The 70,374-nt window shown below is 36.4% G+C and overlaps 1 protein-coding gene across 2 annotated transcripts; it reads left to right on the forward strand.

Annotated features, from left to right (window-relative positions):
• Positions 1–3,762: 3,762 nt before the first annotated feature.
• LOC121417387 (CCR4-NOT transcription complex subunit 4-like) lies at positions 3,763–36,351 on the forward strand. 2 transcript variants are annotated; one of them, XM_041611076.1, is made up of 21 exons: positions 3,763–3,837; positions 8,830–8,975; positions 10,416–10,484; positions 10,741–10,853; positions 11,623–11,712; positions 12,617–12,677; positions 14,548–14,640; positions 15,365–15,529; positions 17,316–17,383; positions 18,519–18,737; positions 18,971–19,123; positions 19,554–19,782; positions 22,045–22,270; positions 23,432–23,560; positions 25,679–25,831; positions 29,134–29,306; positions 29,807–29,951; positions 32,447–32,557; positions 33,776–33,898; positions 34,736–34,834; positions 35,541–36,351. In XM_041611076.1, the coding sequence occupies exons 2-21, from the start codon at positions 8,949–8,951 to the stop codon at positions 35,546–35,548; spliced, it is 2,454 nt and encodes an 817-aa protein (XP_041467010.1). In that variant the 5' UTR covers positions 3,763–3,837; positions 8,830–8,948; the 3' UTR covers positions 35,549–36,351. The 2 variants fall into 2 exon arrangements, with proteins under 2 accessions (XP_041467010.1, XP_041467011.1); XM_041611077.1 differs by having other exon boundaries at positions 29,837–29,951.
• Positions 36,352–70,374: the final 34,023 nt, after the last annotated feature.

Below are 70,374 nucleotides of genomic sequence, written 5' to 3' on the forward strand. Positions count from 1 at the left end.
TCTTTGGGGAAGGATGTGCAAGACACATTTTTTGCATGCGTTGGAAATTGTGTTGCCATGGTAACAGTGTATCATTGCAAAAATAAGGTAAAAATCTTGCAGTCGGAACTACTTCCTCTGTTTTCATCCGATTCTCATGAAATTTGGCACACACATTGATCTTGAGGTGAAGATGTCCAAGACTTATATTTGTGCGTCTTTCAGAAATCTTGTTGCCATGGTAACAACACATTATCTGGTAAAAATTGGGGAAAAAACCTTACAATTCAAACTGTTTCATCAGTTTTCAATCAATTTTCATGAAATTTGGCACACACATTGGTATTGAAGTAAAGATGTACAAGGCAATTTTTGTGTGTGTTTCCAAAATTGTGTTGCCATGGGAACCACCTATTATATGGCAAAATTTAGGTAAAAACCTTGCAATTTGAAACTACTTCATCAGTTTTTTTGTTGTTGTTGTTTTGAACAAATTCTCATGAAATAATTATGGCTCACACATTGGCCTTGAGGTAAAGATGTGCAAGAACCTTTTGTCAGAGAGTGCATTGCCTTGGTAACCACATTTAGCCAGAAATATGGGGAAAACTCATTGTGGATCAGTCTACTTCTCAGTTTTCAGCCTGTGCTCATAAAAGTTGACACAAATATTCATTTCGGGTAAAGATTCATATTCAGTATTAAAAGGGAATCAAGCCTTGGTCGTAATGTTGTGTGCATGGAAAAGGAGAAAAATAAGAATGGTGAAAGTTTTAAAGAAATCGGACAAGCAAAATAAAGTTATGGCTGCTTTAAAATTAAGATCCCTAAGGCTACTAGTATGTAGAATTCAAATTGGCAACTGGGTAAGTAAATTATGACAAGGGGTGAGGCTGCAAGGACAACTTTCCCATAAGACTAGTACTTAGTTATCAGGATTTTTGGTTTTCTCCTAAATCCCTATTCCATTGGGGCCGTAATATAAACCCGGTAGTATGTTTTATGTCCTCATGAAAGAAAAACATAATTTGAAGTAAAACTTTTGAAAAAAAGAAATTTTAGCTAATTAATTATTCCAGTACATGGAAGAGTGGTCCTTGCCTTCTTACATCACTATGACATCACATATGCGGTCAATTTGAAGCCTTCTTGGGTATAGTGAGTACCAATGTTTATAACTTTAATATGTTCACAACTTTGTTATGGTTTGTCCAATATTGTTCAAACTTTGACCTATAAACTTGTCTGATTTTTCATTTTCCTCTAAAAACAAGTGTTTATTTGCGTTTGATTCCTTTTTATAACGTCATATAATAGCGCAGGGTATTAATCACCTTCAATAATATTTATAGGCTTTTTTTTGGGGGGGGGGCGGAGAAGGTCCTTAAAAACTGACAACATAAAAATATAGAAGGTTAAAGGCCATGACCATGAGGAACTTAAACACTCTTTAAAAAAACACCACTTACATTTTTTATTTGGGGGGTGGGGCTTTAGAAAAAGAGTAAAAGGAAATTATAACGACTAGGAACTTAACCCTCCCCCTCCCCCCCCCCAAAAAAAAGGGGGGAATCCTTTACACTTCAGCACATTAATTTAAAGCCTCAAACATTCTGCTTTGAAAAAAAAATGTTTCCGGTGTCCAATTAATCAATGTTTCATTTGAAGCATGAAGCAGGGGCTGTCACAGAAATATACTGAAAAATTTAAATGAAAGAAAATACAAGACTAAAATCTATTGTGCACATAGGTATATTTTTGATATGGTATGTTACTGAGTCATGGATTTGCAAGTGAATTTCTAAAACAAGTGCAGAGATTTTTGTATATATTTATATTTCTATAATTAGTTACATGAGGTACACTTTAAAATATGTCAGATAAAATATACTTAGAGAGAGACAGGAAACAGAAGGAGATGGCATGGTGAAGCTCAAAATCAAGAGTGATGTGAAAGTTGAAAAGAAAGAGTAGGAACGGAATATGAATATGAATAAAAGACTGAGTAGGAGAATATAAATAAACAATGGTTAATTGAGTACTGTAAACAATTTTTTCATCTAATCAGAATGCATTAAACTTCAAATGAATGGTCTGAAGTGCAAAGGAATCTTCTTACCTTTGAAGGGGGGGGGGGCATTTTCTGCTAAAAAGTATATCAGCCCCCTATTTATTCGGGGAGGGGGGTTAAGTTCCTAGTCATAATCCTTTAACTGTAATTTTTATGAGGTCATTTTCTAAAGACCCCCCCCAAAAAAAAAAGAGTAATGTCTAGCTTTAAAAATGGTTTGAGCATGGGGAAGTAGAACTAAAAGTGGTATGGGGAGGGGTGCACATCTTGGAGAGGTGGAACTAAGGTTTGGAAAGTCAGCTGTTGAAAGTAGAAGGGGTACACATTTTGTTTTGCTTGCCAGTGTTGGAACTCCTCTGCTTCAGCGGAAGGTTTCATATTCACCCAGTGTACCTCCAGCCTATATGCCCTTAAGGGGATGCGTTTTTTAAGAGTGTTTATCATTTTTATGTTTCTAATGGCCACTGCCTTTAACCTTCTTTGATGTCAGATTTAAGGACTAATCCTGCCCCTCCCCCCCCCACCAAGAAATATTAATGAAGGTGATTAATACCCCCACATTTTAATGCAGAGAAGACATTTAGAATTTAATGTGATGATCTTTACCCTAAGATGAATATTTCTTCCAATTTTTATGAGCACTGACTAAAAACAGGGGAAGAAGTTTGATCCACAATAAGTTTTCCTACATTGCTGGCTATCATATGTGGCTACCCTGGTAATGCACTCTCTGACAAATGCAAAAAAAAAGTTCTTGCACATCTTTACCCCAAGGCCAATGTGAGAGCCAAATTTCACGAGAATTGGTTCAAAACTGATGAAGTAGTTCAAATTGCAAGTTTTTACCTAAACTTTGCCATATGATATTTTGTTACCATGACAACACAGTTTCTGAAACACACACAAAAAGTGCCTAGTACATCTTTACTTCAATACCAATGTGTGTGCCAAATTTCATGAGAATTGATTGAAAACTGATGAAGCAGTTTGAATTGTAAGTTTTTTTCCCAATTTTCACCATATAATATGTTGTTACCATGGCAACAAGATTTCTGAAAGACACACAAAAGTGTGTCTTAGACATCTTCACCTCAAGACCAATGTGTGTGCCAAATTTCATGAGAATCGGTTAAAAACAGAGGAAGTGGTTCTAACTGCAAGATTTGTACCTTATTTTTGCAATAATACACTGTTACCATGGCAACACAATTTCCAACACATGCAAAAAATGTGTCTTGCACACCTTTACCCCAAGACCAAAATATGTACATACACACCAACATTCAACCCCCTCCACCATCACCCTTCGGCTTGTTTAGCATCTGCTTTAAATATTTGGTGCATTGAGATGCGAGGACAAACAGAAGAACTGTTCCAAAAGGGTCTGAATTCAAGAACTAATCCAATGCAAAATAATGCACTGCTATTGAGTTTTGCACTAGCGCTAGTCTATATATCAGACAAATCTGAACTCATAAATTCTGACATTTTCACCCATTTTTTCACTGTTCCTGCAGCCAGATTTTTTGGAGCATACCCCATTCTTAATTCTTATACATAAACAAAGGTCTGGAGAAAAAATCACGCTTTTGTCCACCGTGTCCACATAATTTCGCTAACTGACCAGACTAATATCACTATCCTTAAATCAAACTCTGACAATGCACCGGGGCTCAATTACATCCGGGATATTGACATTTAATTTGTCATATCTATTTCTGCGCATGCGCCATTTGCGCAATTCAACTCGACTGAATTATAGTGTATTTCCCTGCGATCATCTTGTCGTAAGTGTCTCCAACTTTAACTTATTGGTTTCTTATTTGGTTTATTGATTTGTAATAAATTATATAGGAAATGAAATTTCCGATGTACATGAAGACGCGATCCATTTTGCGAGTTACTATTCAAAGGTCGTTGTAATGGACGAAATTAGGTGTGGTAACAGTGCACGGTTACAATAATTTTGGGCGTCCTTACAATTCCATTTAGTTTACGTGTAAAGTGAATGACCGTGTTTTGTTCTCGCGCAGTTCGGTTCCTTACGTTATTTTGGCATTGCTTAGCCTTAGCTAGGCCTACATGTAGCATGTCATGAGTCAGTCCATGATCATGCATGTGAATAGAATATTAGTTATTACTTGAGAAGATGGCCGTACTATCAAACATGACTAGATTCTAGAAGGATCCCTACTGTCCTGAAAAAGAAAATGGAGGCCGAGAGGGTAGACTACAAGATAGACTTCGTCACATGATTGATGATGAATATTGTCTATTTATTAAGAGTAAACTGCCAGTGTTATTTTATTCATGTTATTTGACAGGTTAATTTCATGTATTCACCTTTAATAAAACTGATGATAAATCTATGTCAGAGATGCCAAGTTCAAAGACATGCTATCAGTAGAGGCGCACGGCCAATAATGGAGACTGTCTACAATGTCATGAATGTGGGAGATTATCTCTCCAAAGAGACTTTTGTAAAGAATTTGGGTATCCGATTTCAGAGACAGTCTCCAGTTTTGGAGTCCAATTTCCTTTGTTTACATTTGCTGCAAAAGGATTACCTTGGCGGTAAATAAAAATGTGATAAGCAGATTCCTCATGAAAAATTACCCCTTTTCACCGTCTACTTTAAAAATTCACTGTCTACTTTTGTTTTGATAAGGATTTTTGTTGTCAATCACACACAAAACAAATGGGCTTCTGACCTCAGTCAAAATTTTGGGTGGAAAAAATCTTGCTTTTGTTGGTGTTTCTTTTGTCTTCTGCAAAGCAAGTCTCCAATGTGGGATATTGTCTCCCCTATTGGAGAGTCTCCCTAATTGGCCGTGTGCCTCTACTGGCTATGCATGAGATTTTCTGTGAATCTGAGTGAGATCACAGACATTATGTACAAATGTATATGGGGATAGGCTGTGATAGTTGCGTGAGACAGAGATTTGAGGGGATGAACAAGAGTAAAAAAAATGCTTGAGTCTCACGCATAATGCGTGAGACTTGGTAGCTCTGTTATGTTCTGAGCTTCTTACAATGGTGATGAGTGTAAATAGATTTAAGTTGACTAGCCAGGACTCAGAGGCTCTGAGCTAACGTTAGAGCGTGGAGAGTAAAAATTACTCTCACGGAGCCAGAGATTGCGTCCCATTTACATGTATGTGCGTGTACCGTCTGTTACGGATAGCCTGGAGGCGTCTGGGGAGTGAAAGTCATATACTGTACATGTACGTATGGTCACTCCCCTAATGCCTGGATTTGCTTTATATATGCCTCTCCGTAGCGGCCAGGATTACCCGTGTTGAACCCAGACCTAAATCACCAATTTTGTTTTTCGCCCAAAGTTATGTACATGGGCAAGTTTTATGTTTACCCCCATTTTTTTTTACATTTTTCTTACTTTTCATTAAATGAATAGTAGTGAAATTCAATTGAAAGAAGTTAAGAGCAAGAGCTAATGTTGTAACCCGCAAGTGATAACCCGAACCGTACCGTCCCGTATAATCCAAAAATTTGCAAGCGGGACCCGCTGACCCGTCGGGTTTTAACCCGCAAGTCAATTTATCTTTGAAAAATGAAAAATATTTCTGCAATCCCCACACTATACAGGCTCAAATCTGGAAAATATATGTCAACTTCTACCTAGCCTAGAGTGAATTTACTTACAATTTGCAAATTAGCCTTTTACTCCGGAGAGAAAATGTTTTTTTTGGGGTGACTTAAGTACTTCGTACCATGAAATGGATGCGCTCTGATCTCGGAATTGAAAGCATTACGCAATTACCTCCTCGGATCGGAGCTAGCGAGCCGCAGCTCAGCGCGCTAACGTATAACTAGCGATAGCCCAGGCTGCCCAGCAAGGATCGGCAATGTTGTTTTTCAGTCCAGGTCGGTCGACACGGCGACTCACAACAATCATAATTACAATATTCAATTCTATGGGACCTTGTCTATAAAGTAATTAAAATTGCAATAAATACGTGGATAATGATACAGTCATTTTTTTCTTCTCGTTTACCTCCATATTATTTCCTTCTGTTTTTGTATTTCATTCGATATGGCCGCTAAAACTCGATGTTCAGTTTCCCGTCGCCCGCCCGCGTTATGAAATTTGGCCCGCGTTTGAAAATCAAATTCTAAAAATAATTCATTGTTTTACTATTTTGATATAGATCTAGATGCAAAACTGATATAAAACATTAATATAAGCTTTTCAGTCACATAATTATTTGTATGTCTTGTAAATACCTGTAAATCCTTTCTTTCTTTTTCTTGTGAATGGAATGACACTGCATGCTCAACCATACCTCGAGGGATGTTCGTGCAGGGAGCCCGCACGAACATCGCTCGAGTTATGGTTGAGCCACCTCAATAAATCCCAGAGTCTAGTAACCTCGCGTTGGTGAGTTATCATACGGCCTAGTAACATCCAAAATAACTGATCTTATTTGCTAATTATAACTTATACCAGGGGATGAGGTAAATATCAGACAAAAAATCATCAAACAAAGCTAAATCTGTTTTACAGGGCCGACGTGAGGCTCACGCACGTACGCATTGGCGCTTGTGCTAGCTAGCCAGTCTGAGCTCTGTCTCTCTGCCAGAGCTCTGGGGGACAATTCGCTCTGTAAAGGCCTCAATGATGGCGATTTTCTGTTTCAGACAGAGTTTATATTTCGGGTATATTATTCAAAACTGCCAATAAAGTTTGATGATTTCTTCATTGTCATGTATATTTAAGTTATTAATGAGTTCATTCTCACCAAATTTAGACTCCCCCATAGAGAAATGCAATTTTCGTGGAGATCTGCATTTTCAAAGAACTTCAGGAAAAGTAAGGGTATGTGGGCCTTCATTACATGGCCAAGTACTGGAATTAGATGGAGTAAGAAATTCATTTATATCCAAGTTCAACTCACAGTCTCACCCACACAAACACACCCAAGATTTTAAGCATGAAAAAAACTTTAAAAATCCTACAATATTAAACAACAAGTAATAATTAATTTAATAAGTGAACAGGTATTCTTCAAAATACAAAAACGTAGTATTTGAAAAGAGCCCCTGAAATATTACCAAAAAATTGAAAATGGAGCCCCCGAAAAAAAATGATTAATTTTTCCCTGGCTTCAAGTTCCACAGAATAAAGTGCGTTAAAAGGTTACAAAAGGTCAAAATTTCATCTTCTGAAAAACAATAATGAAATCGGTTCCTCATTATGAGCTGGAAAAAATGGGACAGGAAACTCAACATCGAGTTTCATTGGCCCATGCGGTTGCTTTTGACTGCGCTGCATGCACTGGCGCTGGCCTTTGAAAGAGCAACTCGATGTATTTTATTATGTTGAACTGTCTCAGACTCTGCCTTTTCACTGTTCACACGACAAAAATACGCCAGAATTTTTTAAAAGGAAATATCTACCTCTCTAAAGGAATCTGCCACGCATGAAGCACATGATCTCAACTCAATTTTCATTGTGAATGTTTTTATTATGCGTCGTTACTTCTCCCTTTTTTTCGCATGACGGTCTGCGGGTTTGAGAATGAACTCGGCCCGGCCCGCAACCCGCGATCGGAGGCATACCGGCAGGTTAACCCGTACCGCAACGGGTGCGGGTTACAACATTAGCAAGAGCGTTCACTTACCCCGTCTGTTTACGTCGCCATTTTGTGTCTTTTGTTATCGATACCTCTACGCGTGCAGAGCTGCAACTTAGATTTTTAAAATACTTGCATTTGCCGATTAATATGACGATTCGTAAAATATTTGTTTCGGTCGATAAATATAAAGTAATTTATATGATATTTATTGATTAAAACAAATATTTTGCGATTCCTGATATCTATCGGCAGATGCAAGTATTTTTTTAATCCAAGTTGGCAGCTCTACATAAATAAATGCATCTAAATTAAATAGAGTAGGGAATGCCTATTTGAATAGCATTTTTGGTCATAACTTAGAGAAAACCCCTCAACTAAACCCCTCAAAAAAAGTTCCGCAACTCAAGTTTGAGTGCTAATAAATTTCTTAGTGTGCCATCATCATATGTAAAAGTGGTATCATTGGAAAGTATGATTATTCCTCTTTACGATCATGTGTCATTTGTAATGCTAGTGTTATCATGAAATACACAGACATGATAAATATGCAGCAATGTTAGACATGAAATGTTGCAAAATGCGTCGTTTGCAATAGCGAATTTCCAATTGTTTCGAGGATGGACCGAGTGCATTCACTGTCACCTGCATGGTGGAAATTCTATAGAAATGGGGACTCTTGTTGGAAATCAATGCATTTTGCAACATTTCACTTCTGACTTTTCTCGATGTTCAGGGTGATTACATATTCCATGATTACATAATCACAGCAAATGGCATGTCATTGTAAAGACGAATAATTCAGCTTTCCAATGATACCAGTTTCATCTTTTATACTTCATTAACCAAAAAGATATCATCCCCCAAAACCGAGTTGCAAAACTTTTTTTGAGGGGTGTAGTATTGTATAGTCTTGTGTAAAAATATGCTAAATACTAAATGCGTAGCAGTAAAAATATGGAGCAAATTGCAGTGCGATACCAGGAAAATTATTCCCTGCAGAGTAAAAATTACCTACCAAAATGCTGAAAATTTCTTCAAATATTGGCAAGAAATAAAGAAGTCATTGAATTCTAAATCTAAAGTTCAGCAATATTTTGTGAAATCTTGTGCAAAATCTCTTGAACATTCAAATAAAAAGTGTTCAACTCATTTTTTTCTCAAATGTTATTTTTTCATTTGCAGTGTTGTACAGGGACTGCAAAGCAGTCATATTGACGTTTCAACAGTTTGCAGTGAGCTTATCTACTGTCTGTCTTCTATTACCCGAGCTTCTGTTTCTCTTCCCCTACCGTCAAATCACAATGTCGACCTTCGATGACCCAGCTGAGGTAACATTTTATTATTTTGTTACTTTTTGCATGTTTTGTGTTGGCTCAGTTGGTAGAACGTCCATCTCACAAGAGGGGGGGGGGGGATTGGAGTTCAAACCCAGGCCGGGTCAGACTAAAAGACGTTAAAAGATGGGAGTTGCTGCTACCCTGTTTGGCGTTCAATGGTTCAAGGGATAGAGCTATGTCGATCTGGCGCTGCACAGCGGCTGCCAGGCCAATGATCAGTTGGTCAAAACAGATTTTTAGAGTAATTCTGTTTCAGATTTCAATTTCGAATAATAGATTATGGATTATTGGAGCTATTGCTGAATATGGGAGGCTACATCTTGCAGTTTAAGGCCTACCTTTTGGGGCAACAAGCAATTATAGATTTAATGAAAATATGATTACACTGTAAAGAATAGTGATTCTCTCAAGAGTTTTGAATAATGTTTCAAGATTCCAGATTGTTTTATTGGTCCATGAATGCTAGGCATACAGAGAAATTTAGTTTCCAATGGCTTTAAACACATAATATACACACAAAAATGCAAAATAATATACTGTATCATAGCAATGTAATTCTACATAAACAATACAATTTAGTGATAACTTTTCTGCAATAGGTTGATAACCCTTATAGTGATTGGTTAACATTGGTTTGACTTTTAAAAATCTGAGCTAGAAGGTCACACTTGTCACCTGTGTCTGTGATATGTTACAAAAATGAAGCCCAGAAAAAATTGCGTTCGAAAATGATTATTTACGGCTTCAAAAATTGAAATAATAATGTGACCAGAAACACCATCTTAATTTCATCCCATACACTTATGTGTACTATTTAGGTGTCTATAAGACGCCTATTTACAAAAACGGGGTTTGCCTTGTAGTTTTAGCTTTTCATTCTCAATAATGGTTGTTTTCAGGGTTTATTAGTTCTAATACATGCACTTGTACACATGTTTCATCTTGGTTTGATAATTTTTTTAATCGGCTGCTCACAAAGTTAAACAATACCTTTAAAATTCATAATTCATAAGTTATAAGAAATAGGTAATGAGATGTCTGCACCTCTTGGTGCAAAGTTCTGTCGAAAATATGATTGCCGTAAAGCACGTTATTTGAAGATTTTAGGGATGTTTTTGGTTGTCATGAGGGCACAATGTTCCTTTATTTCCTACATTTACTCAGATTAGAATGAATGGCCCAATTTCAAGATGGTATACATGTATGATGAAACAAAGCAAATATTGATGTGTAAAAATATTAAAAAAGGAATTGCCTCATTGCAGGTGGATCTTTTTTGCTCACCTCATATTACAAAAGTATGATTATGAATATTATCATGAATTTGCAATTTGTTTTGTGTTATACTTTATTTCTTCTATTGTGATATAATGGCAACAGAGCACTCGAGGGTGTTAATTTCTCTTATTTCCTCATGTTCTTCTATGACAGTGCCCACTATGTATGGAACCCCTGGAATTGGACGATGTCAATTTCTTCCCATGCACATGCGGTTATCAGGTGAGTTTGGCTAATGTGGGATTATTACCTTGGTCAAATTTACTCTATGGCCAGTCAAAAACAGGCGTTTTAACATTTTTTTTTGGTACCAGTTATACATAGGTGGTTTGAATAAAAAAAATGAATAAAACGGCTGTGTTCGACTCGCCGTACGACCGCCGTATATTTCTTTATAGATTTTTCAGTTCTGTTGGCATCGTATCCATACAGATGATTATGGTTTATTGTCTTAATTGTCTCATTGTTTCCTTCATAGATTTGTCGGTTCTGTTGGCATCGTATTCGTACAGATGAGAATGGTTTGTGTCCTGCATGCAGAAAGGCCTACCCTGAATGCCCCGCAGACTTCAAACCACTCTCCGAGGAACAGTAAGTCTTCAAGCTCGTCTAAAATTTTGTTAAGGGGGGGGGGGGTGTTCAAAAAAGTTTTATTCTTTTATTTTGTTATTGCTTTCATTTATGATTGTCATCATTATCTTTCGTATTACCATGAAATCTGGGCTGAAAACTTATCACAGTTAAGATCACCAACACAGATAAGCATATGTGGGACTCTGTATCATTGTTGTTTAGAAAAAGGCCCATCTTCGGGGTGGAATTGCATCTATTTCATCAATCTTTAGATGCATATTAATTGTAGGAAATATGTTCATTTTTGTACGCAAATTCATTATTGTAAATATGTTCTTGTTCAGGCTCTCATACTCCCGATCGGGGGTCGATAAAGAACAATAAAATCTTATCTTATATTACATACTTCTTATTAATTTTGTTGGATTCTATGAATTCATAATCGTTTTTAGACTGTTACCACAACAGGGCCCCGTCTTACAAAGAGATACAATTGATCCAATCAATCGTAGCTCTATGGAAATCCATGAGTGTCATAATTTTTTCCGCAGGAAATTTGCAAAATGTCCTTTGTAAACAAAGGAGAACACACCAAATTGTCAAGAAATCAATTAATGTATAGATATACATGTACATGTATACATGTATGTAGGGAACAATTTTGAGCAAACATGCATTTTATATGTTAACTTTGCTGGCTTTCCATAGTTTCGATTGATCGGATCAAACCCAACTCTTTGTAAGACGGGCCCCTGGTAATTGTTTTTCATGTGTTATTTTTCGACAGGTTGCATCGGATAAAGAATGAAAAAAGACAGAAAGATATTCAGCGCAAGCAGAAGATAACAGAAAACAGAAAACATCTAGCCAGTGTAAGGTAAGTGGAAGAAAGACCTAAAACTAAAACATAAGAGAGAAAAAACTAGTGTTCCAGGAATCTAAATGGTATAACTTCAGTACAGAGAAAACCCTGGTGGATTTTTTTTTGCCTCTTACATACAACCTTTCTGTATTAACTGGTTGATTTAGCATTTCCCAATTTAGGAGGGCTGCACATTTGTGGATACAGTACTTGATATTCAGTAGCAGTTTTACAGACCAAATCGACTCTACCTTACATGTTTGCTCGATTTAAAGATGAATGAAAGAAGTTCCAGTAAACACTGATTTCACAGGAAATCATTATAAGCAAGATAGTCACTGGATTGTATAAATCTGGTACGAATTGAACTTTGTGAAATCCTGAAATCTAAGCTAAAAAACTACCATACTGTAGAGTACCAACACAGATATGCACGTGTGGGACAGTGTATTATATATTTCTTGAAAAACTACTCAATCTCCCATGCATATTTTGCTAATTTATCAGTGATGAGGCAATTTCATTCAGATTCTTCTACCAAATACTTTTGATTTATGTATGCAAACACACTTGGGTAGTCCTTTTATTGGATTCTGTACAAGCTAATTTCGAAATCTTTGCCACAATGGGTGATTTCAAGGTCGGTGTTGGCCTTGGTGGTGGTGTTAGTGTTGAAATTTCGGTTGCTTCCCCTAGCTCCAAAATTTATGCAGAGCTTGTAAAACTGATCCAGATCACATTATTGACATCTCAACAACTAGTGAGTGACTTTTCGGGACCGTCCTCATTTTATCTTTGGTGTTATAATCGTGTAAAAATTGACCCAACACCAACACCAAAAGGTCAACACTGAACTTGAAATCACCCACTAGGCGTTTATTTTTTTTAATATTTGGATATTTTGTTTGCTTACTTACAGAGTTGTCCAGAAGAATCTTGTTTTTGTTGTTGGCTTGTCACAAAGATTGGCGGACACAGAAGTAAGTAACTTTCTCTTGAGATTTGCTCCCAATCAATCTTCAGCTTGTTCCTTCTTGAGCATGATAGTTTAAAGGGGAGTTCACCCTGAAGAAAACTTTGTTTTAAAAAAAATAGGAGAAAAAATAGTAAAAAATATTGGTGAAGGTTTGAGGAAAATCCGTCAAAGAGTAAGAAAGTTATTAGAGTTCAAAGTTTTGGATTTGTGACGTCATAAACGAGCAGCTGCCCCATGTGTTATGTAATTATAAAATGCATGAATTTCAAATTTTGTATGGTTCCCGATGACTTAATTTTGTTTTCTATTCATGATCGGTTGTGAAATGTTTTGTCTACTGATATACAAAAGGTACAGTGAAAACCATTTTCAATTTTCTGAGAAAATGACATTTCATTGATTTTTTACCTTTCGCTATGTAGGAATGCTGCTCGCATATGACGTCACAAATCAAATAATTGATATTCTAATAACTTTTTTAATTATTTGATTAATTTTTCTCAAACCTTCAGCAATATTTTTTATTATTTTTTCTGCTATTTTAACAATAAACTTTTTGTCAGGGTGAACTTCCCCTTTAAAAAATTAATGTTTCCATTCTCTTGGCTCCTATGATTTGTTTTTGCTGAAAAGTCCCCCCCACCCCCCCCCCCCCCCGACATGTATTTTGGCGATATACATGGTTCTCACAGTCATGAAAAATCCTGGAAAAATTGATGGTCATGGAAAGTCAGGGAAGAGTCAGAGAATTTGGAAAATTTGAGAAAAGTCATGGAATTGTGTTCAAGTCACTTTTGAATTTTAAGTGTTGGTGAATCGAATATGGTACCTTGGTCAGAAACAGCCCATAATAGATGTTGTACATGTCATGAGTAAAGTGCTTCCTATGACTGAAATTGTTTCCCCAATGAATTTTGTCTAAAAGCAATAAAAATAAAACATCAAAAAACAAATAATTACATAGGAAAGAAAAACAATAAGAGAAATGACAAATTGGTTTTGATACCAGAATTTTTCTCTTATAGTTGGTAGGAATGCGCTAATGAATATTTTCATTTTTAGTGCAAAAAGTATGATTTCATGAATGAATTAGCATAATTCATATAAAAAATATATGAATTTTGTGCAATTTGCCTCTGCATCGGTGTTGATTATGTCATTCTCTTTGTGCAAAAATTTGGCACGATCTGCGGCCAAGATTTTAGGGGCCTCAAAGCCCCCTCCCTCAACTTTAAGCTCGCAAAATAGGCCAGGGGGCCGTTTCATAAACAGAGCTGTCAAGTAATATTGATTTTCAGTAATTAGTACTGAAAATTTCATGTAAAATACTGATTTCTAAAGTTTCAGTTGTATGTGTGGTCCTATGGTATTTTTTGAAAATACTTATTTCCTCACCGAAATACTGATTTTCAGCTTTAAAAATACTGAAATGTTCTTTTTTCAGGTTGGCAGGCCTGCATAAAGCTGTTCGTAAGATAAGAGCGACTTTAAGAACGACTGGTGAACCTTTCTTACACGCTAAACCATCGCCAATGAATATACCATTTACCACAAGAAAGGATCACCAGTCGTTCTTAAAGTCGCTCTTTATAAGAACAGCTTTATGAAACACCCACCAGGGGGCCGTTTCATAAAGCTGTTCGTAAGTTAAGAGCGACTTTAAGAACGACTGGTGATCCTTTCTTACGCGCTCAACCATCGCCAATGAATATACCATTTACCACAAGAAAAGATCACCAGTCGTTCTTAAAGTCGCTCTTATCTTACGAACAGCTTTATGAAACACCCACCAGGTACGTTAAGGGTTAGGGTAAATTTGAAATGCAGTAAAGTATTGAACATTACATTTTCCTTCTTCTTCCTCCTCTTTTCAGATTTTGAAAAAGCAAGAATACTTTGGGAAGTTTGGCAAAATTCTCAAAGTGGTTATAAACCAGAACACATCGTATGCAGGAAGTCAGTCTCATGTAAGTGTTGTTATACATCGTTTTTTTTTTGTGTGAGTTTTATTCCATCGGGTCCTGTTGCATAAAAGTTAGTATTTATTGTAACTTTTTCATCCAATGGTAACTTTCATGGAATCCCTGGATTTGGTAGGCAGTTGAGCATTGTTGCCATGGTAGTTACCGGTACCATTGGAGAGTAAAGTTACCATTATTCTAACTTTTTTTTTAATGTGGGATCGCATTTTACCAATTGGATATACTTTTCATTGTTGAAATGAAATGATAATAGATAGTAATAATAGTAACTTTTGTCCAATGAGCCTCTGTGGAAATACTTGCAATCAAATGCAACTACCAATTGTACATGTACGTGTGTATTGGGGACTTTTTCTTGATTTTCTTTAAATGTAGATATTTTTTGCAACACGCTCCTGGTCGTTTAGAATCCATTTCAATGACCTAAGTGCATGTCACATGCTCTGTATCCTTCGACATATTGCCTCCTTTGGTCACACCTTATACCAGTCAGGAAATTCCTGAACCAGGTGATGAATATTTGTCCGTGGGAGAGCAAAGAATAAACCAACTCCTTCTGTGGAAGTAAGTAAAGCACACACCAGGTGATTCACATCGTGCTGGACCAAATTGTACAATTATTATTATTTTTCAGGTTAAATCTTTAACATATCCCTTTTTGCTTTTGCATGTTGGACAAGTCTTAATTTCCTTTTGTTTGAACCTTCAGGGGCCCAGTGCAAGTGCGTATGTAACCTACCAGAGGGCTGAGGACTCGTTACGGGCGATACAAGCGGTAAACAATGTACACGTGGATGGTAGGACGTTAAAGGCTTCCTTAGGTACAACAAAATACTGCAGTCATTTTCTGAGGAATTCGCAATGTCCGAAGCTAGTAAGTAGTGGTGTCATTTTATGTTTAATGAGGATTTGGTTGTTTAGAGACAGTGTTGTAGCAACAATTTGAGAAGCTTGCATTAAAGTTTTGTGATGGACTTGCAATGTCTGAAGCTGGCAAAGTAAAGGTTCCATTTGTTGTTTAAAGGACAAGTCCACCCCAACAAAAACTTGATTTGAATAAAAAGAGAAAAAATCAACAAGCATAACAATGAAAATTTCATCAAAATTGGATGTAAAATAAGAAAGCTATGGCATTTTAAAGTTTCGCCTATTTTCAACAAAATAGTTATATGAACGAGCCAGTTACATCCAAATGAGAGAGTTGATGACATCACTCACTATTTCTTATGTATTTTATTATATGAAATATGAAATATTTTTATTTTCTCATCATTGTCATGTGAAATGAAGTTTCATTCCTCCCTGAACACGTGGAATTCCATTATTTTAACATTTTGTGCTTCAGGCAAGGAGGTCCTAATCGTCAAATTCGTAAAATTGAAATATTGTATAATTCAAACAATAAAAAACAAAAGAAATAGTGAGTGAGTGACATCATCGACTCTCTCATTTGGAAGTAGTTGGCTCCTTCATATCACTATTTTGTTGAAAATAAGCAAAACTTTGAAATGTCATAACTTTCTTATTTTACATCCGATTTTGATGAAATTTTCAGCATTGTGCTTGTCTGATTTTTCTCTATTGATTCAAATCAACATTTTTCTGAGGTGGACTTGACCTTTAACCCTATCTAGGCCGGGGGGGGGCCTCGGAGGCCCCCCCTCAACAAATCGCGCAATATTTTCGCCGCGCGAAATTTTTTGACCGCGCCACTCGCTGACTTTTTACTTTCAAGTCTTGCGCAACTTTTGAGACCAACTTTGCGTCCTCCGGGTACGTGGTTCCGAAATTACGCAACATTATGTAAGTGCATGTCAGACCGAAAATTGCTCAAAAACGTGATTTCGTGTACAAAGTCAATGCAAATTGTGTTTTCAACCAAAATTCATAAATGTATGATTATTTTTAGTTTTGCTGCTCTAAATGTATTTATTTTATGCTTTTTATGATCACAGAAGAGTCCCCAACAAATTTCATTGAAAAAAACAATGAAAAACAAAAGGTCAAAAAACAGAGAAATACATAAGAAATTGCAAAAAACAATAAAATACATAAGAAAATGATTTGATATCGCAATTTTTTTCATGTACACTTGCTAAGAACACCACAAAGATTTTCTATACCAAAAATTAGTACATTTGGAGCTTTATTTATGGAGTTAGAGGAAAAAGTATGATTTCGTATACTAATTAAGCATAAATTAGCATAATCACTTAATAGCGACTCGCACAAAAAAAAATTACCATACAATCTTGGAGATTATGTCCCAGGCAACCAGCATGCCAATTTTCGGCGCGATCGCGCGGTCGACAGCCGAGATCTTAGGGGGGGGGGCCTCCCAGGCCGGCCATATGAACTCCCCCGGCCTAGATAGGGTTAATGAGGATTAGGTTGTTTTGATGGGTCCTTGGAGCAAAAATTTAAAAACCTAGCACTATAGATTTTTAATGTCCATAAAGGTTATTCCCCAACACCATCCCCATTTACAGTGTGTTTTGGTTCTAGATTCTTTTTCTTTTTAAGTTCGCCTTTTCATGACATTGTAGGAGTGAATACCACAGCAATAATGCTCAACCTACATTAACCCTATTAGTGGGGCTATTTGAACACCTTTGTAGGTTCAACAATTCAACCAATTTTCGCTCTCTTTGTTATTTCAGGACTGTATGTATTTACACGAGTTAGGTGACGAGAATGCGAGTTTTACGAAGGAAGATATGCAGATGGGGTAAGTTCATTATTTTTATTTTTATATCCTCAACGGTTAAAATTTGCTCGTTCACAAAGTTGTGCAAAGCTTATGATGTTATAAGCTTCATTAAACTCCTCCCAAGGCCCGGTCAACACAGTGGATTGTGATTGACTGAATGAAGAAGAACAAGGAGGAGGAGGGAGGAGGAATAAAGGAGAAGAGGAAAGAGGAGGAGGACGAGTAGGATGAAGGAGGAGGGGTAAAGAGGAGGAGGAGAAGAGGAAGGAGGAGGAAAAAAGAAGAAGGGGAAGGAGTAGAAGGAGGAAGTAGGACGAAGTAGAAGGAGGAGAAGAGGAAGGAGGAGGAGGAAGAAGAAATAGGAGACGGAGAAGAAGGAGGAGGAGGAATAAGTAGAAGAAGCAGCAAAGAAGAAGGAGGAGGGGGAAGGAGGAGGCGAAGAATACTTCAGGAGGAGGAAGAAAGAAGTAGAAGGGCAAGGAGTAGAAGGGGGAAGGAGCGAAAGATGAAGGAGAGGGAGGAGTAGAAGAAGAAGCAAATAAAGGAGGAGGGGGAAGAAGGAGGAGGAAGTGAAGAAGAAGCTAAAGAAGAGGAGGGGGAGGAGGAGGAAGAGAAGAAGCAAAAGAAGAATGATGATGAGAAGAGGAAGAAGAATGAGGAGGAAGTAGAAGAAGAAGCTAAAGAAGAGGAGGAAGAGAAGAAGAAAAAAAAGAAGAATGATGATGAGAAGAGGAAGGAGGAGGAAGTAAAGAAGAAGCAAATGAAGAAGGAGGGGGAAGAAGGAGGAGGAAGTGAAGAAGAAGAAGCTAAAGTAGAGGAGGAGGAAGAGAAGAAGAAGCAAAAGAAGAAGAATGATGATGAGAAGAGGAAGGAGGAGGAGAAAGTGAAGAAGAAGAAGCAAAGAAGAAGGATGAGGAGGAGAAGAGGAAGAAGGAGGAGGAAGTAGAAGTAGAAGCAAAAGAAGGAGGAGGGGGAGGAGGAGGAAGAAGAGAAGAGGAGAAAGACTGACCATAATTTTTGCTTGTACATATATGATTATCTCTATCATATTTCAATTGAAATTGATTTTGTAACTAATATAAATATGTTTTTTAAGTGACAAATGAATAGATAACCAATGAAATGAATAAATGTCAAAAATGTTCTCTTGCAGTAAACATCAAGAATATGAACAGAAGTTACTACATGACCTCTTAGGAGGTGGTAGTAGTCACAGTCCCGGTTCCTCTACAACAACAACAACCACAGCAACACAGAACCACACAGCTGCCACCACAGCATCAACACCAGCCACAACTAACTCATCAAGTGCTACAAGCCATGCTGCAACTTCGTCGGGAAGGGAACGAGCAAAACCACAATCTAATACAAGGTATCGTACCACTGTTCGGATGTGTATCGATGCAGGTGTCCCACTATAGACCTTATGTACTGGTAGTATTATTTTCTATTGTGATATATATTTACCCCTATTCACATATTTTATGGCATATTTCCCTTTTCCTCATTTCCTCATTGGTCTTGTTGGTTTGAAGTCTACTTTCCTAACCCAAACCATGTATTGCATACTGTAGCATGATTATTCCTTGTGTTGTAAATTGACAGAAAAAAGCAACCATCGCCGCCCACCACACAGAAGTCGAACAGTAGAGGGAGCCCTAGCATAACAACAAATTCCTGGCCATCGTTAAGTAAACCTAACAACACTGAGGGAGGGGATGAAACGACGACACAAAGAGAAGAATCTTCAATACACAGGTTATATATTTATTTGTTTACTTGTTTATTACTTCATTGATTTATTTCATTTATTTATTAATTTACTTTTAAACCAAGTGCACGCACACAGTTAGCAGTATTGCATATAGCATTTCCAATTTGTTGGCTCAGTTGGTAAAGTGTCCATCTTGCAACCAGGAGGTCCGGAGTTCAAACCCTGGCCGGATCAGACTTAAAGACGTTAAAAGAAGGGAGTTGCTGCTACCCTTTTTGGCGTTCAACAATTTATTGGACAGAGCCATGTTGATCTGGAACTGCACAGTGGCTGTTGGGTCCACGATCAATTGCAAAAGAAGTTTTCAGAGTATTTCTACTTCAGATAGATCATTTCCAACAATGAAATATGTTGTGTTTTTTTTTTCATTTTTCCCCCATTTATTTGAATTTTACATTACCTCCTCCTCAACAGCCACACAACAAAAGACACACCTTCAGACATCGTGGACAGCAGAACAGACCCACCGCCTACCAGCTTACCACAGTCCTCAACGCAGGCCTCCAATGGATTGACCACAGAGGCGCACGAAAACCTTCCACATCCGCATAACAGTGCGGCGCCCCCTATTGATATACCCCAGAAGAGAGCGATAACAGAGACCGGTAGCCTGAGCAGCACGCCTCACGAGGCTTCCCCACAGGTAAGTGGTATTTCTCGCAGAAGGGGAAGGTCACCCCAAGGGCAAGATTGATTTAACAAAAGCAGAAAAATTACAGAAGAATATTGGTGTAGGATTGATGAATATCCTTCAAAGAATATGATAGTATATGAAATCTTCATGTTGCGGCATCCTATGTGGCAGTTCGAGTTGCCACATTTGTCATGTAATCTATGTTCAATAAAATCACATCTTTTGTTCGTGGTTAATGATGAATGTCAATACGGAGCGTTGTGGCCCAGTGGATTAGTCTCCGGACTTTGAAACAGGGGGTTGTGGGTTCAAATCCCAGCCATGGCGTAATTTCCTTCAGCAAGAAACTGAATCACAATGTTCTGCACTCAACCCAGGTGAGGTAAATGGGTACCGGTAGGAAATAATTCCTTATGAAGCTGTGAATGCCTAGCTTAGCCGGGTAATATAGGAGTGCCTTGAGCACCTAACAAGGATGATATGTGCACAATATAAGTACCCTATACAAGCCTTGAAATAAGTGGGCGCTGAGCGCAAATTCGCGCTCATAACGCCATCAATTGCGCCCATGAAGCCCCAAAATCATCAAAATTTTGACGACCGGGCGCAAATATTTTCCAGGTAATTGCGCCCGCCTTGAGTGAGCAGTGAAGCCATATCATACATGTAATTTAAATATCTGTAAAGCCAAAATCAAATAACTTTCAATTTACGATAAACACAGTTTAAAATTGCCAAGTGCGTCTTTTTTTCTGTACCATAAAAAGTGAGCTACGTCCGTCTTTTTTTTTCCTGTAATACATGTGCGCGCGTTCTTCCGGTAGCGGTTTTTCCATACTTCACCATGTGCAATTTCTAATGCACACATTTCCAGTCGGGATATCACAATTCTGTGATATAGTAATTCGAATTGCACAGGAGATAAATCCCTGTTCACAGCACATACGATGTGCAAGTCTTTTATCCTCACAGTCGCCGACCTTGCTTGTCAAAACGGAGCCTTAATAATCCAAAATAACTTAGCTTATAGTTGTGAATTGTAGCTTTTTAATTTCTTTCCTGGAGAGGGGTAAATATCAGACAATAAATCTAACAAGGCTCCATCTAAAAAAAAATAAGAGGACGCCGCGTGCACTTGAGTGTGGTGTTAGCAAGCCAGTTTTGAGCTCATGTTGTCTGCCAGAGCTCTGGGTGAGAATTGTATCAGTAATGGCCTAAGTGATGGTGATTTTCCGTTTGAGATAGAGTTTAGATTTCATGTTCAATTTTGAAAACTGTCAAAAAACTTTATGATTTCTTCATTGTGATGAATATTTAAGTTATTAATGAATACATTTTCACCGAATTCAGACTCTCCCAGAATGAAAGGCATTTTCTGTGGAGATCTGCGTTTTCAAATAACTTGTGAAAAACTTAAGGTACGTGAACCTACAATACATGTACATAGCCTGTGGCTATGTGCTGGAATTTGAATAGACTGAGTTATTTATTGATTTTGTTTCTTAATTTCTTTAACATAATTTATATGCAATCCAAGTGCACCTCACAGCCACAATCACACACAAACACTCACCCACTCCCATGATTCAAACCATAAAAAAACCTTAAAAATTATTTATTTTTTTTCTAAATTTATTATTTGATCTGAATTCTCTCTTTCTCCATCCCTCTCTCTTTTTTTAATTCTTATTTTATTCATTTATTTATATATATATATATATTTTTTTTTTGTTTGGGGGGGGTTCATTGATCATGGTTCATTAAAGACAAAAAATAAATAAGCCCATGTGTGTGTGGTTGTAAAGGGGATGTGGAGTGAGGGTGTCAAAACACTTAAACATTTAAATCTGATTTCTTAAATGTTTGAATAAGCCTAATACTTAGCATATGCTATTCATTTACTAATTAAAAGATTGCAGGAGCTGCGCTTACTATAAACAAATTTGCGGTGTGGTTCACCGTTATATATATGTATTTTTTAAATTGCCCCTGGTTCCAGAAAATTGCCCCCGGTTCCTGTAAAAAGCCCGTGAGCCGGGGGCAATTTAAAAAAAAAATTGCCCCCGGCTCACAGGTGCTTATTTCAAGGCTTGACCCTATATTATTATTAATATCTTTACAGAAGGGGGTAGGAAAACGACGTGTCCGATGAAGTATTGAACACTCCTCGACCTGCCCCCGTCCCCCAGTGGTAGACACCAGGTTACAACCCCTTGGAAGTTCCCACAAAAGTGGTGAAAATTTACTATTTTGTCTTTTGTCACTATTCAGGTGCAATCAGTCCCGGACCTGCCCCCACCCCCAGTGACAGACACCAGGCAACAACAACAACCCCTGTCGGGTCCCACAGGACCCCCTCCTAACCTGCCCCACCCCGGTAGAGGAGCCCCCTTTGGTGACATCGCCCATCTCTTCGGAGGCAACGGGTTCATCCCCCAGGCTAATCTTCAGAGACACGTGCCCGCGGTGCCCATACCCGGCATGCCACCGCAGAATGGTGAGTCTGATAGAGGCATTTATTCATTACGTGTTTGGCATGTTTTGGGCGTATTTAGTATGTTTTTGCAACCAAAATATGGCAGAAAGTTTTTTACTTTAAAAAATGCGTTTTTGGATTTTTTATTTTTTTAATCTTAATTTTTTGAGGAAAATCATCTCTATATGTCTTTTTTCAATCGTTTCTTTTTAAACCAGGGTGAGATGTTATGTTTGTTTTTCATCTCCAAGAGCGGTGCATAATTTAGCTTGCATGCAGCTTAAGCGCCGCGATGAGCGATTGCGCCATGCATTTTATTATGAAATACACTTCTTTTTGGGGAATGCACTTTTTTTTAAATCACAGAATACAATTTTACATTCCCAGAGGTTGGCAGGTCTGTTTATTGTGATTGAGATTATTATAGTTTTTATGATTCTCATAGATGAATGAGCATGATGATGATGATGATGATGGTAAATGTAATGTTGTGTTGATGTTGTTGGTGTATAGTGAGGATGATCGTCATGAGGATTATGATTGTGGTGATGATGTTGAGTAAAGTGATGATTGTGACGGTGCTGATTATAATGATGATGATGATGATGGTGATGGACCTAATGTTAGTTGTGTTGATGTTGTTGGTGTTAGTTCTCGTGAGGATGATCGTCATGGGGATTATGATTGTGGTGATGATGTTGAGTACAGTGATGATTGTGACAGTGATGATTGTAATGATAGTGATGATGATGAACCTAAAGTTAGTTGTGTTGATGTTGTTGGTGTTAGTTCTCGTGAGGATGATCGTCATGGGGATTATGATTGTGGTGATGATGTTGAGTAAAGTGATGATCGTGATGGTGATGATTATAATGATGATGATGATGGTGGTGATGGTGATGATGCTGATGATAGTGATGGTGATGATGATGATTCTGATGATGATGATGGTGATGACAGTGATGGTGGTGATAATGGTGATGATAGTGATGGTAGTGATGATGATGGTAGTGGTGATGATGATATTGATTATGATGATGGTGATGATGGGGATGGGGTGAAGGTAATTATTGGTGTTTTCGTAAAAGCAGTCGTCACAAATTCAAAGAAATCCCGTTCAAGATTATGATACTGATATCAAATTGATGTAACTAAGGAACATTTTTGTATGTCTTTCTTTAGATTGGAACAATGGTAGCAATTGGACAGCTGGCAGTGAGCTTTTACCGGTAGACAGTCATACAACAGACTGGCAAGCTGCTTTTGGTTTTACATCGGACCCTAAAGAAAAGCATAATGAAGATGATTTAGGTTGGCTCATTTCCTTATTTCCAGGGATGTTTCACTAACATATCGATGTGACTAAAAGTTGCACATAAGCTCCCAGTTGCACGCGGTATAAGACGCATCGATTCATTCATTCATCAATTCAATGGTTAATTCAATAGACATGTATCGCAGTAAAAACTGAATTACACATGCTTTACAGGGTATCAATTGAAAAAAAATACATGGTAAAAAATACAGAGACAATTGAAATTATTCACATACATTTGCACAGTAGATTATTGATAAAGATAAATGAATAACGGGAGAATGCATATCATTTCTTCCTTCATGCTGTCTCTTTCCCCGCTCCAGATAAAATCATTCATAATAAAACTTTTAAAAGCACAATAAGTCAATGGTAATTGAAAATATTTCATAATTTCTATAGCATGTATATATATCAAACATTTTTAAAGAAATTTCAAATTATTTCAATCATACAAGATTACGGAGGGCACTGTTTTTAAATCTGTTTCTCTTGTATTTGAATTCTGTATATTTGTTTGCATTTCGAAGAAAATTATTTCTTTGAGAAGGTAACCAAGACGGACATAATTTGTTTTTTTTTTCAAAACAAATAGCAAAATCTTGAGTTAGTTTTTCTCTTGGGGATAATAGATTTGGTAATCCTTGCTCAATGCATATCACAACATGATATGTAAATGAGAAGTCAGTGATGTCACTCACTATTCTATAATTTATTGAATGGATTATTCAATATTTAGTTAATTTGCGGATTTGAAACTCTTCTTTGAATCCGTTACAGAAGATGATGATGATGAAGATGATATTTTTTTCATGAAATACGTATAAACACTTCTGGGGCCCATTGTATCATGGTAGATTCAATGGTTTTCTTGATTCTGATTGGGTGTTGATCATTGTTACCATGGTAGTTACCATTGGATGACTCTTAACTTACGAAGAGCTTTATGAAACACAGGGCCTATCTTACAAAATGTTGCAATTGATCCAATCAATCTCAACTATGGAAAGCCAGCAAAGTCAACATATAAAATGAATGTTCAAAAATTGTTCGAGATATGAAATGCATATCCGTAAATTAATTGATTTCTTGACAATTTGATGTGTTCTTTGTTTAAAGGTATCGTTTAACTTTGTGAGCAGCCGATTTAAAAAATTCTCAAACCAAGATGAAACATGTGTACAAGTGCATGTATTAGAACTAATAAACCCTGAAAACAACCATTATTGAGAATGAAAAGCTAAAACTACAAGGCAAACCCCGATTTTGTAAATAGGCATCTTATAGACGCCTAAATAGTACACATAACTGTATGGGATGAAATTAAGATGGTGTTTCCGGTCACTTTATATTTCAATTTTTGAAGCACTAAATAATGATTTTCTAACGCAATTTTTTCAGGGCTTCATTTTTGTAACATATCACAGACACAGATGACAAGTGTGACCTTCTAGCTCAGAGTTTTTTAAAAGTCAAACCAATGTTAACCAATCACTTTAAGAAGGACAATTTTGCATATTTTCTGTAGAAGAAATTATGGCACTAATGGATTTCCATAGAGGTACGATTGATTTGATCAATCATAACTCTTTGTAAGACGTTGCCCAGTGTTTCATGAAGCTGTTGGTAAGTTAAGAGTGACTTTAAGAATGACTGGTGATCCTTTCTGGTGGTAAATGTTATGTGCATTGGCGATGGTTTAGCGTGTAAGTAAGATTCACCTGTCGTTCTTAAAGTCGCTCTTATCTTATGAACCCTTTTATGAAATGGTTGCCTGGGCACTGTTTTACAAAAAGTTATGGTTGATCCCTTGAATCGTTACTCTATGGAAATCCATCAGTGCCATAATTTTTTCTACGAAAAATTTGCACAATGTCCTTTTTATGCAAAGAGAAGCGCAGTGAATTTTCAAGAAAACAATGAATGCATGAATATACATCACAGCTAGAAAATATTTTGAACAAACATGCATAATAGATGTTGATGTTGCTGGCTGTCCATAGTTGGATCAATCGTAACTCTTAGTATAACAGGGCCCTGGTGTCATTTCAATGGATTCTCTTTGAACTCATTTTCAGATTGTTACTGCTATTGGCATTTATTTTTGTTTACAGGCTTTGACCCCTGGCAGGAATCTAGTCAAGGATTGGCAGATCTGCTGGAGAAGGAGCTCCAACTTAACCAACCTTCAAAGATTACCCAACCTCCTCCTGGTTTCAATAGTCACAGTCAACCGTTTGTGCCCATGCATAGACATGGAAGACCAGGTAGGGTAGAGAAAAAAGATCAAGATCGAGAAAGAATGAGAAAGAGAGAACGGAAGGGGGGGATTGGAGGTGGAATGTGCGAAAAAGCTTCGATAAAAGATAAGTGATTCTGAATTATACAACTCCCAAGAATGTTCAGTAGTCTGATTGGTCCAAATCGGATCACATGATATTCAGCGAATTGCACTATTGCATTCAAAATTCACTATCCTGCACTCTGACGTCATACCAAATGTACTATCCTGTACTCTGACGTCATAGTGCGAGGTCTGGAAAATTTTCTAGAATTAACTAGAATTTAGATCAAATATATTATTCGCGGCAACTCAATATCATGGGGGAGGGGGTGTATAAGACAAACAATGCACGCATTCTTGTGCATAGAGGACCTAAATGATGAACTCGGTGCTCGACTCGCCAAATGGATTTATACTACAACTCCCAAGAATGTTCTGTAATCTGATTGGTCCAAATCGCATCACATGATATTCACCATATCGCACTATTGCATCCAAAATGCACTATCCTGCACTGTAACGTCATACCAAAAGTACTATCCTGCACTCTGACGTCAGAGGGCAGGATAGTACGAGTTGTGGAATTTACTTGAATTTAAATCAAATATATCATTTGGGACATCTCAGAAACATGGGTGTGGGGGAGGGGTTGTATAAAACAAACAATACACACATTCTTGTGCATAGAGGACCTAAATAATGAACTCTGTGCTCGACTCGCCAAATGGATATACCGCATTCGGACCTCGGTGCGGTATATCCATTGCCTCTTCTCACACATCGTTCATTATTTGGCCCTGCATGCACACGCTTATGTGCATAATTTGTTTACTATCATCTGACATTCCAGTGTTCCAAATGTGTCATGACCTTTGAATATTCATTTAAAAGTTAAAGTCAAATTTTGGCTCTGCAGAGACACAATAAATCAGGTGGGATAGAGTAATAGGTTCAAGATAGAGATAGTTCTTGGGTTGGGTCAACCTTTGAAAATGAGTAAAACAAAATGAAGAGGGAGTGGCATTTGGTAATTAACCCTTATTAAACTGGGGAGGGGGGCGGTCAATTCGACCCCCCCCCCCCCGACAAATTTCTTTCAATACACCGTCGCGAAAAGTTTTTTGATCGCGCCACTCACTGACTTTTTACTTTCATGTCTTGCGCATCTTTTGAGACCAAAATTGCGATGCCGGGGACGCAGTTCTGAAATTACGCAACATTTCATAGGGCTAACCCTATATAGCCCGAGGGGGGGGCCTTTTAGGCCCCCCTCGACATTTTTCGCGATAATTTCTAAATGCAAAAAAATAATACGCTGAAATTTCATGACTTTTTTCTTTCACATCTCCCGCACATTTTGAGACCCTGTTTGCGAAAATCGGGGGTACACTTGCGGAGATATAGCACATATTCATGACCAATGTCACCGAAAATGGCAATTTCCATTGACTTTTGTGTGTACAATGTATGGGTTTTACAAGAAGTGTTGTCAGATGAATGTTTTTTTCTCTTTTTTTCCTCACATAACTTTCTTTTGGGCTATCACCAACTATTCTAGATTTAAAAAAACAATAAAAAATAGAGATTTCAAAACAAAGAAATACATAATAAATCAAAAACAAAGAAATACATAAGAATTTGGAAACAATTAGAAAAACAATTTAGAAAAATTAGCATATGCGCATAATTAATTACTATTATAATGTAATAATTATACAATTTCAATACAGTTGAGTGAGCTGTCTTTTAGATTACATGACTGGCTACTAACATGCTTGATTCCATTGCATTTTCTCAAAAAATGGGGGGAAAATTCCTTGAAAAAATTTGAATATTTGCATAATTAATTAGATAAATAAAAAATGATAATAAATATCACAAATTTGACAACGTATTCTTGTAAAATACATAATGCGACACCCACACACCAAATTTGGTCGCAATCAGTCGATAAAGGGCCGAGATCTGAGGAGGGGGGCCTAATAGGCCCCCCCCCCGGGCTATGCAATTTCAAAATAGCCCGGGCTATATAGGGTTAAGCATGTGTTTAACTCCATACTAAAGAAGAATTCTAGCCGACACTTCTGCTGAATGCTAATTTCCCTGTTCAATGTTCATGGGGGAAAAATTCTCTGTCTTTATTTTTGTCTCACCTGCGAAGCAGAGTGAGACTATAGGCGCCGCTTTTCCGACGGCGGCGACGTCAACATCAAATCTTAACCTGAGGTTAAGTTTTTGAAATGACGTCATAACTTAGAAAATATATGGACCTAGTTAATAAAACTTGGCCATAAGGTTAATCAAGTATTACTGAACATCCTATTAGAGTTTCATGTCACATGACCAAGGTCAAAGGTCATTTAGGGTCAATGAACTTAGACCATGTTGGAGGAATCAACATCGAAATCTTAACCTGAGGTTAAGTTTTTGAAATGTCATCATAACTTAGAAAATATATGGACCTAGTTCATGAAACTTGGACATAAGGTTAATCAAGTATCACTGAACATCCTTCATGAGTTTCACGTCACATGACCAAGGTCAAAGGTCATTTAGGGTCAATGAACTTCGGCCGAATTGGGGATATCTGTTGAATTCCCATCATAACTTTGAAAGTTTATGGATCTGATTCATGAAACTTGGACATAATAGTAATCAAGCATCACTGAACATTTTGTGCAAGTTTCAGGTCTAATGATTAAGGTCAAAGGTCATTTAGGGTCAATGAACTTTGGCCGAATCGGGGGTGTCTGTTGAATTACCATCATAACTTTGAAAGTTTATTGGTCTAGTTCATTAAACTTGGACATTAGAGTAATCAAGTATCACTGAACATCCTGTGCGAGTTTCAGGTCACATGATCAAGGTCAAAGGTCATGTAAGGTCAGTGAACTTTGGCCATGTTGGGTTTTTTTGTTGAATAACCATCATATCTCTGTAAGTTTATTGGTCTAGTTCATAAAAAGTGGACATAAGAGTAACCATGTATCACTGAACATCTTGTGCGAGTTAGAGTAGTATTCAAAGTCAGCACTGCTGCTATATTGAACCGCGTGATGCAGGTGAGACGGCCAGAGGCATTCCACTTGTATCTAAAGTGAAATCAATACTTACTTGCTGCTACCATGTTTAAAGTTCAACAGTTCAAGGGAAAGAGCAACATCGATTTTGCACTGCACATTGGCTGCCAGGCCCACGATCAGTTGGGTAAAATGAATTTCCATCTCGAACAATAGAATATGGGTTTTCATTTAGTAAATTTTTGTTTTCCCTCTTGTATGAAAGCTGGAAGAAGTAAAATTCTACCGTGGGTCCACAGTCAATCTCCACCTACATCAGAAGCCACACCCACTGGTCAGACAGGCCCTGCCCATCCCCCGCCAGCCAATCACGTGCCAAGATTTCCTGCCCCTCGTTCATCGATGCCAGCTCACTCCCCGCACAACCCAAATCCTCTGGTAAGCATCCTACTTGAATCTTACAGTTTTCCGATAAATGCGCTTCAGTTTTGCTTACAGATGGGTCCGTTTTCAATTTCTTATTGTAATAGGCCTGCCAACTATTCCTTTTTCCAGGAGTTACCCCTGTTTTAGAGATTTGTTTATCAACCAAAAAGAGGAGCACTTCTATTTTCCATTTGATTGAGATGAAAAATAAATCAGCCCATGTACGGAATTATGTGGTGGAATATGAGTGTATGTATGGTGTAAGAGTAATATATTTTTTCAACACTTGTAATTTTTCCAATTTTTAAATATCAGAATGCTAAACATGTCTTATTTTTAAAAAAGTAAGGGAGGCACACCTGACATCGAGCGGAAAAATTAATGCCATGCGATTCAGACTTTTTTATTCATTGTCAAATGTTGGCAGGCCTGTGTATGTTTGAAATGTTGGTATTGTCATTGCATTGCAATTGTGGAATTGCCCTAATAAGGGCATTGATTGCTTGTTTCAGACTGACAATGTTCATCTTAAAACCTGGCAGGACGGTCTAAGGGCGCTTCTCCCCAACATCAATATCAGCTTTGGTCAGTCGCAACAGCCTCCGCAGTCCTTCCTACCGGAGATGACGAGAGTCAATAGTCTACAACAGAATGCTGGTAAGATGCCTAATATTACATTCAATTTCACTCTCTTTGATTGGCTTACAATGATTGCAATCTCATTTCATAATCCTATACTGATTACATTTTAAAGATAGGTACTTGTAATAATTATGTAGATATTGGCTTATGATTGCAATCTCTTCATTGTTTAATTATGATTGGCTTTTAATGCTTGCATCCCCAGATGATTGTTTTACAATAGCATCATTTTCATTCGAAAATTGACTTGTGATGATTGCAATGGATCATTTAACCCTAAAAAGACTGGGGGGGGGGCTGATTCAGCCCCCCCTCGACATTTTTCGCGATAAATCCGCCGCGCAAAATTTTTTGACCGCGTGGCTCGCTGACTTTTTACTTTCAAGTCTCGCGCAACTTTTGAGACCAAAATTGTGACCCCCGGGTACGCGGTTCCAAAATTACGCAACATTTCGTTAGTGCATGCAGACCCAAAATTACTCAAACACGTGAATTTGTGTACAAATCCAATGCAAATAGTGTTCTTAGCCAAAATTCATAAATGTATCATTATTTTTCCTTTTACTGCTTAAAATCAATTAATTTTATCTTTTTTATGGTCAAAATAAAGTCCCCGACAATTTCCATTGAAAAAACAATAAAAAACAAAAAGTCGAAAAACAAAGAAATACATAAGAAATTTAGAAAACAATAGAATACATAAGAAAATAAATGTGATTTTGAAATTTTTTAAAAATCAATTCGATCAGATGCCTATCTAGAGTATGTGAAACAAAAATTAGCATTTCAGGGGCATTATTTTATAAATTAGAGCAAACTTATGATTTTATGCATAAATTAGCATAATTAATGAGACATGAGATTTTTTGCAGAATTTGATGTTATAGTTTTGTAGATAATGCCATGGGTAACGCATGTGCCAATTTTCGTCGCGATCGTGCGATCGACGGCCGAGATCATAAGGGGGGGCTGAATCAGCCCCCCCCCCCCCCAGTCTTAGGCGTCGAAATAGCCCAGTCTATTTAGGGTTAAATCTCCCATGATTACCATCTCCTATTGAATTATTATTTTGTGATATGACAGGCATATATTGATTACATCCATCTCAGGTTGGTGGCTTGTATTTATTGTAATTTCCTGATAAAGCTAAGATGCTGATCTCACATGATTTGCATATAATTACAATCCCTTTATGATCACATTATTCTGATTGCAATCTCCCAGGATTGACTAACAATGATTCAAAATTTATGTGATTGGTTAAAGATTTTTACAATCTCTTCATGATTGGATTCAAATCTTTGCAATCATGTGAATCCCCACGATGAATTACTTTCTTTTAATCAGGTGAATCTGGATTGGTTTCCCCACCATTTCAACCTTGTGTGATTGGTTTGGGATGATAACAATCTCTTCATGAATGGATTTGAATGATTGCATACTCTTTATGAATCTACTTGAATGGTTGCAATCTGTTCATGAATGGATTGAAATGATTACAATCATGCTATCTCCAAAGATTTACTTACTGAATACATTCAACTTTTAATTAGTTGAATCTGGGTGGGTTCTTCTACCATTTTAACCACAAGTGACTGGCTTAGGAAGATTACATTATTTTCATGAATGGATGTAAATGATTAAAATGTCTCCATGAATGGATTTAAGTAACTACAATCTCCATATAAATGAATTTAAATCATGATTTCTTCATGATTTGATCAAAAATCTATCATGCAATCTTCCAAGATTGGCTTATTGAATACAGTCTCCCTTTAATCACTTGAATCATGGGTGGCCTCCCTAATGGTTCATCATTTAAATCTCTTTTGATTGGTTAAGGATGATAACAATCTCTTCATGAATGGGTTTGAATGATTACAATCTCTTCATGAATTAATTTAAATGATCACAATATGTTCATTAATGGGTTTGAATGATTACAATCTCTTCATTAATGGATATAAATGATTACATTCTCTTCTTGAATGGGTTTACATGTAAATGATTACAATCTCTTCGTGAATGGAGTTAAATGATTAAAATCTCTTCATGAATGGGTTTAAATGATTACAATCTCTTCATGAATGGGTTTAAATGATTACAATCTCTTCATGAATGGATTTAAATGATTACAATCTCTTCATGAATGGATTTAAATGATTACAATCTCTTCATGAATGGATATAAATGATTACATTCTCTTCATGAATGGGTTTGAATGATTACAATCTCTTCATGAATGGATATACATAATACAATCATGCAATCTCCTACGATTGGCGAACTGAATACATTCTGCTGAATCATAGATAGGTGGGTTCCTCTACTATTCTAATCTGAAGTGATTGGTTTCAGGTGATGAGAGTCTGTTGGTGAATGGATTTAAATTATTATAATCTCTCTATAGATAGATTCAAATGATTACAATCTCTCCATAAATACATTCAAATGATTACAATAATGTGATCCCGTGAATTATTTACTGAATACATTCTTCTTTTAATCAGGTGAATCATGGGTGGGTTCCCCTACCGGTTCATCATGGGCGGTACAAGATCCAGCTATCGTCAGCATCCGAAGCAACCTCCCCAACTCATCAGAAACAAGTGGCATGGAGGGTAGGTCTCAGGGTCTGGAGTTACTCTGTCTTCAAGCAGTCTTAGGCCCGAATTCACAAAGGAAGTTTTGAAAACCCACGGTTGGGTCCATGGTTTATGCAGATTTCCTGTATAAATTACGCTTAATTTAACGTGCATCGGGGACATGTATTAAAAATGTCCAATGCGGATGTGCGCTTTTGTCACAGTCGCCAAATGGACGACTGTTGCCATGGTTATCCACGCTATTTTATTCATGAGTCCATTCTTCAAACAGTTGACTCATGAATAAAATATAGCGTATCTATCCACGGTAACAGGCGTCAATTAGGCACACTGTGACAAAAGCGCGCATCAGCATCGGACATTTTTAATACACGCGCCCGGTACGCGCTTAATTAAGCGTGCTTTATATAGGAAATCTGCATAAATCGTGGACTCAACCGTGTGTTTTCAAAACTACCTTTGTGAATTCAGATCTCATAGTCTAAAATAGGCCTGGGAGTAACACTTGAACAAGCAATGAAATCGATCAGTTTGCCAATAATCGGCAACCGAATACTACTTATGACACTAATAGAATGTTTGCCAGATGTGCAAGATAACTGATGAAATCTTTCCTAAAATTTAATAAATTCGAAACATTCTACCTATTTCAAGACACGGCAATGACACCATTCTCACTACCGACCTAAAACTAGTTTACTGGAAACTAGTTTAACATGTAATGAGAACGATCAAAGCGATCTTGGAAGCGATCTTCCAAACCGGTTCATAAAACCACCTCACGATGTAGTTTTCAAGATCGCTTTGCCTCATGAAACTAGTTTTAGTGTGAGTACTCAACTGTTCTTCAAATGTAGAATGCCTACGCTGTGGTTTCGAGTTTTGCGTGAAACGTGGTACCCCACTGAGAGCGTTTCCATACCAACAAGATCGCTTTACGTGAAGTGATTTTGAAAACCACTTCCACGTGATCAAATGGGAACGCTAGCAAAGCGATACTCCAAATCGGTTTCCTGAACCATTTTCCAGTAAACCAGTTTTAGAAAGTGTAATGAGAACGGTGTCAATGACATCTGCACTGGCTTCCGTGAATCATTCAGCTGTGTTGATGTGCATGTCATTGACGCTGTACTGGGACACTCGACTGAATAATGCTTAAACTCTTTGTAAATCTCCACCTTAGGTTTTGATTATCAGAATAGCACTCAATGTCTCTGTTTGTCTTTCATTCAGGTGAGGAGAAGCCGCACTGGTTAGAATCCCTCCAGAACCTGACAGAGACAGACTCGCCCACACACACACCCACACAACAACAGACAAATCGATTCTTCCCTGCAGACCACATACACAACAGAGGTAGGTCTCATATTACTACTTTGCCTTTCCATGCCCATCTGTTAGATGGGTTCTTGGTAGGATGTGAACGTTACACTTCGTAATTCTGAAGGTTCGTAATTCCAAAACCCGTAAATTGCATATACCTCGATGTTCGTTAATCTGAAAACATAAAAGGGTTCATTAATGCGAACATTTGTGGCGTTATTGCGAAGGTTCGTTATTCCGAAGGTTCGATAATCCGAAAACGAAATAAGGCTCATTAATCCGAAAACGAAATAAATTTCGTTGTTCCGAAAGTTTGTTAGTCCAAAAACGAAATAAGGTTTGTTGATCATTACGTTTTCGTACTTATGAACCTTCGGAATTACGAACCTCATTACGTTTTTGGACTTAGGAACCTTCAGAATCACAAACCTTCGGAAATATGAACCTTCGGAATAAAGAACCTTCGGAATATCCGAACCCTCGGAATAACGAGGCTTCGGAATTACGAATGCATGCGGGATGTGAAAGACTGTGTATTAGGCATAGCAAGCGATCCTCGGAACTTCAGTTGGCAAACATTGTATAGGGTTATACCAAGATCCTATAACTAGGGTAATAATAATTGCAATGTAAAGTGCCTAGAAACAAAGTATTAAGCGCTATATAAATGTAACTATTATCATTATTGTTATAGTCGTTTTAGGGTTGTCTTAGTTTAATTCTTTCTTAGACCTGGTTCCTCTTGTACTGCCCAAGAGCATAAAATGTGGCCAGTTTGTCTGATGTGAAATTCTGGATTGAATTTCTTGCGCGATTAAGATTAGAAGCTAGTTGTTTTCCGTTTCTTTTTCTTTTCTTTTTATTCATCAGGTGTTTCATGGGGTAACCACTTGCCCCCTCCAGGCTTCAACCCCACACAGATTAGACCCATAGCACAGAATACAGCTGAACCACACACAATTACAGAAAGTAAGTCCACCCCCACAATTTAAATGCATTGGCCCACAGTTTCAAAGATGTGCAGTGATATGGCTTGGTCCATTTGACTCTTTAGGGGTAGTATGTACTTAGCTTGCAAACTAATTCACATGGGGTAACCACCTGCCTCCTCCAGGCTTCAACCCCACACAGATTAGTGCAATCGACGGCTGCGATAAAGGGGGGCTGATTCCGCCCCCCCCCCTGTCTTCTTAGGCGTCAAAATAGCCCAATCTATTTAGGGTTAAACCCAAAAAATTTAGTACCGTAGGAATAGAACTCAGCTGAGCCTCACAAATTTACTGAAATTAAGTCCACCCCCACAAATTGAATGGATCAGTCCGTTTGACTTTGTAGGGAAGGTATGCAGATTCCTTGCAAATTAATTCACATGGAGCATCCATCGTCCGCCTCCAGGCTCCAGCCGTGACAGATTAAACCACCAAGACAGAATACAGCGGAGCCTCACAAAATAACAGAAAGCAAGTCCACCTCCATGAATCAAATAGTTTAGCCCTCAATTTCATAGATGTACAATGATTTATGGGTTAGTCCAGTTGACTTTATGGGGATGGGATGCACTTACCTTGCAAACTAATTGCCCTTTCTTGGATATTCAATCGTGATGTAATTTTTCAAAATTGCCATTGAAAGTAAATAATGCCTTTTATTTTCTCCCTTTTTGTTTTGAATCCAGATTTGTAGCATCTCGATATCAACAATCTGGAACAGACCATTCAGCATCACCCAAGCCTCTCCTGATGAATATTGTATCGAAGCATGCAGACTTCAGCTACTACGGTGACCCTTGACCCAAGTATGGAATGACCTTTGACATAACTACAAAGCTCAGCTGAGAAGATGAGAGCGACGTGGACACAACTATGGAGGTCAGATGAAAGTGACCTTTGACACGACTACAAATGGCATATGAAAATGGGCTTTGACAAACTGAAGATCAGATGAGATGACATTTGACACAAGCTTGGAAGGTCAAATGAAAGTGACCTTTGACAAAACTGAGGGTCAGACAAAAGTGACCTTTGACATAGCTACAAAGGTCGGATGAAAGTGGCCTTTGAACTGCGATGCCATACTACATCTTCCACATATGAATTTCAATGCTTGATTGAATTGTTTCTTTTTTTTTCTTTCATGACATGCTAATCATCATATTTGACTGATATTAATTTGATTTCGCGTGATTAGAGAGATTCCATGTATTGGTAGGCCAATGTGTGCTCCATTAGTAATTGTTCCCACCTTTGCAAAAATGAAACTTAGAAATTTCCTCTCTTTTTTTTTGTAGGGTTTAAAAAGAAAAGTAATGAAAAAGGGTTAAAGATATCTTAAAGACATTTGTTACGATATTGATCTAAATTTTCACACTCAAATGCCTGTATATTGAACTATGGATCAAATTAAATTCTGGGCTCCGTCTTACAAAGAGTTATGATTGATCCACTTGTTTATAACTCCATGGAAATCCATAGGTGTCATAATTTTTTTTCTACACGAAATTTGCACAATGTACTTTGTAAACAAAGAGAAGCAAATTTTTGAGAAAAACAGTTGATGCATGAATATACATCATAGCTAGAAAATATTTTGAACGAGCATGCATAATACATGTTGATGTTGCTGGCTGTCCATAGTTACGATGATCGGATCAATCCCAACTCTTTGTAAGACAGGACTTCTGGACATGGGCCACAGACTTCTAAGTAAACCTTGGAAATATGTTTTCCTCTTAGTGCTAAAAAAAAGTGAGAAAAAATGGGGAGTGATGGCGCTGTCACATTTCCCCTATAGCAGCCGTACAGAATGTACGGCTAATCACCATAGTTGCGATTGATAGTCCATGTACGGCTAATCACCATTTCCCCTATGGTAGCCGTACAACAAGTCGAAAGCAGCTGTTTTTAACATTTTTTTGTACCCGCTACATATACTAGTAGGGAGAATGTGACCGCAGCATGAAGGACTGATTTAAAAATGGAATATAACTTTCTATCCTTTGTATGGGCATCGGCATAGATTTGAACGTATTACCTTGGTTAGGTAAAATGGTACCTGTGGGGAATTTTCTCGTAGACAATGCAAATCTATTTTTCCCAGGAAAAAATATTCTGGTGAAGAGCAGCCGTCTGCGGCATTTAGTATTTATTTATTCGCCATCAATAGGGGTTTACATTCTTGGTTTGATGTTGATATCATTGCACCTACATATTGTCCTCTCAATCTTCATGGTCTTAACCCTATTTAGACTGGGCTATTTCGACGCCTACATGTAAAAAGACTTGGGGGTGATTCAGCCCCCCCCCCCCCCCCCACCTTATGATCTCGGCCGTCAAATGCGCGATGGGGACAAAAATTGGCATGGGCGTTACCCATGGCAAAATCTACAAAACTGTAATATCAAATTTGGCGAAAAATCTCATTGCTTATTAGTTATGCTAATTTATGCGTAAAATCATATAGGGCCTTTTCACACGTGAATCTTGAATCATCAGTGTATAGATGATTGCAGTTACTCTTTAGAATCATCGGACCTTTCACACGCTCACTCTGAAACTGATTTGAATTCAAAGCACTGCATTACAAATACAAACTACGATGAGTGCATGACAATTGTATTATCTGCGAAAGTGCTTGAAAGGCCATGTAGCTCTGTTCCCCCCCCCCAAAAAAAGGAAGATATTTTGGACGTCAAGCCTTTTACACGCAAAATTTTACACGTAAGTTGAGTGAAACTTAACTGCAATTCACTTCCCGAGTAGACTTTGAACTCGTGATTGTGATTAGCGTTCATGATTCTAATCATGTTCTGGTTTGGTTTCACATGTGCTAAAAATTCATCAGCCATATTTTTCACTGTAATCATTCAAATTATGATTTTTTTCTGTGTGAATGGCGGAAAGTTGAAGCAAACAATGATTTTATCAGAAAAAAAAGACTATTACAGGTCATCAACTGATTAGACCGTAATGAAATTGTGATGATCGCCACCACAGATAAGCACATGTTGGACTGAGTTGGACACTTTATATCCATAGCATGGAAAAGACCCAACAGTAAAACACTCAGCTGGAATATCATGATTATTACAGAGCTGCCAACTGTGAAGAAAATGTCATAGTTTTTATGATTTTCATGTCAAAGTGCGCCATTATGCTTTTGACCTTAATTATACAAGTGAAACCTTTCTATAGTGACCACCCGAGGGAAACAGGAAATGTAGCCTTTATAGACGGGTGGCTGCTATAGACAGGTTCTTAAACACACAATCTGCCTCCATGGGAGTCGGTTTTAGTGGTCACTACGGACAGGATTCCACTAGCACAGGTTTGACTGTAACATTTAACCTAAATAGACTGGGCTATTTCGACGCCTAAGAAGACTGGGGGGGGGGGCTGATTCAGCCCCCCCTTTATGATCTCGGCCATCGATCGCGCGATCGCGACGAAAATTGGCACACGCGTTACCCATGGAATTATCTACAGAACTATAACATCAAATTCTGCAAAAAATCTCATGTCTCAATAATTATGCTAATTTATGCGTAAAATCATAAGTTTGCTCTAATTAATAAAATAATGCCCCTGAAATGCTAATTTTTGTTTCACATACTTAAGATAGTCATCTGATCAAATTGATTTTAAAAAAATTTCAAAATCACATTTATTTTCTTATGTATTCTATTGTTTTCTAAATTTCTTTTCTTTGTTTTTCGACTTTTTGTTTTTTATTGTGTTTTCAATGGAAATTGTTGGGGACTTTATTTTGACCATAAAAAAGATAAAATTAATTGATTTTAAGCAGTAAAAGGAAAAATAATGATGCATTTGTGAATATTGGCTAAGAACACTATTTGCATTGGATTTGTACACAAATTCACGTTTTTGAGTAATTTTGGGTCTGCATGCACTTACGAAATGTTGCGTAATTTTGGAACCGCGTACCCGGGGGTCACAATTTTGGTCTCAAAAGTTGCGCGAGACTTGAAAGTAAAAAGTCAGCGAGCGACACGCTCAAAAAATTTTGCGCGGCGGATTTATCGCGAAAAATGTCGAGGGGGGGCTGAATCAGCCCCCCCCCCAGTCTTTTTAGGGTTAATACTATACAGTAATACATTGGGCAGTGTCACCTATCGGTAGGCAGCCATTGATGCTCATTATTCACATGACTGTGTACGTGTGCCTTTGTTTACATCGCTCTGAATGTCATCATCACATGCTTACATACTGACTCGATCTTGGTGGTTTTTCCCTTTGGATTCTCATGGATTTACGCAAAAAGAGAGAGAACCGTAGTTGATTCTGAATCTACAGTGTACGCCTTAAAACAGAGAGGATTCATTTCTTTTAAAGGAACTTGTTCTTCATATTATCATTTCAAAGAAATTTATACAACCGCGAAATGAAATTCTGACTTTAAGGTCAAAATTACGATTTTTGAGCTTCTAGATAACTTTTTTTTTTTACCTTTGAATGTTGGCAGCTCTGTTATGCTCTTCTCCCAGCAATTCAAGATTTTTTACCAGAATGTTAAAGCACATATCTTTTTTTATTATCATTGTTTTATACATACAAACACTTTGGTGGTTTTCAATTTGAACACATTTTGTGATCCCTACCACAACTGTCATTTATAGTGGAGATATTATTTTTATGATATTGAACAATATAGGAATAGTGGTTTGCTGCATTTGGTTTATTCTCAATATTTTTCGAGTTTAAATTTGGATTTATTTAATATTCTAATTTAAGAATCAGTATTTATCATTCAAGCTATTCCACGAGCAGTGTTGTGATTCTTACTGTGGGATGCATCATTGATGGTACAAGTCTCTATGGGAAAAGCTTCAATGAAATCACAATAATCTCTGATGTGTGCGTTTGCCTCTAACACTTCTTGTATTTCATAAGAAAGATTCAGTATAGAGGTATTGACAGATACAATGGGTGATTTCAAGTACGGTGTTGGCCTTGATGTTGGTGTTGAAATTCGGATTGCTTCCCCTAGCTCCAAAACTTCAGAATTTGTAAAACCGAACCAGATCACATTATTGACATCTCAACAACTAGTGAGTGACTTTTCAGGACCATCTTTTTTTATGTTTGGTGTTATAATCGTGTAAGAATTGACCTAACACCAAAAGGTCAACACTGAACTTGAAATCACCCATTGAAGCAAGCAACTTTGAGGGGGGGGGGGGGTCAAAATATTACAAAAATGAGTGGACTAGGCTTTTCAGACATAAATGTGAAAATGCTGCGTTTTTTTTTCATATTACAAACTGATGTAGAGACTTTATAAGTCAACTTATGACACATCAAAGCATTTTTTAAATATATACATAAAACTGGTTATTCACATATTTTCTGTCAAATTTTTATCTCAGTTGAGGCGATTTCTTTGTTCCCAAGAGATTTGATTTATGTAGATTCAACTGTCCCTCTTTTATGTGTGAAGTACTGCAAGGCTATTTCAACATTCAGCATCTCCTGGAAATATTAGTAATGGTTGATTTATGCTTGTTTTGATATCTCTATAAAACCAATATAACCATTCGATGAATATGAATTATATTTAGTAGACATAATTGTATCCTATTATGCATACATGTAATACAAATAACAAGAGAAACCCAGCCTGCTTGATGAGCGACTCTGAAGTTATGTAGAAAATGGATTGTTTTCTTACTCTATCATACAGGACTAACAATGAAATTTTAAATTATTTACTGACATACGATCGATATGTCCTGTTAGCCATGTATTCTTATTAATTCTCAGAAGTTGACGAATGGTGTCATGTTTTTTTTTTTTAAGCATGCTTTATTATGAGGACTATGTGACCGAAAAGAGATGCTACAGAATTCAATGTGAAGGCATTTTTAACGTTGAAGAATATCAGGAGTAAACTAAACAAATATTCTATGAGAACAATGGCATATTAAAGAGAGAACTGGTAAAATATACTAGTAAATGCATTTTGTTGTGTTTTTTTTTTAATTGCTGATGTTCATAAGGTCTCTTCAAGAGGACAAGAACACACTTGTTGAAACGTCAAGTTTGGATGGTCCTTTTTTTTCTGGAGTTTCTGCATTTTATTCATAAATCAACAAATGAAAATAGAATGATACAATAACAATGACATAAATGAGTACATTTTTGTGTGACAATCGAAAATAAATAATGAATAAGGCTGAAAAAAAAATGAAGCACGTAAAATAGTAAAGTGGGTAAAAATGCAGGGGCCAGCTATAATGAGCAGGTAACTGCTTGAAACAATAGCAGCCATGAGGGAGAGCTACATGGGAACCGTAATAGGTTATAAATATGATTCGATAAAATGATGTCACAAAAGAGAAAGTATAAAAGTTAGATATTTATTGGGGAGAGACAAGATAAAGTTTTTTTAAAGTGCGAGTGAGTGCAAGTGATACATTTAAGAATACTTGGATAAAAGAAACTTTTTTTCAGGAACAACAATTGCCTGAGAATGATACCTGTACCATGAAACCTACTACACTGTTAAAGGACAAGTCCACCCCAACAAAAATTTGATTTGAATAAAAAGAGAAAAATTCAACAAGCATAACACTGAAAATTTAATCAAAATCGGATGTAATATAAGAAAGTTATGGCGATGTAAAGTTTCGCTTATTTTCAACAAAATAGTTAAATGATCGAGCCAGTTACATCCAAATGAGAGAGTCGATGATGTCACTATTTCTTTTTTTTGTTTGAATTATACAATATTTCAATTTTTACGAATTTGACGAGTAGGACCTCCTTGCCTGAAGCACAAAATGTTAAAATAATGGAATTCCAGGTGTTCAGGGAGGAATGAAGCTTCATTTCATATGACAATAATGAGAAAATAAAAATATTTTTTGACTTTTTGACCTCTCGATGGCATTTAATCTCACTATATCCTGATCATAATTTTACACACAACGTGGACTGTCGGACCCGCGGACTATCGGACCTGCGGACTATCGGGCTGAAACCGGCTGAACCACGCAACATTTTTATTGACCAACCAAAACATCGACCTTGATCATACTTTCCTGCTATATCAACTTCAACACAGATGAAACCTAAATTTTATGCATGTTCTAATGGAATATTTTGGTCAATAATACTAGATCCAGAAAAAATCAACCCTAGTTTGTTCGTTATCTATTGCACAAAAATATCTTTCCCCTTTCTTTTAAGTTTAATTACTATACTTCAATGCTTAAGCGATTGTCATATTACACAACGTTGGGTCCTTTGGCCGATATAAACTGATATGTCCTTGCTTTTAAAATCCAAGATGGCTTCCATCTTGGACACAATTTTTATGTTTTATCGAATTCGCATAAACTAAGTATAGGGTCTTAAATAAAAGCCCCAAAATGACACTCATTATTACTCTGAACAAATAAAACTATTTTGTTCATAAAATTATTTTTTTGATACCCTCAATCCCGTCCGACTGGTCTTATCTTCAGCTCAAAGCTTCTCAACTGTAACATCGTTCCATTTGTCCACCATTCCCCGATCGTTCCGTTTTCCATTCGTCTCATGTTGAAGCTGACATGGCCGCAATCTGGATACAATCCACGGTACCACCCGGCCCCTTTCAGTCGGGCACAAGAACTCTTATTCCCCGGTAACTGGTCATTATCTCGATCTATCGTGCTGAAGGAATACCCATCGTGCAGCCCAAAGGCATCACCTGTTAATGGAAAAGACATACATGACATAATAGGGCTTATACTCTCACGTTTGGGAAGGGTGAAGGAGGGTAAGAAATTCGAAAATTAGAAGTGATGATGTAGTAATGGGAATGAGCTTATTACTTGGGTTTGGATCTACCCAATTTTGCTTGATTATCATGGAGGATCCGTGAATATTCTTTAAAATCAAACCATTTTTAGAAACCAAGGCTTAGCGTTTCACTGAAAAGAGAATCAAATTAGACGGGTACCAGTTGACTTCTAAAAGTTAGAATGGCAACTATTAATAGAGGTTACACTGTCAGTCCAACTGAGGATTAATAATTCCCACTATGCGTTCGAAAGAAACGTCTGATACATCTGTTTTTCATACCCCTCTATAACTTGTGGACTAAGACTTGCTAATGTTTAATCTAGACCGTAGCTAACATTGCAGGACCTCTTAGCCTGTCGAGCTTATGCTAAACAGTTCCTGGGTAGGCTGCACCCGGCTTCTACCCGACTGCAGAAATGAATTAAGAATTAACGGCAATGTTCCCCCGAGCCTACCCTCCCTTTTCGAAACCTTGGTGAGGCCGAGGTCGGTAATCGAATCCGGTCCCCACCTTAGATCGCCACTTGATCACAAAGGTGTTAGTGGCGAGGGTAATCCCGATCCAATTAATTGACAGAAGGGGGTGTGGGTGTTCCACCAGGTTCATTTCCTTCTTTGTCTTCGTAAATTGACAATTTTTGGCTTAGTTAAGCCATTCCTTAATGTAAATTGCTATAGTATACCATTTAAAACGTTGCGGTTAATAAGAACTTATTACTAGAAAGAGAAAAAAATGGCATTGCAGGAACTCATAATGATACGCAGGGAAAATGAATGCGGGGAAAAATCTATTGATGTAATTTATTTAATTGGTAAAGGGCTATAGTAACAATAATTGCCATTGATAATGAGAAAAACCTAAACTTGCCGGCATCACCACCATCATATCGCAAAACATGGAGCCGGTAGCCACTACCCTCGTCTTCGACTCGGAACCTCTGGTACTTCGAGTGCGAGGTTGTCCCGTTCTCGTGCACCATCTCTATGCGAAGACGATAGTTTACCAGGCTCGTAAGTTCGTGGATGAGTTCGTTGCCGAGCCAGAACTCCGTTGATAAGTTGCCGAAGCCGTGCTTATAATCATCCCATGATCGTTCAAAGCTAACGCTCCCATCATAGCGTCTTTGTATCACCTGTATGGAATAGATAATTATTTAATTGTCAATTGTTACTATATAAGCTTTTGCTATTATGGATATCAACTGTAAAATAAAAGGAGATACACATCCTGTGGTTGTGTTTTCAAAATCTTCAGGTTTACATTAAAATAGTCTAACTTCAATTTGATTTAGAAGGTAAGATGCCTTAATTTTCTTTAAAGTCTTATTTCATCACGCCATGCCACACGATTTAGTCTAATTGTAAACAGAGGGTCGTGTGTTCGAATCCCACCGCGGCCTAGCGTCCTTTGGCAAGACGTTAATCTATACTTTGCCCCTCTCAACCCAGGTGCTAAATGGGTACCCGGTAGGATGGGAAAGATATTGTATGTTTGATTTTGCCAGCGCCAAAGTGAGGCTGCGATGAATGCAAGGAATGCTCCCCGGGGAGTGGAAATTGTGCACTTTTCGTGTGGGATTGAAATTATTCCAATGACTTGAGTAATAATATGCTGTAACGCGCTTTGGGCTATTCTGGAAAAAGCGCTCTATAAAAATTGGCTATTATTATTATCATTATTATTAATTGTTGGGTGTTAAATATGGTGTTCGGTAGAAAATATAAATAAATCAATCTGGAAGACAAAAGGTATACACTATAAAAAGAACTCGAGATTTAATGAGAGTGCGTATAAAATCATGCTTATGATTGATGGTTTGTTACACCCACAAATGTAATAATCGCCCACAAATGTAATAACGCCCACAAATGTAATAACACTTTACCCACAAATGTAATAACGCCCACAAATGTAATAACACTTTACCCACAAATGTAATAATTTCACCCACAAATGTAATAATGCACTTTACCCACAAATGTAATAATTTTTGATCGCCCACAAATGTAATAATGACTTTACCCACAAATGTAATAAATTTGAAGGGATTTTTGGCAAATCCGTTCTAAGCTAAAATCGTATAGTAATGCGTTCATTTAGCACAAACGTGCAAAGTCTCATTTCCCGACCCGGTTAATTAACAAATTATAATAAAAATCCAAAGTCTTTATTCCAGACCCGGTTGTTTCAAAAATAATAATATGAGCCCAAAGTCTTTATTCCAGACCCGGTTGTTTCAAAAATTATAATATAAATCCAAAGTCTTTATTCCAGACCCGGTTGTTTCGAAAATAATAATATGAGCCCAAAGTCTTTATTCCAGACCCGGTTGTTTCAAAAATTATAATATAAATCCAAAGTCTTTTTCCAGACCCTGTTGTTTCGAAAATAATAATATGAGCCCAAAGTCTTTATTCCAGACCCGGTTGTTTCAAAAATAATAATATAAATCCAAAGTCTTTTTCCAGACCCTGTTGTTTCGAAAATAATAATATGAGCCCAAAGTCTTTATTCCAGACCCGGTTGTTTCAAAAATAATAATATGAGCCCAAAGTCTTTATTCCAGACCCGGTTGTTTCAAAAATTATAATATAAATCCAAAGTCTTTTTCCAGACCCGGTTGTTTCAAAAATAATAATATGAGCCCAAAGTCTTTATTCCAGACCCGGTTGTTTCAAAAATTATAATATAAATCCAAAGTCTTTATTCCAGACCCGGTTGTTTCGAAAATAATAATATGAGCCCAAAGTCTTTATTCCAGACCCGGTTGTTTCAAAAATAATAATATAAATCCAAAGTCTTTTTCCAGACCCTGTTGTTTCGAAAATAATAATATGAGCCCAAAGTCTTTATTCCAGACCCGGTTGTTTCAAAAATAATAATATGAGCCCAGTCTTTATTCCAGACCCGGTTGTTTCAAAAATAATAATATGAGCCCAAAGTCTTTATTCCAGACCCGGTTGTTTCAAAAATTATAATATAAATCCAAAGTCTTTTTCCAGACCCTGTTGTTTCAAAAATTATAATATAAATCCAAAGTCTTTATTCCAGACCCGGTTGCTTAGAAAATAATAATATAAGTCCAAAGTCTTTATTCCAGACCCGGTTGTTTAAAAAATAATAATATAAGTCCAAAGTCTTTATTCCAGACCCGGTTGTTAAAAAAATAATCATATGAGCCAAAAGTCTTTATTCCAGACCCGATTGTTTCAAAAATGATTATATAAGTCCAAAGTCTTTATTCCAGACCCGGTTGTTTAAAAAATAATAATGCAAGTCCAAAGTCTTTTTCCAGACCCTGTTGTTTCAAAAATCATGATATGAATCCACAATCTTTTTTCCAGACCCGGGTGTTTAAAAAAATCATGATATAAATCCAAAGTCTTTTTTCCAGACCCGGTTATTTCAAAAATTATAATTTTAGTCCCAAATGAGATACATTAATGATATTCCAGTGGAATGAAAATGCTGATGGTAAATTGAAAATCAAGCATAGTCTTTGCTCCAGACCCGGTAACTAAAAGCTGAAACTTTATAGTAATGTGTTTATATGGCACATAAATGCGAAATATTTTTTCCTGACCCGGTTAATTAAAAAATTATAGTATAAGTCCAAAGTCTTTTTTCTAGACCCATTTATTTCAAGAATTATAATAATTATAAAAAAAAAACAAAGACCCACGATCCTATTTATGTTGAATAATATGGAAATGTAGCTTAGTCTGCCGTTCAGACCCAGTTATAAAAGTCATTAGAAACACAACAACAACAACAAAACAAAGACCCTGCAACCATTAAAGGTCAAGTCCACCTCAGAAAAAATGTTGATTTGAATCAATAGAGGAAAATCAGACAAGCACAATGCTGAAAATTTCATCAAAATCGGATGTAAAATTTATGACATTTCAAAGTTTTGTTTATTTTTAACAAAATAGTTATATGAACGAGCCAGCTACATCCAAATGAAAGAGTCGATGATGTCACTCACTCACTCTTTCTTTTGGTTTTCATTGTTTGAATTATACATTATTTCAATTTTTACGAATTTGACGATTAGGACCACCTTGCCTAAAGCACAAAATGTTAAAATAATAAATTTCCACGTGTTGCAGGGAGGAATGAAACTTCATTTCACATGACAATGACGAGAAAATAAAAATATTTCATATTTCATTTAAGAAAATACAAAAGAAATAGTGAGTGAGTGATGTCATCAGTTCCTCATTTGCATACCGACCGAGATGTGCATATAATTGTTTTGCGAAATGAAGCGAAACATTAAAATGCCATAACTTTCTTATTTTACATCCGATTTTGATGAAATTTTCAGTGTTATGCTTGTTGATTTTTTTTTTTTCTTTTTATTCATATCAAGTTTTTGTTGGGGTGGACTTGTCCTTAAAAAAATAATTTCTTGTATATTCCTTCCTTTTTTCTTTGAAAAAACCTAAATAACAAAACATTAAAATACATATGAAAAAAACTAGGAAATAAGATATCAGTAAAGAATAGGGGATTACTTCCCGAAAACGATAAAGTTGTTGATTGACGATCTATGATATATTATATAAAAGAAAAAAATTCTAACAAGAGGGGATAACCATTGCATTCCATGTTTTTATTTGGCAATAAGTCATGATTGACTATTTTTGCCACCCACTGTATGAGAAGTAGGGTAACAATTTTATTTAGTATTATTTGTATTACTTCTTTTTGTCTCACCTGCATAGCAGAGTGAGACTATAGGCGCTGCTTTTCCGACGGCGACGGCGGCGGCGGCGTCAACATCAAATCTTAACCTAAGGTTAAGTTTTTGAAATGACATCATAACTTAGAAAGTATATAGACCTAGTTCATGAAACTTGGCCATAAGGTTAATCAAGTATTACTTAACATCCTATTAGAGTTTCACGTCACATGACCAAGGTCAAAGGTTATTTAGGGTCAATGAACTAAACCATGTTGGGGGAATCAACATCAAAATCTTAACCTGAGGTTAAGATTTTGAAATATCATCATAACTTAAGAAATATATAGACCTAGTTCATTAAACTTGGACATAAGGTTAATCATGTATTACCAAACATCCTGCATGAGTTTTACGTGACATGACCAAGGTCAAAGGTCATTTAGAGTCAATGAACTTTGGCCGATTTGGGGGTATCTGATGAATTACAATCAAAACTTAAAAAGGTTTTGGATCTGATTCATGAAACTTGGACATAATAGTAATCAAGTATCACTGAACATCCTGGGCAAGTTTCAGGTCACATGGTCAAGGTCAAAGGTCATTTAGGGTCAATGAACTTTGGCCGAATTGTTTTTTTTTTTGTTGAATTACCATCATAACTTTGAAAGTATGTTGGTCTAGTTCATAAAACTTGGACATAAGAGTAATCAAGTATCACTGAACATCCTGTGTGCATTTCAGGTCACATGACCAAGGTCAAAGGTCAATGAACTTTGGCCATAATGGGGGTATCTGTTGAATTACCATCATAACTTTGCAAGTTTATTGATCTGACTTTTCAAACTTGGACATAAGAGTAATAAAGTATCACTGAATATCCTGTGCAAGTTTCAGGTCACATGATCAAGGTCAAAGGTCATGTGAGGTCAATGAATTTTGGCCACATTGGGAGTATTTGTTGAATTACCATCCTATCTCTGTAAGTGTATTGGTCTAGTTCATAAAACGTGGAAATAAGAGTAACCAAGTATCACTTAACATCTTGTGCGAGTTATAGTAGTTTTCAAAGTCAGCACTGCTGCTATGTTGAATCGCGTGATGCAGGTGAGACGGTTAATGGCATTCCACTTGTTTATTGTTATTATTTCTTGTATATTCATTTCTTTTTTTATGAAAAAAAAACACACAAAACCTTTAAATACATATAAAACAAAAAACTGAGGAATAAGATATCTGCACACAATATGGGGATTACTTCCTGTAAACGATAAGGTTGTTGATCGACGATCTATGATATATTATATAAAAGAAAATCATTCTAGCAAGAGGGGATAAAGTTTTAACAAGTTCTCCGGTACTTTAAATTTTCAGTGTACCAAGCACCATTTGTAATATATTCAGCATATTTTTTTATTAGTTACAATTCCAATAATCTCAGTGGCCTAAGATATATTTTCTGTGGTTATATTGACCCGTTAAGTAAAGAGAGAGAGAGAGAGAGGATTTATGTGATCAAGAAGTGATAAGATAGGAAAACAAGTGGAATGCCTCTGGCCGTCTCACCTGCATCACGCGGTTCAATATAGCAGCAGTGCTGACTTTGAATACTACTCTAACTCGCACAAGATGTTCAGTGATACATGGTTACTCTTATGTCCACTTTTTATGAAGTAGACCAATAAACTTACAGAGATATGATGGTTATTCAACAAAAAAACCCAACATGGCCAAAGTTCATTGACCTTACATGACCTTTGACCTTGATCATGTGACCTGAAACTCGAACAGGATGTTCAGTGATATCTGATTACTCTTATGTACAAGTTTCATGAATCAGATCCATAAACTTTTAAAGTTATGATGGTAATTCAACAGATACACCCAATTCTGCCAAAGTTCATTGACCCTAAATGACCTTTGACCTTAATCATGAGACCTGAAACTTGCACAAAATTTTCAGTGATGCTTTATTACTATTATGTCCAAGTTTCATGAATCAGATCCATAAACTTTCAAAGTTATGATGGGAATTCAACAGATATCCCCAATTCGGCCAAAGTTCATTGACCCTAAATGACCTTTGACCTTGGTCATGTGACGTGAAACTCATGCAGGATGTTAAATGATACTTGATTTACCTCATGTCCAAGTTTCATGAACTAGGTTCATATATTTTCTAAGTTATGATGACATTTCAAAAACTTAACCTCAGGTTAAGATTTCGATGTTGAATCCTCCAACATGGTCTAAGTTCATTGACCCTAAATGAACTTTGACCTTAGTCATGTGACATGAAACTCTAATAGGATGTTCAGTAATACTTGATTAACCTTATGGTCAAGTTTTATTAACTAGGTCCATATACTTTCTAAGTTATGACATCATTTCAAAAACTTAACCTCAGGTTAAGATTTGATGTTGACGCCGCCGCCGCCGCCGTCGCCGTCGGAAAAGCGGCGCCTATAGTCTCACTTTGCTTCGCAGGTGAGACAAAAACTGATTTGAAATGACTGAAAGAGAGACAGGCAAAGAAAGAAGAGCCCCCTCCCACACCCGTACCAGAGTTACGGAGTTAGGCTGTCCCCTCGGTGGATTCAGGTCCATCAACATCTTGAGGTTTAATCTTTCCAGGGGGCAAACGTGTGTGGGTGTGTGTGTGTGTTTGAGTTTTGTCAGACGTGTCTCAATCAGATATGATTATTTACGTCTGGGACCGACCTTTAACGTCACCATCCGAAAGACGTGACAAGGGCTCGAACCTCGAACCTCTGCATCAATTTGTAACTTCCCCACATAGCTTTGATTACAGGCGCACGCCACAACGCCCAGTCTTTAAATATGGTGTAGTCTTTGCTCTAGACCCATGCAGTTATTTCAAAATAGGAAATTATTAGAAACGATAAAAACAGACAAACAATATTAACAAAGACGCCACAATATCATTGATGTAGAATAACGTTTTTGTTGTTGTTATTTTGGGTTTTTAAGGCGCGTACCATTCAGATCTGAATATTTACACCTTTTATTAATTTGACGTTTTTGTGGTATTCAATTCAATTCAATTTTATTCATTTCACTTCCATCAAACAAAAACAAGTTGTATACCAACTTACGGTATGCCTTATCAAAGGGCTTTATAGTTTGAGAGATGCTGGTGTCTAAGTTTTTAGATTAATCTTTTGCTTAATTTGTATTTTAAGAGAACTGGATGTGGGGTAAAGACAACTCTCTAAACCCAAGCATTTTAACTGGGTTTAATTTTAAAGATTGGTCTTAGCTTTGATTTTTTCAATATTTGTTTATCTTATAAATAGCTGGGTCTAGACGAAGGTCTAAGCATAATAATAATGTTATTCAACAGGAATAAGAATATGACAAAGTCTTATGTTTTTAAGATTGTTTGAATTAATTTGTAAATGACTGGGTCTGGAATAGAGACAACGCTCTAAACATGTGCTTTTGTACTTGGTCTTAATTTGGAGGATTGTTGGTTCTTAGATTCGTTGTTGGGGGTTGGGTTTTATTGTTTTTTATTCTTGAAATAATTGTGTCTGGAGGAAAGTCTACAATCGATCTCCATGTTATTCCACAGTAGTTAGATTATTGGGTATTTGTTTTAGACAATTTTATTTTTAAATAATAACCAAGTCTGGAAAATGGACGTTTTCTTTGCAAATGCATAACTACAATGTTTTGTAGGGGTCTTAGTATTATTATACAAAAGAATCTGGGTGTGGGGTACAGACATATTTTTTACTGGGTATAAATTTTAAAAATTGGTTTTAGATTTGATTTTGTTTTTTAATTAATTTCTTAGATAACCTGGTCTGGAGGAAAGAGTACGTTTTACAACTCATGTTATTCCAAGAGAATATGATAGGGTCTTATATAAGAAGATTTTTTTTTCGTAATTTTTGTAATGATTAGGTCTGGAATAAAGACAACATTCTAAACCTCTTTTTAAGAACATGTTCTTAGGTTCAAGGATTGCTTGGTATTAGATTTGGAGTTATTTATATTTTTACTCTTAGCCTTATTTTGAAAAACAAATGACTGGGTCTGGCTGAAAGACTACGCTATATATCCATGTTATCCAGCATTAATAAGATCATGGGGTCTTTATACGGTTTTTGTTGTTGTTGTATTGTTATTTACAATTTTTGAATAACAAGGTTTGGAGAAAAGGCTAAGCTCGATTTTCCTTTTTTCCACTGGAATATCATTATGGTATCTTAGTTTGGACTTATATTATAATTTTTGAAATAACTGGGTCTGGAAAAAAGACTTTGGACTTACATTATAATTTTTGAAACTACTGCGTCTGGAAAAAGACTGGACTTTTGTGCTATATGAAGGCATTACTATATAGGGTTTTAGTTTTTAGTTTTAAATAACCGGGTCTGGAGAAAAGACTATGCTTGATTCTCAATTTACTCATAGCGCGTATATTCACAATACGTTCAGTATAATTTAAAACAACAACAAAGACTTTGATTCCACCAGTTTTAATTAACTGGGTCTGGAGAGAAGACTAGGGTCGATTCTCATTTTTATTCCACCGGAACATCATTATCGTATCTTAGTTTGGACTTATATCATAATGTTTGAAACAATCGGGTCTGGAATAAAGACTTTGGACTTATATTATTATTTTTTAAACAACCAGGTCTGGAATAAAGACTTTGGATTTATATCATAATTTTTGAAACAACAGGGTCTGGAAAAAGACTTTGGATTTATATTATAATTTTTGAAACAACCGGGTCTGGTGAAAAGACTTTGGACTTGTAATATCATTTTTGAAACAATCTGGTCTGGAATAAAGACTTTAGGCTCATATGATTATTTTTTAAACAACCGGGTCTGGAATAAAGACTTTGTACTTATATTATAATTTTTTAAACAACCGGGTCTGGAATAAAGACTTTGGACTTATATTAATATTTTTTAAACATCCGGGTCTGGAGAAAAGACTTTGGACTTATATTATCATTTTTGAAACAATCGGGTCTGGAATAAAGACTTTGGATTTATGTTATAATTTTTGAAACAACAGGGTCTGGAAAAAGACTTTGGATTTATATTATAATTTTTGAAACAACCGGGTCTGGTGAAAAGACTTTGGGCTCATATTATTTTTTTGAAACAACCGGGTCTGGAAAAAGACTTTGGATTTATATTATAATTTTTGAAACAACCGGGTCTGGTGAAAAGACTTTGTACTTATATTATCATTTTTGAAACAATCGGGTCTGGAATAAAGACTTTAGGCTTATATGATTATATTTTAAATAACCGGGTCTGGAATAAAGACTTTGTACTTATATTATAATATTTGAAACAACCGGGTCTGGAATAAAGACTTTGGGCTCATATTATTTTTTTTTAAACAACCGGGTCTGGAATAAAGACTTTGGATTTATATTATAATTTTTGAAACAACCGGGTCTGGAGAAAAGACTTTGGACTTATATTATCATTTTTGAAACAATCGGGTCTGGAATAAAGACTTTGGACTTATATTATTATTTTTTTAAACAACCGGGTCTGGAATAAAGACTTTGGATATATATTATAATTTTTGAAACAACAGGGTCTGGAAAAAGACTTTGGATTTATATTATAATTTTTTAAACAACCGGGTCTGGAGAAAAGACTTTGGACTTATATTATCTTTTTGTAAACAATCGGGTCTGGAATAAAGACTTTAGATTTATATTATAATTTTTGAAACAACCGGGTCTGGAATAAAGACTTTGGATTTATATTATAATTTGTTAATTAACCGGGTCAGGAAAAGAGACTTTGCACTTTAGTGCTATATGAACGCATTACTATACGATTTTAGTTCAGAACGGATTTGCCAAAAATCCCTTCAAATTTATTACATTTGTGGGTAAAGTCATTATTACATTTGTGGGCGATCAAAAATTATTACATTTGTGGGTAAAGTGCATTATTACATTTGTGGGTGAAATTATTACATTTGTGGGTAAAGTGTTATTACATTTGTGGGCGTTATTACATTTGTGGGTAAAGTGTTATTACATTTGTGGGCGTTATTACATTTGTGGGCGTTATTACATTTGTGGGTGCAACATGGTTAAATGCAAAACCAAATATTTTCTATTTTTTTCTAGCAAATAGCACTTCTTTAAATCACACCCAATGTTTTTTTCTTTATGAATTAGTTTTTAATATGTCTTTATGACTTAATTAAACCAACTTCGCGTCACTGTGATTCATTGGGAAATTCTCCCTAATCGGTTTGAAATAAAAGTAAAACAAAATCAGGAAAAAAACATTATTGAAGTTTCAGTGAAAAAAATCATGGAAGATAATTTGTATTCCATCAATTCAATTTTTCAATGAAACAGAGGGGGTTATGATATGAGATTTCTGATGATATACCCCCTGCATAAAAGAAATCAATTTCAATGTTTCAAGAAAATTCTTCCTTTTTGAATGGAAACCAATGACGCAGCATACATGGATGGACGACACAAAATTGTCTCCGGCGGCAATTGCTCCGGACTTTATTTCAATTAAGATAAGGGATTAGGACAGAGTTGCAGAAAATAATGCGTTTTGTTAGAGTTAGGCCTGTGTTAATTATATGGTATAGTGTTAAATCCAGAATTGAAGTTGTGTAGAATTTACAGCGGAAAAACTGTCGCCGGAGCAAATGTCATGAAACCTAAGAGAGAGCTGCTCGTCTGTGACGTCACGGTTTTTTTTTAATCATAGCTCTACGTTATTCTCTGATTGATTTTCATCAAATCTTTAACATAATTTATCTTTTTCTGCTTTCATCAAAACCAGCTTTTTGTTAGGATGGGCTTCCTTTTTAAAAAAATACAATACAATACCAGCCATCCAAATGGAAAATAGTAATCATTGGTGCAGAAAACACTGTATGGTCCTTTGTAAACACCGTCTGATGTGGTGAAGCAGACCTGATAGATGCCATTCTCACGATGGCCTGCATCATACGCAGATTGGCAATCGGAATAGCATGCTGGGAACGAAATGAAGATTGTAATATGATGTTATGTAATACATTTATTTTATCCAAAAAAAATAGATATCTTTTAGGTAGCTCGTCTTGAAAAAAACTTTTGAGATCATTATAAAAAAGAGAATAGATTAGCCTGTATTTGCATATCTGTAGAGAAAATTGATGTCGTAGAAGAAAGTATTTGTTTTGTTATTTAGCGAGTTGTCATTCAAGTAGGACTATACTGCCTTACTTTGGCAAAATAAAGCAAGACACACAAGTAAAGTATGTTGTAAATAAGCAATGTGTGTTCGTCATTTACATAGGCGTCAATGCAATTGAACGGCATATGGTTTTTCAATATCTTTCTATAGAAAGATCATTTATTCCCCAAATTTTGCATGAAGGTGCAACATATGTACATACGTGTTTCAGAAACAACAAAAACAACAACTCAAATTTGACTGAGGTGTCACTTGTTTCCTTTTGTCACAGTTTGGCAGTATCTGGCCTACACTCTACAATATGGGTAATAAACCTGGCCTGGTTTGAGTAGTTTGGCATTAGAGGAGGTGCTATCAAGTGTGTTGGTTTGTTTATTAAAGCTTTCAAGAATTAGTTTCTAGAAACCGAAATGTAAGATTAATAATACCATATTTACACAGTGATTTGCCTCTTGGGCTCGACTTTCGAGCCAAGCTCAACACAGCAATGTGATCACGTTTACACTCAAGCAAAGAAGGTGAGTTCGACATGGCTCGTGGGTTGAAACTTTCGGCTTTGGCGGATCAAAAATACCGTGTTCGACACCACTCGCAGATCCTACTGATCATGCTGATCGCGTTTACACTGCATCAAATGGCCGTGTTGAGCACGGCTTGCATGTCGAACCCCCAAGCCGAGTCACTGTGTAAACACGATTAAGTAACACGGCTGCATGAAATTAGAAATAAATATATTTACCAGAGGAATCCACTGGAGAGTTGCATTGATAACCGATCATGGTTTCCGCACAGGTCGCACCATTGGGACAAGGACTACTGAGACAATCTACAGGAGTAATATTGTAGTTATTATGATAATAATAGTAGTAATAAAACAAATCATGTGTTCCATTTATAAAGTGCAGCTACTATAATTGCATATACTCCACTGCTCTTGATAATTGGTATCACTATTACCCCGGCTGTAGCTGAGCGGCATATAGGCGCTAAAGCATTCAAGGAATATTTCCTACCGTGTAACAATTCTTAGTAAATCTAATCATTTGTGTATGATTAATTAATCGTTTCTGTTTTAACGGAGTGTCCTACTTGGCTAAAGCACGAAAGAAAATTTCGTTGAGACAGAATATTGAGTGTTGATAACGCCCCGCAAGTTTAAAGGGCTGTAATAAACCAATTCAATCATGCACTGCCAAGATAATGCGTCTTAAGTATTTAGGTCTTCCTTCCATATCATTATTTAGTGGCAGAGCGAGTAATACGATACAATCCACTAAATTGTTTGGAAGAATGAAATACGTTCCCCAAGACTAAATCTAAAATCACAGCCCATATTTCGTTCTTCCAAACAGTAATTATAGTGAAAAAAATAATTGATGATGATAATGATGATAAAGTAATAACAGTAACAATACAAAACATTTATATGGCGATTATCCTTGGAGTTTCTAGGCAAAAATCTGTTTCCTAATCATGATTAATACTGGAAACAAAATGAAATAGGAATGATAAAGCCATTAAAAATTGAATTAAGAAACAACTGACAATAATAGCAGTAGCTGGTGTGCATCTAATTAATCGATACACAATTAGAATTCACCTATAAAAAGGTACGTTCTAAATGGGGTCTTGATTTTCCAATTTTTAAGGTGCAGACTCCCCCACCCCTCTCTCTGCATCTCTCCTTACCTTCATCTGTCAACTTAAAAGGGTATTGTTCATGGTTAAACTTCGTAATTTCAAAGGTTCGTAATTCCGAAAGTTCTTTATTCCGAAGGTTCGTACTTCCGAAACACGTAAATTGCCTATACCTCGATGCTCGTTAATCCGAAAACGTAAAAGGGTTCATTAATCCGAACATTTGTGGCGCTATTGCGAAGGTTCGATAATCTGAAAACGAAATAAGGTTCGATGTTCCGAAGGTTTGTTAGTCCGAAAACGAAATAAGGTTCGTTAATCCGAAAACGAAATAAGGTTCGTTGTTCCGAAGGTTCGTTAGTCCGAAAACAAAAAAAAGGTTCGACAGTCATTACGTTTTCGGACTAACGTTACTTCGGAATAACGAACCTCATATTGTTTTCGGATTAACGAACCTTCGGAATTACGAATCTCACTTTGTTTTCGGACTAACGAACCTTCGGAATAACGAACCTCATTTTGTTTTCGGACTTACGCACCTTCGGAAATACGAACCTTCAGAAAAATGAACCATCGGAATATCCGAACCTTCGGAATAACGAAGCCTCGGAATTACGAATGTATGCGATCGTACATACCTGGCAAAGAACAAATCATCATTGCCGGTTCTTCGTGTCTATAAAATGGACGTTTCATCAGCATCTTCGGGACTAAATGAATGGCGTCGTTACTGGATGATATAACAGAACTGCATGATAAGTAGGAAAGACATGGCCCTCCGAGGTTTTCTTGTCCTGTAAGTGGATGTACACAAAGTTTGATTCAAAGCGATTTTTTAAAACGTGAAATGAATAAAAGCTAATGACACTTTCTCCAGTATATGCATAATAGGATACAGTAAAGTTGTCCATTATAAATAATTTGTCAATGTTTTTTTAACGATGTAAAGTGTATGTGTAACCAGAATTGCCAGATAATCGTAACTTGTATATGAGAGTATAGCATGTGTATCAATGATACAGTTTAGTGATGCTACCATTTATTCATAGACACCTTAAGGACAATCTTTAGAACGGTAGCCAGAGGTGCATCCCCTCCTATGGTTGCAGAACATGGCATTTGGGTAGTTCTGATAATGGGTACCCTCCGGATGAATAGAGCAGGAGAAAAGCTTGTAAGTGTCAAATATAATTTTGTGACTTAAACGAACACCCACAGATGTCTCAAACAGAACAAATCCAATGAAGAGAGGTTGGGACCTTTGGAAGATCTAGATGTGGATATAGATTTTAAAATAATAATCATAAGATAACTCACCTTTTATACATGCAAGAGCTGATATATGTAGAAAGGTGTAAAGTGCTAACATCTGATGATCAAGATATATAAAAGAGAAATGCATGGATATAATCAATTTAAGTTGTTCAATATTAAAAATTGCCACAACAAAAAAGTCGAGTTGAATCGTGTTATATATAAGAAGAACTGTAAGAGCAATTGCATTCATTTATTTAGTTATTTTCTCTTTAAGGATATTCATAGCGTAGGATGATTAAGAATATTCCAGAATGTCTGTAAAGCTTTGTCAGGCATGCATATTTAATGAGATAGTGTAATCTTTGTTATTTCTGGAATGTCCCAAGAAAGACAATAGAGCATGCCTGCTGTGAAAAGGACAGTAGGGTAAGCTATGTTGTTTACATTGTTAATTTCACTGAGGTTATTCAAGAGTTTTCTAAAACTAGACTGCTCTAGACATTGGGAGAATGCTCTTTTTCTAGACAATACTAGAAGCTTCCAGAATAGTGGAAATTTATATATATATATATATATATATAAGCTGGCAGTTTCTTCAAGTACACCATCACATCAGATCAGAACTCAGAGTTTCACATCAGAGTATTCATCAGAGCATAGTTTATTTCTAACTGGAATACAACATGTATCTTCTGTGGAATTATTTGCATGCCATCAATGAACTGTTTGCACTTACTTTGAGAGAGGGATTCTAATTTCTCATCGAGATCATCAAGCTGTTTAAATGAACGCTTTTCAACCCATGGATTGCTGAAATTGACTGTTATTTATCATCAACATTGCATGTCTTCACAGACATTTCAACTCAATACAATGACTCTTGTTATTAATCGTGCTTCAACATCAAGATCATTATCGCCATCATTGTGAACTTTAATTACAGAAATCTTCGCAAACCAACTTGAATTTTATTTGGGTATGCTATCATAACTTTGGATTTCACATCTGACACTTCAAGAGATGTAATATCAATATTTACTCATGTTTTGTTAGTTTATGATGGTTATATTTCCTGTAATAAAAAAAAAGTTAAAACTAAATTGGCATTATTATTTATTGTAGTATCGTAACATTAGCAAAGCAATAGTGACAAACTGACAAGCTATTAAAGATGATACAGATTTTTTTCCCAGACAACTTACCGAAAATATCATTCTTCTCTCTCGTATAAATGTCAGGAAATGCTGGTACATTTTCAGCACTTGGAGATCTATGAAATACAGTATTTCGTTTTTCTACTGATGTTGTGTAGATTGCTGCTGATGAACTTTCGAGTTTTTGTCAGCTTCTCTTCCTTTAATTTGCATTCTTCTTCTCTTATTCGTTTTTTCCCTTCACCTTCCTGCTTTCCTTTTATTGTTTTCCTAAATAGCTTTCTTCTTCCCGATCTCTTTTTCTACTTATCCCAAATCTCCTACCTCTCCTTAAGCTTTTCTCATCCCCCTCCTTCTACATGTACTTCTCCTCCTCCTCCTTCTTCTTTTCCTTCTCCTGTATTTTCTTCTACTAAATATTTTTCGTGGCCCGATTCTCCTGACTAATATCCTTTCTCTTTAATGTCCTTTGCCATGGAGACAGCCAATCACCTTCAGGAAAACCACTGAATCATGGATTATCACTAGCTGGCTGAGGATATTGATGAGTGAAAATGTTTTAATTATAAAAACATCTGTTTGTACGCTTAGAAACCACTTAACCTCGTGTTAAGCGCTCTTGGGAACAAATAACAATCAGTAAGTTAATGACGCACGGTGGCTAAGTTAGTATAGCTAGGTGTCGTATTTAGTTGACCCGGGTTCGCTCACACTTGGTGCGCTAGTACCCTTTGTTAAGGCACTACCAGGTCCCTCGGAGAGGAACTTAAACCATCGGTTCTCAGGTTGATTTCTTACAAGCATTCATGCTTTCTTAGCAATCATGTAAAGAAATCTCTCCAATTTAACGTGTCAACTAGTGATAGGTCCAACAAGTTAGCCGAATCTACACTGGATCAATGAGCTAATGAACCAGGGTAAACTATCATCAAACAAAACGCCACAAATGAACAAGGTCACTCGTTATCGAATCACTTTTGATCGAATTTTTGTTGTGTAAACAATCATGGTGGCCTTCTCCCGGACAATAGGGCGGTCAAATTACTTAATGGATCAACGCAATTTATTAATTCAAAGTAATTGCGAAAAGAACTATGTCATAATGCATCAAGAAGTTAAGACACGTCTTTTGTTATTCATCCTTTGTTTTTACACGCTTCTCAGGGTTGTCTAAATTCGTCCCTCCAGTCCAACCTTCGCCAGTGCCACGCTGCAATCAATCCCTTTTCTGGACAAAAGACTCTGTCCAGTTCTGTTGTGACCGTAACTAGTCAATACCATTTTCAACAAAGGAACGTGGCCTTAATCATCACCGAATTTATTATTTTTTTTCATATGGATTCTATTCTGCATTGCTATTAAGGGTAACCAAGATGAGAATTAGAGTAGAAATAGAGAGAGAGTAGTAACAGTATCAAAAGAAACTGTGGTAGTAGGAGTAGTAGAAGTGGTAGTAGTAGTAGTAGAAGTGGTAGTAGTAGAAGTGGTAGTAGTAGTAGTAGTAGTAGTAGAAGTGGTAGTAGTAGTGGTGGTGGTAGAAGTAGTAGTAAAAGTGAAAGTGGTAGTAGTAGTAGTATAGTAGTAGTAAAAGTGGTAGTAGTAGTGATAGTAGTAGTAATAGTGGTTGCTATTGTATTTGTATAGGTCATCTCCTGTCAAATGGTACACCCAGTCAAAATTCGTTTGTGTTATGTTAAAAACAGTAGTCTAGTACATTTTATTTAGGGCACTTGCCGGCTTAAAACGAAACTCGAATTTCAATTTCATTTTATTTTCCAAGCGTGTTTGTCCCATTGAAGACACCGTTAGAAAAAAAAATCGCATCGACATCCAAAGCCCGAGTGATTTCGCAGGCGTACGCGACCTGACTGATTAGTATAAGCCAATCTTTCCTCAATGCCATCATATATCAATAATATATATATTTTTTTTCTTGTTGCAAAAAAGTATCTTTCGTCAAAAAAACCGTTCAGTTTCACGATACAAATGATATAATTTTATAATTCATATTCCTTATAATCAATACTTATCCCAAAATGTATATTTCAAGATTTAAGACTGGCTATTCACAACCCGCATTCAATGATAAGCAACAAACAGTGTTGGCCAGTTCGTACCTATTTTAATGGAAGTATGAGAGTAACAATATCCCGGTAACAATTTCAATTTCTTTCCGATATTTTGAAATAAGCAATCTCGCTTACTCGTCTACGTGTAATGGGTCATGCTGAGTCTCAACGTGATAGCTATTATTTATTTTATTGTGGATGAAGACAATGAAGGCTTACATTAAATTCCAATCTTATAATTGATATTGCATTGATACCCATGGCCATAATCTGACCATAGCGGATATTAAATCCAATTATGTTTAGCCTTGTCACACGATGGACGGAGACAATGGTTCCAACTGCTTTCTCTTAATCTGATGATAAAAAGACTTGAAACCCTTAAGCGTTAATTTCTTTCAGCAAGATAATTATTTTTTTTTTGCTCTACTCTGTGTTTTAGATGGAATTTTACGTTCAAGAAGCAGAACGCTCATACACAGTGAAAACGTTATTTAAAATCTATATATAGAATAATAACAACGATAATAATAATAATCCGCTTTTATATAGCGCTTAATACATCGGAACGACGTGTCTAAGCGCTTAACAGATATTATTACCCCGGTCAACGGATTCAATCAGTTATTCCCGCACACAATGTGTGCACATCCTCCACTCTCTGGGGAGTATTCCAGTCCGTATTATTCGTCATCGGTGAATAATGATTGCCATAATGCTCCTTACAGTAGTTGTTTTTAGTTTAAAAACAGTATTAAGCATGATTGTTAAAAAAATGCTATTTTTTAGAATGATGTTTATTACACGAACCTTACAGTAGATGCTTATCATTTTATAATTCATTGAGAATTGACAATTATTATCCTGACACCATGCAAACAGAGCTTTGATTTTATTTGTTCAAATCGCTTTGTAAACCTTATTTTTCTGGTTCATTACCATGCAATTTATTTATTTATTAATTTATATATATATATATATATATATACACACAACAAAGAAAGTAAGTCCCCCCTTAAACAAACATCAATAATTTCCAAACCAATGCGAGTTTTTAATATATTTTTACATGAGCGTGTAGGTAATTTTATAAGCTACCCTATGAGTAAATGTTATGGACGTATTTTACGTCATGCTTCAGTGAGCACCGTCAGAAGGCAAAAATGTCACTTTTTAAAAGTCACAAGCCAAATATCATGACTTTGATTCCATTTTATTGGAACTTATTCCACATTCTCATCATGAAAAATAGTCAGAAGGCTTATAAAAGGTACTTGTTAAAGGACGACACAACTTTTGGGGCTAAATTTCACGGTTGAATAAACACAAGTAAAAATTTGCTATAATTTGATATTTTACACGTTTCTATCAATAAAAATGATAGAATATGATGACAGATATTTTTGGGAAGAGTTTCTTCAACAGTATTCATCATTTCACGGTTCAATGAACATTTATTGAAAACAAAAAATACGATTTTCAAATATCATAGGCAAGTATTGTTTCATTTTGGTAACTAAAAATGATCTTTTCTCAACTTTTTCGTTGTGTTTATGACCAATTAACATGCTTCAATGATTCAAAGGCGTTTAATTAAACATTCACGCTTGAATGAACATGTGGAATGTGATTAGCTCTTTTTTTTACGTTATTGGAAAAAATGCAATTTGTAACTATGGATATCTGTCACAAACCTCCTTGCATAGTTCATTTGATTTGATTTTTGTGAAAATCCCAATGTTTAATACATCAGTGAACACACAATACTCGAAAATTATGCAAATGAGAAGAAAGTTCAAGGCCTTGGCCCCACCCTGTGCCGTATCGAATTGTTATTTTGGTGTGCGCACCTTTTGGATAGTGTTACTCTGAAGCCATGTGCGAAGTTTCATGAAATAACTGTTGGCAGAAGTAACAAAAACCGTCCATGAAACAAACCCTTATTTCAAAATTTTGACTTCTTCTCTCATAGACTTGTGTACATTATGGGTGCATATGTTTACGAATAAGTAACCCCTTATTCAATATGGTGGAACTTTTTTTCAAGGCTGTCTTTAGCAATGTCGTTTGGCAGTAATGTTTATCAACCTATGAACAAAATTCTGTGCAAAAATGAAATCGATTTGTTTATTTATGGATGAGTGAGCACGCATCAAAGTGTGAAAATTTGTATTTTCAATGTCACAGACACATTTTAAAGGATAGTAAAGTGATTATTGGGGGCAAATTCGGTTCCAAATGTGAATTTAATTGCTGTTGTTTTTATCATCCATCAATTCTATCACCACACACTTTCCGAATTTTAAACATTTTCATGGTTGAGCGAGCACAATCGAAAACTTAGGAATGAATACTCTTTATACTGCATAAATGTATTCTTTTCCTAACAATTTCTCAGGATCAGTTGAATGCATGGACAGATCAGTGGTGGATCCAGAATTTTAAAATGGGGGAGGGGCCTATAATCGGGGGAGCCACTAACATTTTCAAATTTTAACATGATCTAACAAGTTGTAGAGGATACTACCATAAACCCCTATGATAATACGTCACAATTCAGGGGCCACGGAACGGTTTTCAAAGTGGGAGGGGGGGTGGGGGGACTGAGCCTAAATTGAGGGGGGGGGGGGCTGATCATGCAAAAAATCAAAACCGTATGGTCATTTTTACATTTTTGTACATGCTTTTGGAAAAAAAGTTGGGGATAAAGCCCACCCCCCGCTTCCGCAGCCCCTGCAATACATTGTGCTCACTCAACCATGAACATACGATATCAAAATCTGGTCTGAAGTGGTTGAATGATGGACAGTAAAACAGCATAACACCAAAAAATTCACCTGAAAACAACTTTTTCCCAACTTTGTATTTGAACAAACTGAAAAAACGACTCTTGTGACTTTTAAAAATGGTCATTTTTAATTCAATCCTTAATCACTCATGCATGACTCCATCGATCGATCTCATTTTTCTCCAGGAGTTGCCCAATGAGTGCAGAAAACTACCTATGAAATATCATATCTCAAACTAATTCGGTTCGAAAGTTACATCAATTTGATTTAGGGGGGACTTACCTTTTTTGTTGTGTATATATATATATATATATAGAGTGCGTCCCAGAAAAAACGAAACCGAGATTTAGCGATCATTTATCATTACTTAATCATAAATAAAATAGACAAATGACCTACCAATTTAAAGCTTAGAATCTCCTCTTTCATCTGATATTACTTACATCATTTCTCATTCACGCATGAGTGAGCAAATACAATTTGAAGAAAGGATATCAAAAAGTCATTGGCCGGGGGGTATCTGGGTTTCAAAAAGAAAACCACATTTTTGAAAAGTTCAATATCTCCTCTTTAATTTGATGCCTAAATTACAGAAAATGGTCAAGAAATAACAAAGTTCTGGTCATTTGAAATGAGGCTTGAATTTCAATAATTTCATAAAATGAAGAGGTTCTCCAGGCTGGCTTTCAAACTCACTCATCACTCCGTTTTGTTGACGATCAGCCATGCATTAAATCTTTTGTTCACTATGCGAAAGCTTCTGTGGGAAACCGGTGAAAACAAGTTTATCTCATGAAATTATGGAAATGCAAGCCTTATTTCAAATGACCAGAACTTTTTTTATTTCTTGACCATTTTCTGTAATTGAGGTACCAAATTAAAGAGCAGATATTGAACTTTTCAGAAATGTGGTTTTCTTTTTGAAACCCAGATACCCCTCGCCAAATGAGTTTTTGGTATCCTTTCTTCAAATTGTTTTTGCTCACTCATGCGTGAATAAGAAATAAGCTAAGTAATATCAGATGAAAGAGGAGATTCTAAGCTTTAAATTGGTAGGTCATTTGTCTATTTTATTTATGATTAAGTAATGATAAATGATCGCTAAATCTCGGTTTCGTTTATTCTGGGACGCACTGTATATATATATATATATATATATATATATATATATAGGGGGAGGGGGTTTAAATTCAACGTCTTGGTATATCAGCACTTTCCACAAGATATAAACTGATCGTTACTGTCTTTTAACTAATACCTAGAGCAGGGACTTATCCTCTCACAAAAAGAAACTGCATTAACGTCCAATTGGAAGCTTATTTCTTACATACCTCCACGATACCACGTATCACATTTCTCTCTTTCCCCACATTTAAGGAGGGGGGGGGGGGGGGGGGCGTCCTGAATAGCTACTGAGCACAGTCAATAAACCAAATCAGCCAGGTCAGCGGGAAATATCAATGACAGTACAAACAAAAGTGAATACACGAGCGGTATCATAATAAGCCAGTTCGTAGTTCCTTTCTGCGCATGATCTAAAGATTCTGCGCATGATCAGAGGAAGGTCATTTGTACAAAAATGACATGGCGGTTTAAAATCTAATGAGATAAGCACCAACTTAGATGTCTTGATTATTCATTTATTCTTTTGAATTGTGTTTTTCATTTACATCCAAAAACAACAACAATGCGTCCACGAACGCACAGTTTGCCAAGTACTTTGTGCAACATGCTATGATGTGCATGCAAAGTAGGAATGCAACATACTTTCATAAAAGTGTTCATTGGTGTGCGATTCTGGTCACCTGGTCTATTTAATTTATTCATCCTGCTATGTAAGGCATGCTTACGTAATATCTTGCTTTGAAATCTGCCTATCATAATGAAAGAAATGAAAGGTCATTTGACCAAAATTGTCCATGAAGTAACTACGAACTGGTCTATTATTATAAGTCACCGATGGAAAGGGGGGAGGGGTGGTTACTGGAAAGAACACAATTACCCACAATGTGTGCCACAATGTGTTCACAGTGTAGAAAAATGTCAAATCATCTTCACACTGTTACATTTGACCATTTGAACGGAGTGGATCACATAGTCAGCCGTGTGAACATGCTGTGAAGAGTAACTGTTGAGGTGTCCAAGGGGTGGAAATGCCTTCACACTGTTACATTTGACCATTTTAACAATATGAATCACATATTCACATAGTCCACCACGTTAACACGCTGTTAACAGTGTCGAGGTGAAAATATTTTTACACTGTTGTATTTGAGCATTTTGACAATGTGAATATTATATTTGCATATTTCACTATGTGAACACACTGTAATAACTCTGTTCTTTCTAGCAGTCGGACGGGGGTGTTCTATCCAGAAACTGCTATACCTGTAGGTGTTCAATACTCTGATTTGATATATTGGAGGGTATTCTGAAGTCGGATTTAATTAAGACCATGGTCTTTATTGCTGTGCTAAAGTAATGGGAAGCCAAAAACTTAAAAATCATGTTTGAACTGTATATTTATCATGTTTGATATTTTGTTTCGTTTTGCTTTCATAACGGAAAAACATACTTCAATTATCATTCCCAGACAGTTATGAACAATTTGGGTATCATATGAGTTAATAAATTGAATGTGTAATGTTAGGAATATGTGCCCCAATTGGATCTCCAGAGTTACATGACAACTTTAAACCAAGGTTTGATTCAAACCCGAGTTCAGAATACGAGCAATTGAGTCCATTTACACACTAAGTAAAAAAGATAAACATGAAATCAAAATAGGCCTTTACCACTCCCTATTTATTGATTGATTGATTATTCATTTCAATACAAATGCAGCAAACACATTAGCATATAATAGGGGTTTATATTATTGAAAGACCAGTGACCTATTCGATGGAACAACAAATGATCGATGAAAATAATTAATTTCAAGTAACGTGCGTGAACTCATATTCGTATAAGTGTTTAGAAATTAAAATCTTAAATTCAAAGCTCTCTGAAATTTTATAAATGAACGTAAGTGTTCGTACTTATGAAAGATAAACGTCATATTGTATGTAATTTCAAACATAAAAAATAAAATCATGTTATTACCTTATACACAGTGCGTCCCAGAAAAAGACGGAACCCAGATTAAGCAATGATTTATCATAACTTAATAAAAAAATACAGTAAACAAATGACCTACCAATGTAAGGCTTAAAATCTCCTCTTTTAGATGATATCAATTAGATTATTCCTTATTGACGCATGAGTGAGTGAAAACGATTTGAAGAAAGGATACCAAAATCTCATTGGCGGGGTATCTGAATTGCAAAAAGAAAATCACATGCCTAAAAAGTTCAATATCTGCTTTTTTATTTGATACCTTAATCACAAAAAATGGTCGAGAAGTAAAAGGTTATGTTCCCTCGAAACAGTGCTTGTATTTCCATAATTTCATTAAATAAACGTGTTTTCACCGGTTTCCCACAAAAGCTATCACATGATTAACAAAAGACTTAATGCATGGCTGATCGTCAACAAAATGGAGTGTCGAGTGTATAAACTAGCCTGTAAAACCTATTAATTTTATGAAATTGTTAAAGTTCAAGTCTTATTTCAAATAACTTGAACTTTGTCATTTATGTACCATTTTCTGTAATTGAGGTATCAAATTAAAGAACAGATATTGAACATTCTGAAAATGTGTTTTTTTTTATCGAAACCCAGAAACAGCCCACCAAATTACTTTTTTGTATCCCCTTTTCAAATTGTTTTTGCTCACTTCTGCGTGAATGAGAGTAATTTCAGATAAAAGAGAAGATTCCAAGATTTACAATGGTAGGTCTTTTGTCTATTGTATTTGTGATTAAGATATGATAAATCATAGATAAATCTCGGTTTCTTTCTTTGTGGCAATAGCGATATACTGTCTTCACGGCGAAAGGATTCACATCATATATCTCTGCAGCAAAATGACACAACAAATAAATGTGACTGTATTTTTGTTATATTATCATCTGCATTCCCTCCATTATCTATAAAACAAATGCAACACTACCCTTCACCACATTACACCTACTTTTACCAAAATTGATCAGATTAATGACATGCACATATCAGAAGTATCAAAATTATACAAATAAGCAATGAAAAACAAGAAAGAACGTTAAGTGCCATTATAAAAAGTCACCCGGCCCACACCAATCAAAGCAATAATGAAATCGGTGAGGCTATTATACCACTAAACAATCGAGGGAATGCTAGACATTAAACAGTATGTCCCGTATTCTGATAACAGTTTAACTTAAATTCAGGTTTAAAGTTGTGGTTTAAGTATGGATAGCCTATTGTAACATAGATCATTGACAGTAGAAATAACATACTTCAGCTCATTTGGCTTTCAAATCATTCATAATAATTGTCTAGGAAGTACAAATAGACGATTGTCTTCTTTATCGATGACTCAGAAAAGAGCACAGTAAACATAAGAAACATACAACCTAGTAAAAATCATGGTACTTTTGGCTTCCCAGTTAAACTACAAACTAAAACCTGAGTTTAAGTTAAACATGCAATCAGAATACGGGCCTATACGTTTATCAAAAGACAACCTACATTGGGTAAAAGGCCTGTAAATGACATACAAAATAAAGCATGATAATATAGATCATGAAATTAATTATATTATCAACATCCCTGAACCATAAATGACAAATTAATAAAGAAACGTAGTAGCAGACTAGCTGTGCAAAGGAAAGGTGTCAAATAACATAAAACAACTGGCCGAACCCGTAAAAAGTTCATAGGTGCTAGACTTACATGTATGTCCCTTTACACCAGATAACAATTCCTGCTACGTTTGTTGATATTCAGAAAAAAAACCTAGGACGTGGGGCTACCTTTTTTTTCTCGAAAGATATGGTATTTTCACGCGCTTGCTAAGTCAGGAACCCCTCGTAGCATCTTTTTAATGGAAAGTAATTTTTTATGAAAAATAGGACGTGCCCTATTTCAAAATGAAATACTTTTCTGAAGTAAAACATAATACCCCCTGTACAAATGTTACGTCCATGCAGTTCTAGCTACCTCATTGAAAAATGGCAAAGATGTAATGGGAGCTGCAATAGCGTACTGAGAACGTAGCGAGAACTGCTATTGACGTGGCACAGTCTGGCATGATCTCCGGAGACCCATTTTCCGCTACGTAAAATTTAAACATGTTTAAAGTCCACTTAGCAGGAGCGCCGTCTGAACAGTGCATACTAATGAGGTAGGAAGGAAGGACCTCCTTAGGACCAGGTAACAGTTCAAACGACGTAGCATAGACATAGTGGAACGGGGAAAAAACGAGAGAAGAAAAACCTCAGTCCATGTCTACTGCGTATAGCCGCTACGCACATTTAGTTGTCACTACGTCATATACATCAGGTGAAGTTGCCGCTGCGTTGTTGAAATTCTGAAGAAGACCTATCATCTGGAACCAGTTTCATTTGATTTTTTTTAAGTGAAATTTTCAAGCACATGCTAAGTCCGCACCAGGTTCTTCTGACGTTCCCACTAGGTCTATTTTGCGCGCAAAAGCGGTCCATGCTGCGTCGAAACGACACCCCGTTACGTTCTGACTCCATGAATGATGACTGTGCTTGTTGTACATTCGTCTATTTAGACTAAGCGCAAACCGGGTGTGCCTGATAGCCGCATAGAGGTCGCGTAGTAGCAGTACAGTAGACATAGATATAGTTGTTGCCACGTTCTTTCACTCTCTTCAACGTCTATGCTTCGTCGGTGGAGTTGTTAGTAGGTCCTTACTGCGTTATTAATACACGCCGTTCAGTCGGTGCTCCCGCTACGTGGACTTTGGACATGTTCAAAGTCCACGAGGCCGAAAATTGTTCTCCGGAGGGAATGCAGACTATGTCACGTCAACAACAGTTCTACCTACGCTCTCAATATGCTGTAACATTTCCCGCTGCACTATGGCTATTTTATTTTGACGCGAAGAGATCTGCATGGACGTAATTTTGGTGTAATGGGGTATCACTTGGCGCTACGTCTAAATCGACGAGACAAAGCAAGTTTCACAATCTGCTGGATGTAGTAGTGAGAACGCGTACACGTAGCGGGAACCGTTTCGACGCTGCATGGACCGGTATTGCGGGCAGAATAAACTTAGGGGGGACACCACACACACAGCATAAACTTTACAAATTCCACGTCTTTCAATATAATAAACAAAGTTGGCGCCACGTCATATTTTCCAAACCGCTCGCTCGCGGAAAAATAAAGGCTTATGTATTTTTCTCAATCAGAAATCACTTTAAAAAGACTTCGCTCAACTCAATTACTACAAAAAGCACGATTACTTTACGCAGAGTACAATCTCATGGTGAAAAAAAATCCGTTTGCACCAAAATGCCAATTTTGACATAAAGCGTCCTTTTTAATTTCTTCTCTTTTTCTTTCTTGTCCCTTTTCTTCATATTCGGATTTTCCAATTAAGATTTTGGCTCTTCATTAATAAAGTGACTGCATCAAACCTACTCTTAAAAGGCTTAAAGCATATCATTGCTATAAACTCAATGACCCGCCTTGGTTGTAATTCTAAAGCAATAGTGAACAATTTTGCATGATTTAGTCAGATTGATTTAAAGTTAGGCTGCGCACCACATAAATTTATGTAAGAAAATATAAACGTATTTATACAAGTGTAATTACGCTAATTCCTTCACCTTCTTATGATTAATTCTAGCAAGTTTTCGGAATCAAATATTAAGATCATATTTTTCATACAAAAACTGCCGATGAAAGGTTCTACGAGTAAATTATTACTTGCCGATCGGACAACATAATGCATATATCGTTTTAATGAACTAAAAAATATATAGGATGTTCA

This window comes from Lytechinus variegatus, chromosome 6 (genome assembly GCF_018143015.1).
Source record: "Lytechinus variegatus isolate NC3 chromosome 6, Lvar_3.0, whole genome shotgun sequence".
Taxonomy (NCBI): Eukaryota; Metazoa; Echinodermata; class Echinoidea; order Temnopleuroida; family Toxopneustidae; genus Lytechinus; species Lytechinus variegatus.

Coding starts and splice junctions, on each gene's coding strand:
- LOC121417387 (XM_041611076.1), top strand. CDS start 8,949: ATGTCGACCTTCGATGACCCAGCTGAG. Junction 19,783..22,044: donor CTCACGAGGCTTCCCCACAG/GTAAGTGGTATT, acceptor GTCACTATTCAG/GTGCAATCAGTCCCGGACCT. Junction 25,832..29,133: donor GCATAGACATGGAAGACCAG/GTAGGGTAGAGA, acceptor CTTGTATGAAAG/CTGGAAGAAGTAAAATTCTA.